The sequence below is a fragment of the Biomphalaria glabrata genome, chromosome 6 (genome assembly GCF_947242115.1).
Source record: "Biomphalaria glabrata chromosome 6, xgBioGlab47.1, whole genome shotgun sequence".
Lineage (NCBI taxonomy): Eukaryota > Metazoa > Mollusca > Gastropoda > Planorbidae > Biomphalaria > Biomphalaria glabrata.
This window is the reverse complement of record NC_074716.1, coordinates 40,412,941-40,485,029: the sequence shown is the minus strand read 5'-3', so window position 1 is coordinate 40,485,029 and position 72,089 is coordinate 40,412,941. Positions and strand designations below refer to the sequence as shown.

The following is a 72,089-nucleotide window of genomic DNA, read 5'->3' as shown; positions in this document are numbered from 1 at the left end:
AGTCATTTTTCTACCCAGACATGGTTGGATCCAAACCTTTTGATCATTTTAATATTGATACGAGATAATTATAGATCTTAAAACACTTTTAAAAAACATTCACTTTTTTATTTGATATTTACCAGATCTAGATTCTAGCTCTAACAACTGTATTAGAGATGGGACTTAATATACAAATGAGTTTTAATATCTATGGCTAGCTTATTCTAGATTACATAGATATTGAAATAAATTTAATTAAGAAACTGTGACTGGAAAAAAATAGACCTCTCTTCCTCCTCAAAAAGCTAGAATCATCGAAGAGTGGGAGAAATGTTTATACAATTACTCCTACAGAATTCCCATCCTGGGCATTGGCATTCTTAAGGCCACATTCAATCGTCTCTTCTGTGAACTTCGACATACTTACTAAGTAAGTTGGTCAGTATATATAGTTCGGGGATGACAAGTGACTTGCGCTGGAATTTGGATTTAAGTGAGGAGGATTCGCGCAACACGTCGACCTCACTCTCTCGCCCTAAAACCCGTCCTTTTCCGGAAGCAAGATTTGGTCAAGACGTCCAGGGACAAGTTTGGGTGCAGTGGATGACCAGAGACTTTCTGTGTGTCTTGCCCTGCTCTTGAGTACTCCACAGCACTGTGCTGGTACTTGCCATTCTGTCCGATTAGTCTAGTTTTGTGACGTTAAGCACAGGCGCACAGTCCAGACTTCACATGCTAGGTTTGACAGAACCTCAGTGTGCTGAGTGCCATGGACACGTCAGATACCCTCTACCTTGGTTTAGCCGACCGATAAAAACCTCCGTGGACAGAATATTTATGGCATCTACTCACTTGTCTCGAGTTACTGAAGGACATATCTTTGCTACCATTCGACTCACTTGTCTCGAGTTACTGAAGGACATATCTTTGCTACCATTCGACTCACTTGTCTCGAGTTACTGAAGGACATATCTTTGCTACCATTCGACTCACTTGTCTCGAGTTACTGAAGGACATATCTTTGCTACCATTCGACTCACTTGTCTCGAGTTACTGAAGGACATATCTGTGACACCATTCGATTTAAGATGAGAACAAAGAAGAAGAAGAATGCATAGACTATATTAGAAAGTTTAGAAAAATAATGCTCTTACTCTGGAGACGCACCAAAATCTTTATTTCTAAGCTGCACTAGCTCTAAATTTAGGCCTCGATTATATTGAAGCACTATTCACAACAGAAACTGTATTACCGAGAGACGCCATATTTAATGTAACAAATGTTCTAAAAAAAATGTAACCCTACTTTAAGATTATCTAGATCTAGAAGTCTTATAATCTGTATTTCTCGAGATTTAGGTTTGAATAAAGTTGTCTACCGAGGACAGGATCTAAACTTAAAGTCTAAAGCAAAAAAAAATATTTTTCGTAACATAGAAAATATTGACTAAAACTTTTTTTTTATGGAAAGTAAAAACAGCATTTATATCTAGATCTATTATAAGATATAGAATCTAATCCATTGTAAATTATACCAATTTAAAACCGTTAGTCATTTTTCTACCCAGACATGGTTGGATCCAAACCAAGTTTGGGTGCAGTGGATGACCAGAGACTTTCTGTGTGTCTTGCCCTGCTCTTGAGTACTCCACAGCACTGTGCTGGTACTTGCCATTCTGTCCGATTAGTCTAGTTTTGTGACATTAAGCACAGGCCGCCAAGTCCAGACTTCACATGCTAGGTTTGACAGAACCTCAGTGTACTGAGTGCCATGGACACGTAAGATACCTTCTACCTGGTTTAGCCGGCCAGTCAAAGCCGTTTCTGGGGTGTTGCGCATGCTAAAGCTTCTGGGAGCCACATGTGAGAGTTGGGTACTGAGTGGGGACCAAGAGTGAGCCAAGCTACCCTCAAAAAGAGGGTACGACTGCCTGTCCACTAGAGGTGCTAACCATCCTAGATACCCCATACACCCCAGTCAGTACAAAGGAAGACGAAGAAGCTAACATTCTACGTGCTCTGTACGTTGGCCAGTCAGATCACAGGTCTATACAAGCAAGACGGCCCTCAATTTACTGAAACGTTTTTACGTTTGCCACGATAAACACCTAACGCTTCATTAACTAATTATTATCATAAGGACGTCTGTGTTTTTAAGTGAACAAAGCAAAAGATGGATGAAGATTTACAAGGTAAATAGTCATTATTTTGTTCTTATAAATATAAACTTCATTTTATTACCCTTAGGATGTTTGATTTTCGTTAAAAGCAGCGAATACCACATCTTGTGCCATGGGAGAGTTGTTGTTTTTTTTAAATATATGCTTATATGTTTCTTACTTTCTTACAAAACTTATATCATCAGTGTCTTTGCACAATTTATATAATATAACACCCTGCTCGTTTTGCAATGTCAATGGCTGTGACGAACCGTATAAGCGAGATCAATAAATATGTCCACATCATTATTTCTCTGTTGATAAATTTTCCATCAACGATTAATTGTCACGCTTTGGCTTCCTTGACTCACAATCACATGTGTACATTTATACATTGTAGGCTACATTTTTATCTGATGATCGGTCTTCTTTCTAGGTATATCAACTCTGCGCTTAAAAAATGTATTATTCCCCCTCCCTCATTATTTGTACCATTAAGTTGATACAAGAAGTTCCCCCCCCCGAACATGACCCATTTATTTTGTGTAGCGTTTTTTCCATTGTTCATGGCTGACTGCCGTATGTAAACTATGACGTCGTGGTTGCTGGCTATTATAAACTGATCATGTTTATCTCCCCTTTTGAATTATTGTCACTCCATTGTTATGATTAGCACTATTTGTATATGAACTTACGTGATTCTCTGATTGACGGCGAACCCCTAGGGACTCACAATAAGCCCTTTATGTAACGAATATGTTAAGCAGTAGAACTAGAATAAGGATGTATATCTACATAAACTAAACTTCTGACTTAGCACTCTTAAGATCTATCTACTAGATCTAGATCTATAATAAAAATTTGGAATAATTTAGATGTAATTTAGATTAGATTTATGCCAACAATAAAACTAGATAATCTGTCAAAAGACTGAATGCAACATCAATTTTAATGGTACAAATAATGAGGGAGGGGGAATAATACATTTTTTAAGCGCAGAGTTGATATACCTAGAAAGAAGACCGATCATCAGATAAAAATGTAGCCTACAATGTATAAATGTACACATGTGATTGTGAGTCAAGGAAGCCAAAGCGTGACAATTAATCGTTGATGGAAAATTTATCAACAGAGAAATAATGATGTGGACATATTTATTGATCTCGCTTATACGGTTCGTCACAGCCATTGACATTGCAAAACGAGCAGGGTGTTATATTATATAAATTGTGCAAAGACACTGATGATATAAGTTTTGTAAGAAAGTAAGAAACATATAAGCATATATTTAAAAAAAACAACAACTCTCCCATGGCACAAGATGTGGTATTCGCTGCTTTTAACGAAAATCAAACATCCTAAGGGTAATAAAATGAAGTTTATATTTATAAGAACAAAATAATGACTATTTACCTTGTAAATCTTCATCCATCTTTTGCTTTGTTCACTTAAAAACACAGACGTCCTTATGATAATAATTAGTTAATGAAGCGTTAGGTGTTTATCGTGGCAAACGTAAAAACGTTTCAGTAAATTGAGGGCCGTCTTGCTTGTATAGACCTGTGATCTGACTGGCCAACGTACAGAGCACGTAGAATGTTAGCTTCTTCGTCTTCCTTTGTACTGACTGGGGTGTATGGGGTATCTAGGATGGTTAGCACCTCTAGTGGACAGGCAGTCGTACCCTCTTTTTGAGGGTAGCTTGGCTCACTCTTGGTCCCCACTCAGTACCCAACTCTCACATGTGGCTCCCAGAAGCTTTAGCATGCGCAACACCCCAGAAACGGCTTTGACTGGCCGGCTAAACCAGGTAGAAGGTATCTTACGTGTCCATGGCACTCAGTACACTGAGGTTCTGTCAAACCTAGCATGTGAAGTCTGGACTTGGCGGCCTGTGCTTAATGTCACAAAACTAGACTAATCGGACAGAATGGCAAGTACCAGCACAGTGCTGTGGAGTACTCAAGAGCAGGGCAAGACACACAGAAAGTCTCTGGTCATCCACTGCACCCAAACTTGGTTTGGATCCAACCATGTCTGGGTAGAAAAATGACTAATGGTTTTAAATTGGTATAATTTACAATGGATTAGATTCTATATCTTATAATAGATCTAGATATAAATGCTGTTTTTACTTTCCATAAAAAAAAAGTTTTAGTCAATATTTTCTATGTTACGAAAAATATTTTTTTTTGCTTTAGACTTTAAGTTTAGATCCTGTCCTCGGTAGACAACTTTATTCAAACCTAAATCTCGAGAAATACAGATTATAAGACTTCTAGATCTAGATAATCTTAAAGTAGGGTTACATTTTTTTTAGAACATTTGTTACATTAAATATGGCGTCTCTCGGTAATACAGTTTCTGTTGTGAATAGTGCTTCAATATAATCGAGGCCTAAATTTAGAGCTAGTGCAGCTTAGAAATAAAGATTTTGGTGCGTCTCCAGAGTAAGAGCATTATTTTTCTAAACTTTCTAATATAGTCTATGCATTCTTCTTCTTCTTTGTTCTCATCTTAAATCGAATGGTGTCACAGATATGTCCTTCAGTAACTCGAGACAAGTGAGTCGAATGGTAGCAAAGATATGTCCTTCAGTAACTCGAGACAAGTGAGTCGAATGGTAGCAAAGATATGTCCTTCAGTAACTCGAGACAAGTGAGTCGAATGGTAGCAAAGATATGTCCTTCAGTAACTCGAGACAAGTGAGTCGAATGGTAGCAAAGATATGTCCTTCAGTAACTCGAGACAAGTGAGTAGATGCCATAAATATTCTGTCCACGGAGGTTTTTATCGGTCGGCTAAACCAAGGTAGAGGGTATCTGACGTGTCCATGGCACTCAGCACACTGAGGTTCTGTCAAACCTAGCATGTGAAGTCTGGACTGTGCGCCTGTGCTTAACGTCACAAAACTAGACTAATCGGACAGAATGGCAAGTACCAGCACAGTGCTGTGGAGTACTCAAGAGCAGGGCAAGACACACAGAAAGTCTCTGGTCATCCACTGCACCCAAACTTGTCCCTGGACGTCTTGACCAAATCTTGCTTCCGGAAAAGGACGGGTTTTAGGGCGAGAGAGTGAGGTCGACGTGTTGCGCGAATCCTCCTCACTTAAATCCAAATTCCAGCGCAAGTCACTTGTCATCCCCGAACTATATATACTGACCAACTTACTTAGTAAGTATGTCGAAGTTCACAGAAGAGACGATTGAATGTGGCCTTAAGAATGCCAATGCCCAGGATGGGAATTCTGTAGGAGTAATTGTATAAACATTTCTCCCACTCTTCGATGATTCTAGCTTTTTGAGGAGGAAGAGAGGTCTATTTTTTTCCAGTCACAGTTTCTTAATTAAATTTATTTCAATATCTATGTAATCTAGAATAAGCTAGCCATAGATATTAAAACTCATTTGTATATTAAGTCCCATCTCTAATACAGTTGTTAGAGCTAGAATCTAGATCTGGTAAATATCAAATAAAAAAGTGAATGTTTTTTAAAAGTGTTTTAAGATCTATAATTATCTCGTATCAATATTAAAATGATCAAAAGGTTTGGATCCAACCATGTCTGGGTAGAAAAATGACTAATGGTTTTAAATTGGTATAATTTACAATGGATTAGATTCTATATCTTATAATAGATCTAGATATAAATGCTGTTTTTACTTTCCATAAAAAAAAAAGTTTTAGTCAATATTTTCTATGTTACGAAAAATATTTTTTTTGCTTTAGACTTTAAGTTTAGATCCTGTCCTCGGTAGACAACTTTATTCAAACATAAATCTCGAGAAATACAGATTATAAGACTTCTAGATCTAGATAATCTTAAAGTAGGGTTACATTTTTTTTTAGAACATTTGTTACATTAAATATGGCGTCTCTCGGTAATACAGTTTCTGTTGTGAATAGTGCTTCAATATAATCGAGGCCTAAATTTAGAGCTAGTGCAGCTTAGAAATACAGATTTTGGTGCGTCTCCAGAGTAAGAGCATTATTTTTCTAAACTTTCTAATATAGTCAATGCATTCTTCTTCTTCTTTGTTCTCATCTTAAATGTCAGAGGGTTCAGATCAGTAATCCTATCTTATCTTATCTTATATAATACAGACTTTACTTTAAAAAAAAAGATGCTTACGTCCTACACGTCATGCATTTAGTCATGCATATTAACCAATGATCTAAATTCTGCCAAGATAATTTTATCCTGGCTAACTTAGGCAACCCATTCCATGCTCTAATAACGCTAGGGAAGAAGGAGCATATCAGAGATAAAAGACGCAGTTGTTTCCAGATCAGACAGTTTTCAAGACACTGCTCCTACTATAGAAGGGTTTTAAAGCCAAAGTTTTGCTCGGTTAATGTTAATGTGTGTTGTATATAGGTTGCACCACTCGGTGTTGATGTGTGTTGTATGTAGGTTGCACCACTCGGTGTTTGGGAGTAACATCCCTTGTAACTGTTGTTGACAACCAAGATGGCGTTAGATTAAACAGCTGATTTCATGTCTTATAAGTTATATCCAGAGTCTTGTTATTATTCGTTCATGAATTATTAATCAACAGTTATCTTGATATGGTATGAAGCTTTGAGTCTATGCAAACTTATCTATAAAAAGTTAGATTATGTTAAACTCAATTAATGCAAAATGAACTTCATTAATTTTTCTATTGTCGTAATAATAATAATAATAATAATAATAATAATTTGTTTCACTTTCTGTGCAATTCACTTAACACATTTCTTACATACGACAATAGCTAATGAAATATACGTTCTTCCCGCACCGTTCGGCGTATAGGACAGCAAGCTGTCTTCATAGAAATAGATCATGGGCAACGTCTGCCGCCTCTTACCAGCCAGTGTTCACTGCTCATGGATGTGTGGCGTCGTTATACAAGGATGTCCCTGTTTTGTGCTTTCTTCGTATCGGCATACAGGTCATTTCAACTCTGAAGATGTGTGTTTCATTCTGACGTAGTAAGTGTCCTGCAAACCTCAAGTGACACTCGGTCACCACTTCAATAAATTGTAGAGCATAAGTTTGAATGTGATAAGCATTATTCCTTCCCCTCAATACTATAATATAGTATGTAGATCTATATTTAGTATACATCTCTTTATGCTCTTTCTTTTAAGTGGTCCCGTTGTAGCGCTTTGACCTATCTCCCGTTAGTTTAACTTTCTGTCTCAGCGTATCTTTCAAACATAAGAGTTGTGTGTGGCTGTCACAGTCCGTGAATTTGATTCCAGTTGTTCTTAATATGGACTTCATTTTGTTAAGAATTTTCGCGGAATGGTTGTTTCCCAGATATTGTCCACTTGTTTCTATTTGGCTTCTCAGCTGATTAATATTTCTTCAAGGCGCCTTTTCCATGCTGGCACATGCTGTTTTGGTCTCTGATTAATTGGGCCTAGCTCGAAGGTCTTTAGTGCAGAGAGCTCCGTAACAGCCACAGCAGCGCAGTATGTAGCGAGGTGTGTCTCAAACAAATTTCTTGGAGTTCAAAATGGATGACTAAAAGTTTTTTATTTCATTAATATAAGTGTTTGTCTCTTTCTTGACGTTTAGCTTAGGGATCGAGGCCTTGAGTTATGATTGAAGTTTTTATAACGGCTATAAGAGTAGAACATTTTGAATGTAGCTCCTTGCTTATTGCCGATGTTTGGTCATTCTCTTGTTGGTTGGTTGTTCTACTAACGTTTTCGTTGGTCAGATGTGTGGGTGTGTCAATTATATTTGAGATGAGCTCTTGTATCTGAAGCTCATGACCTACTTCTCGTCTTATCACGTCAATTTCTATAGGGGTCAAATAGCATTTATTAATTATTACAGACCTGTCTACAACATTCTGCTTAATAAGGCTTAGATTAGGATATAATTGTTGAATTCCTGGAAGAGTTTTTGCCTATAACCTGGGGGAGGTTTATCATCACAATTGTTTACACGGAGGAACCCAAAGCATAAAAACATCCTAAATACATGCAGGTCTACAACCATGTAGCAGTGCTTCAGCATTTTTAGAGTCTACAATACAAAGGCTTTCTTTATGTTGCAGAGAGAATGAAAACACGCCATAGCTTCCGGTGGCCATTATATTTTGCTGGTGAATTATCACCATGTGTTGACCTACAGTCCCGTACAAATAAAAAAAAAGGAAATGGACATAACACAGCTTCTCTCCCCCCCCCTAGTCCCCTAGTCTCACCCCCTAGTCCCCTAGTCTCACCCCCTAGTCCCCTAGTCTCATCCCCCTTAGTCCCCAAGTCTCATCCCCCTAATCTACGCCTTACTTGCTCACACTGAACATGATATCTAGCTCGTTGTCAATGAGTTTGCGTACGGTGCAGCCTCTTTTGATTTAACTATAAACCTTGGTAAAAAGCTTTGGGTTACTGCGGAAGGCCCAGGAGAGTTCTGAATGGAGGGATGTGTTGAAGCAGGCCATATCACTCCATTGGCTCTCTACTCGGGCGGAAATCGTTCTCCTCCTCTTCTAATACTCACATCCTTTCCAGTCCATTCTATAACAGTGCTCACCTCTGCACTAGCCTGGATGGCGGTGCGTACGGCAGAGTTATAACTATAATGTAAGACATATTCTTCGTAGTCCACATCTAGCATCAAAGCACATAGTCTTCAGTAGTCAAAAATTTACATCTAAGAACATAGTCTTCAATAGTCAACACTTGACATCTCCATCGTCCATTTTATGTCATAAAATTGTCATGTAGAGTTGTGCATCGCGCTTGGAACTCAATGGCCTGAATGAAGGGTGTGTTCCTCCTTTACACCCCTTTAACTGACTGTGGGTGAGACTAGGGGACTAGGGGGGTAAGACTAGGGGACTAGGGGGTGAGACTAGAGGACTAGGGTGGTGAGACTAGAGGTCTAGGGGGGTGAGACTAGAGGGCTAGGGGGGTTGAGAATAGGGGACTAGGGGGTGAGACTAGAGGTCTAGGGGGTGAGACTAGGGGACTAGGGGGTAAGACTAGAGGACTAGGGGTGTGAGACTAGAGGTCTAGGGGTGTGAGACTAGGGGACTAGGGGGGTGAAACTAGGGGACTAGGGGGTGAGACTAGAGGTCTAGGGGGGTGAGACTAGAGGACTAGGGGGGTGAGACTAGAGGTCTAGGGGTGTGAGACTAGGGGACTAGGGGGGTGAGACTAGGGGACTAGGAGGGTGAGACTAGGGGACTAGGGGGGTCAGACTAGGGACTATGGGGTGAGACTAGAAAACTGGGGGGGTGAGACTAGGGGGTGAGACTAGAGGACTAAGGGGTGAGACTAGGGGACTAGGGGGTGAGACTAGAGGACTAGGGATGAGACTAGAGGAATAGGGGGTGAGACTAGGAAGGTGAGACTAGGGGACTAGGGGGTGAGACTAGAAGACTTGAGGGGTGAGACTAGGGGACTAGGGTGGTGAGACTAGGGGAATGAGACTAGGGGGTGAGACTTTGGGGTGAGACTAGGGGGTGATACTTGGTGACTAGGGGGGGTGAGACTAGTGGACTACGGGGGAGAGACTAGGGGACTAGAGGGTGAGACTAGGGGAACGAGACTACGGGGTGAGACTTGGGGGATGAGACTAGGGGACAAGGGGGATGGGACTAGGGAACTAGGGGGGGGAGTGAGACTTGGTGACTAGGGGGGTGAGACTTGGGGACTAAGGGGGATGAGACTAGGGGACTAGGGGGTGAGACTAGGGGACTAGGGGGGGAGAGACTAGGGGACAAGGGGGAATGAGACTAGGGGACAGGGGGTGAGACTAGGGGATTAGGGGGTTGAGACTAGGGTACTAGGGGGGTGAGACTAGATGGGTGAGACTAGGGTGATGAGACTAGGGGGGTGAGACTAAGGGGGGTGACTAGGGGACTGGTGGTGAGACTAGGGGACTAGGGGGGTGAGACTAGGGGGGTGAGACTAGGGGGGTGAGACTTGGGGTAGGGGTGAGACTAGGGGACTAGGGGGAATCAGACTAGGGTACTAGGAGGGGTTGAGACTAGGGGGGTGAGACTAAGGGGGAATGACTAGGGGACTGGGGGTGAGAGTAGGGGACTGGGGGTGAGAGTAGTGGACTAGGGGGGTGAGACTAGGGGGGTGAGACTTGGGGTAGGGTTGAGACTAGAGGACTAGGGGGTGAGGTTAGGGGACTAGGGGGTGAGACTAGGGTACTAGAAGGGGTGAGACTAGGCTTATAGGGGGTGAGACTAGGGGACTAGGGGGGGGGAGATTAGGGGACTAGGGGTGAGATTAGGGGACTAGTTGGTTGAGACTAGGGGACTAGGGGTTGAGACTAGGAGGGACTAGGTGGGTGAGTCTAGAAGGGACTAATGAGGGGTGAGACTAGGAGGGGGTGAGACTAGGAGGGGGTGAGACTAGGGGACTATGGGGATGAGACTAGGGGACTAGGGGGTGAGACTAGGGGACTAGGGGTAAAACTCGAAGTCTAGTTTGGCGTTCACTTCCTTGGTTTGCTACCCTTTTGCCTAGCCGTCCCCTCTCACGACCGTTTCCACCCGGGTGCCACGAAGAGGAAGGGTAGAGTGCCCGGGTCCAAGCTGACCAAACTTGATCGATGGCGCCTGGACATTGACAAATGTTGTGAAAGCTCTTTTACATCTACGATGAGGCAGATCAGCTGCTTGAGGTTTCTACCTACTTGACCATTTACTGGTGATGATCATATTGTTGTAACCCTGCCTTGCAAGTGCTTGAGGTGCGCACTAGCGCACTAGTGAACGTAAACGGGAAGACTAGGAGAGAGAGAAGAACAGTGCATCAGGGATTGTGAAGAGTCTGAATGTTTGGAAACTAAGAAGCCAGCTTTTGTGCTGCCTGAAGGTTGTAGAAGAGACCTGGAGCGAAGCGGGGAATTCTGTCGTTGGACCACATTCGGGTTGCTGTCTAAAGGACTGGTAAATTAGTAGCAAGACTCTGAGGAAGCTAGTAGATAAACACCTGTCTTTATTTCCTGTTAAACTGTGTTGAGTTGCATGCCTTTACGTTGAGTGCCTAACCTAGAGAGTTACAACAATATCTACAACTCAAGGCGGATCGAACCAAGTCGAATTCTGTTTCTCCATTCACAGTCAATGTTGAATTGAAAAGCCGAAGAAAAGACAGATATTGTATAATAAACTTGTTTGGGGGGATGGGGGGGGGGTGAGAAGAGGGGGGGGGCAAGGGAAGAGTGATTTTAAATTATAGTGAAAAAAATAATTTTTGAGTGCATTTGTGTAGGGGGTGAGTTGGGCTTTAGAAGTCGAAATCTAAGTAAATATAGCGCCTTGGGGATGGGACTGTAGAGAATGAGAAAAAGGAGAGAGAAAAACAGAGAAAGAGAGATATAAGTGAGAAAAGAGATTAGAAAAAGAAAGGAGAGTAAGAGACTGTTATATTTTTACATTTCTAAATGAGGCAACTTTAAATTGGGACAACTTTAAACATGTGTAGATTCCAAGGAAAAAAATGTTTCCAAGAGAAATAAAAAAAAAGAGAAACTGGGAGGAAAAGAAGAAGGTGGGGGTGGGAAAGAAAGAGAGAGAGAGAGAGAGAGAGAGAGAGAGAGAAATAAAGAGACATATAGGGAAAGATAGTGAAAAAGCCAAAGCTGAGACAGGCGAGTAAGAGAAGCGTATTTCCTTACTGTTTCACAAAATAGAAATAGCTTATCCCAAATAGTCAAAGTGTTGTTTTTTTTTTATGAGTATATATTTATTGTTATAGGACCCTCTTTTTTCACCCTTTTAAACCACCCCCCAAGGAACCCTCACCCATCCCGCAACCGCTCAAGCCTCCCGCAGCTTACGGACCTGCCCATTCTCAGCTCTTTTTTTGTTGTTGCCTGATGTTTTGTTAGTATGCATGTTTCTGTATCTATCTAGATCTACCATTAGTGAGTGTCGGCCCTACGCTAATGTTTTATCAGTATAATGTTTTACTGCACTGTGTAGGCCCTATGCTGATTTCGTGTCTACCTAGTGTTTGAATTTGCAGGAGTTCTAGCCTAAGTGCTTAGCTATCTAGTGAGACTATCGGTGTTTTTTAAGACCTAATCTAAGTCTACATCTATACAGATTATTTATTGTTTAGCGAAAATCTATTTTCGCGATCTAATCTAGGTTTAAATCTGTTTTTAATCATTTAATGATTTTGTAGGCGCGCCTAATCTATATTTAAATCTATCTTATAGTTAAACCATGGTTTATTTATATTTACTATTCTATCTTGGGCCGGCCATTTTTATAATGTACTAATGTAATTTTTTTTAAAATGTAAACTAGCTACCAGGATTCCCCCCGAGACTTCTATATTCAAAGAAATAATAATTTATTTCTAATCGGACGTCAAAGTAATAATATTTACTATATGCGAGAAATACAAGTGAGTAAAAAATAGAAATAGCATTTTTATAAACAAAAACAAAAAAAGAAACAATATAGGTTTTTCAAAACGAATTCTTTCGATTAGGTGTGAATTGGATGAAACGAATGACAAGGAAGATAATCTGGATCGAAATAAGTTCAGAATAAATCAAAACAGGATAAGTTTACTTACATCTCATATCTACTCGAATGAGATACGAATTGGAATATTATTGGATATAATTGCGTTGGATATGCCTGTTCTGATTAATTCCATGAATAAGTTAATAAAGGTTTTCTTACTAAAACAAAATTAGCCCAAATAAAATTACAAAGAGAGCCTGTGTTATCACAAAATCTCAGAGACAGCAGGTGACTATTCCCTAAATACTGTAAATGAAGAGGACATACAATAGAGCTTGTCCATCTTCGCCAACGCCTGCAAAAAAAAAAAAAAAAAGACAGAAAAAATGCTCCAATCTCCTCCAAAGAAATCAGTCACAGAAAAGATATTTTTATAAATGATCCAAAACTAGCAAATATTTAAACGTTGGTCTATTTGGAGGTAGACTACTATTCTGCATTTGCCAGTGCTACTTTTGGCAAACAAAAAAACAACAAAAAAAACAAAAACAAGTATGCCTGCGAAGAGAACTCAGCATATCTACAAAACTGAAAGTCAACAACGCAGTAGTCCTCCCTTCGTTCTTTTATAATTCAGAGTCCTTGACCTTATATTCCCGATGCATTAAAAAGCTTAACCTCCACCTACGCTGTCAAGAGAAAAATCCATCAGGTGAACTGGTTTAATGACACCTCAAATATTGAAATACTACAGATGTCCGTTGTGAACAGCATCCACGCCACAGCAATTTCCAACGGGGTGGGGGGGGGACATGTAGTCTATAAGCCAGAAAATCGCCTCCCCAAACCTTTTCTTTATGGGAAGCTCTTTGCAGGAAAGCGCTCATAGTGTGGTGAACAGAAGCGTTACAAAGACTCCTTTAAGAACTACCTCCAGGAGTGTGATAATATTCACAACTGGCAAAAGCTCTTGATCGATCTTCTTGGCATACTCATAAGAGACAATATAAAAGACATACTTAAGATGGTAATAATGAGTGTGTAATTATGAAGAATTGTCAAGTGTTTATTTTTGAAAGACAGTATTATCTCTTTCCGAAATACAGGGTATATACTCTTTGCCTCTATTTAAACAATCTGAAGAAAAAAAAACACACAGTATAGAATGTATTGTTCTTGAGTATACTTTTTAACTCAGTTTGATGAAGAAAAAAAAAAGCCAGCTAGGAAGGAACAATGAAGTAAAAGTAACCTGTATAATAAAATAACATGATGGGGAAAGTAGTGCTATCCATTGAATGATGGGGAAAGTAGTGCTATCCATTGAATGATGGGGAAAGTAGTGCTATCCATTGAATGATGGGGAAAGTAGTGCTATCCATTGAATGATGGGGAAAGTAGTGCTATCCATTGAATGATGGGGAAAGTAGTGCTATCCATTGAATGATGGGGAAAGTAGTGCTATCCATTGAATGATGGGGAAAGTAGTGCTATCCATTGAATGATGGGGAAAGTAGTGCTATCCATTGAATGATGGGGAAAGTAGCCTGCTATCCATTGAATGATGGGGAAAGTAGTGCTATCCATTGAATGATGGGGAAAGTAGTGCTATCCATTGAATGATGGGGAAAGTAGTGCTATCCATTGAATGATGGGGAAAGTAGTGCTATCCATTGAATGATGGGGAAAGTAGCCTGCTATCCATTGAATGATGGGGAAAGTAGTGCTATCCATTGAATAATGGGGAAAGTAGTGCTATCCATTGAATGATGGGGAAAGTAGCCTGCTATCCATTGAATGATGGGGAAAGTAGCCTGCTATCCATTGAGTGATGGGGAAAGTAGCCTGCTATCCATTGAATGATGGGGAAAGTAGCCTGCTATCCATTGAGTGATGGGGAAAGTAGCCTGATATCCATTGAATGATGGGGAAAGTAGCCTGCTATCCATTGAATGATGGGGAAAGTAGCCTGCTATCCATTGAGTGATGGGGAAAGTAGCCTGCTATCCATTGAATGATGGGGAAAGTAGTGCTATCCATTGAATGATGGGGAAAGTAGTGCTATCCATTGAATGATGGGGAAAGTAGCCTGCTATCCATTGAATGATGGGGAAAGTAGTGATATCCATTGAATGATGGGGAAAGTAGCCTGCTATCCATTGAATGATGGGGAAAGTAGTGATATCCATTGAATGATGGGGAAAGTAGCCTGCTATCCATTGAATGATGGGGAAAGTAGCCTGCTATCCATTGAATGATGGGGAAAGTAGCCTGCTATCCATTGAATGATGGGGAAAGTAGTGCTATCCATTGAATGATGGGGAAAGTAGTGCTATCCATTGAGTGATGGGGAAAGTAGTGCTATCCATTGAATGATGAAGAAAGTAGCCTGCTATCCATTGAATGATGAAGAAAGTAGCCTGCTATCCATTGAATGATGAAGAAAGTAGCCTGCTATCCATTGAATGATGGGGAAAGTAGTGCTATCCATTGAATGATGGGGAAAGTAGTGATATCCATTGAATGATGGGGAAAGTAGCCTGCTATCCATTGAATGATGGGGAAAGTAGCCTGCTATCCATTGAATGATGGGGAAAGTAGCCTGCTATCCATTGAATGATGGGGAAAGTAGCCTGCTATCCATTGAGTGATGGGGAAAGTAGCCTGCTATCCATTGAATGATGGGGAAAGTAGCCTGCTATCCATTGAATGATGGGGAAAGTAGTGCTATCCATTGAATGATGGGGAAAGTAGTGCTATCCATTGAGTGATGGGGAAAGTAGTGCTATCCATTGAATGATGAAGAAAGTAGCCTGCTATCCATTGAATGATGAAGAAAGTAGCCTGCTATCCATTGAATGATGGGGAAAGTAGTGCTATCCATTGAATGATGGGGAAAGTAGTGCTATCCATTTAATAATTAGAACAGAAACAGAGAAGATTACTGATGTGTATTTGCTTTTGCATGGCGTGCGCACTGAAGCGTGACCAGGGGCTGATGCAAGTAGATGTTTTTATTTTGGTTGGAGGGTGCGTGAGTCTGAAAGTAGACAATGTTATTGAGTGAATGAGTGAGTGAAAGAATTTCGGATGAATGTGTGCGTGCGTGTGTGTTTATACGTGAAGGAATAAATAGAGCAATTTCTGTGAACACGTGTTTTAAATAATAGAATCAGTTCCTAACTGTAGGTGTAAATTGTGTATTGGGCTGGTCCCTGAGGCGTTTTGTGAGTAAATTGTGTGTTGGGCTGGTCCCTGAGGCTTTTTGTGAGTAAATTGTGTGTTGGGCTGGTCCCCGAGACGTTTAGTGAGTAAATGAATAATTACCCTTTGCAGACCATGCAATTAATAGGGCAGATGATGTAAAGGTCATTTGTTTCTTTGAACGACGGCTAATGATGGTGTCTTGTAGCCAGCACATTGACCAACTGCCTTTCGTTTCTCCCATATAATGTAAAAACAAAAGTAGTAAAGTTCCCTTTTAGACCTTGTGGTCTATAGGGTAGATGATGTAAAGGTCATCTATTTCCGAGGCCTACGGTTTACGAGGGTGTCATGTGGCCAGCACAACGACCAACAGCCTTTATTTTTCCCCAACTAACGTCAGGTACCCATTAGAGCTGAGTGGACTCAGAGGCGCCCAAAATTAAAAATCCCAGTCTTTACCAAGATTCGAGTCCGGGACCCCTGGTTCGGAAGCCAAGCGCTTTACCGCTAAGCCACCGCGCCTCCTCCCATATAATGCCAGGTGCCTATTTAAGTTTCGTGGACTCAAAGGCGTCCAAAAAAAAATCTCAACATTAAAACAATCCACCGAAAATCAAACCCGAGACAGCTCGGTTCGGAATCAAAGCCCTTTATCCCCCAGCCACCACGCCCCATATAAATGAGTAAAGCGCATGTTTTATTTCCTGGAGTGTGTGTAATAAGTGTACAAGTACACGCGTAAGTGATTGCGTTAAGTAACTGAGTGAGAGTGAATGAATGAAGGTGTGTGAGTGATCTAGTGCCTCATTGTGTGCGCATGCGTTAGAGCGTGAGTGAGTGACAAGGCATCTCGTAAGTTGGTGAGTGTTGTTGGGGCTTTATGAGCAAGTAAGTACGAGACTTATTTTGTGAATCTATGAATGCGTGCTTGCGTGGTTGATCATGAGAGAATAATTGATGGTGTAAGTGCGTAAGCTTGTAAGTGAGTATATGTAATTTCTTGTCATAAGTTCACGAATGATTGCGTAATGGTGTGGGCGGCCCAAAGATAAAACAAATTTCTTCTTAGTTATCCACACTGGAAGACGCCAAAGTCTTAACGTTCTGGAGCCCATCTTAAGAACCTTACGTCACAGAAGAAATATTGTTGCTTGAAATATTCGATAGTGTGATTCCAGTGCGAGATATACTTCTTGTAATATTGAACATTTAGTTAACTTGCAAGAATTACATAATTCAACAACAGTATGTTATTTTTGTAAAAATGTTTTATTTCTATTTCAATACAACTTTGTAAGTCCATTATCATTTCGTTGTCTAGGTAATTGAGCAAACGTTTACAAATTCGAAGGTTTCAATGGAGTCTTTGATCTAATCAAATCAGCAGCCACTTCCGCAATCATGACTGTTGCTGCATTTGTGTCTCCAGAAACAATCCAAGGCATGATAGAGGCATCCACTACTCGCAGATTGCAGATACCATGTACCCTAAAGATTAAATATAAAATATATATATATAAATATATTAAAAAAGCATATATGAAGTGTGATTGTAACAAGTAGTTTAGAAGCAGTTGGTATCTGTGTGAAGGTTAACTTGATAGCTTTTTAAATGTATGTTACGATGAAATAAGGTTATACGACGTGAATTCAAGTTGGAGAGCTCAAGCCCTAGACATATTAGGCTCTTCTCAATCGGTTTCTACAAGATCTAATTTCTGCTCTTAAGCTAGTTAACTTTTACTCTCGTAATTATTTTCCTCGTTTCGATAGTAGTATTCGTTTTGCTCATTTGTATTACACTATCCTGTTGTGATTAAACTTCAATAACTTTTTTGTTTGTTATTAGCAAATGTTATTTTTGGTAATGAATTATTAGAGAATGCATGCTCTTTTTTTTTCAGCACAGAAATTAATTGTATAAATCCAAAAATCAATTTAGTTAAATAGGGGTCAAATCAACTATGGTATCGTCAATTAGGAGAGAAAGAGTTAAGATCAAAGTATATACCTTAGATCAGCATCGACGACAGCGGTTGGGTCACCCCTGGGTCCCATTTTACATGTTCCCACGGGGTGATAGGCAGTTAGGGGCATGCTTTTAATGAGGCATCGCCAGTAATCATAAGATCTGAACTTGTGCCCATTACAAATACTGATCGGAACTTGCTCTGCTAGCTCTGCACCAATGTCTTGTAGTGTTTTAGTGTTAACAAACTTTTCACACTCCTGTATACCTGAGGAGCGACAATAGTATATAGACATAGTATAACAATATACCTGATGTACAAATATGTAAACTGACAAATCAGAACTACACTAGCTCCAGCAGGAATAACATGCCCAGTGTGCAGCCGAACATTCCAGGCTCACATAGGTCTTACTGTCTGACCAGCTACATGAGGAGGAAAAAAAACCAGTGATAAGCCCTCAGCCCCCTGGATGACAAAGGTGGTCATCATCGAACCACGGTGGACGAACCATATCTATATTATAAAGTAGAATGTGAGGTGTATGTATGTATGTATGTTACTTATAGACATCAAAACCGCTTGACCAATCTTGATAAAACTAGGCAGGAATGTTCTAACTTAGACCGTAGTGTATGTATTGTAGCCCTAAAACAAACTTATGACCCTAAAAAAAAAAATAAAGTCCGACTCTATTAAAGCTATAGTATTTATGGATCTAGGCCATGGTTAACAATGTTGACATGAGAAAAGATCGAAAGGATTTAGATCTAGGTCTAATTTTAAGAAACACTTTGCTCAGATAGTTTTCTACTTTGACACATGAAAATACAAAAGAAGATCCATTGATTTCATTATATAATAAAATTAACCTTCAATTTTGTGTTTCAAATGCATTTTTTACATAAATTAGTTCCTGATATCCGTGGTTACAGATTTCCTGGCGAACATTCTTTCATTAGACAATACCAATTGGTTACACATTAACACATCTCTCTACTGAGTCTATTCCTAGGTCTAGGTCTAAAACTCTTATTGAACTCTAAGATGATAAAACTTCTTTTCGCAAAGATAGTTTTGTGCTTTAACACATAAACATACTAATTATTGTCCATTCATTTGATATTTTAATCAATTTAACATTCAAATTTGTTTTTCTAAAGCATTTTTAATACATTCGTTCGCTGTTCGCTAAAGTTGGGTAGCCGTGTTGAGATAGGCCTATATTCATTCATGAAAAAAGGTCACGCATGCGCAACACAGAATGAACTCTATAAAAGCCAATTTTTAACTCTAGATAAGGGTAGATTTAGATCTATGTCTACCTCAAGATCTACTTTATACTTTAACACATGAACATACAAAATTAAGTCTATTCATCTCAAATTTTTATCAAATATATGTAGGCTTAAAAGCAAATGTTTTAATTTGAAAAATGGATTTAAGCCTATTAGCTATTTTGATTTCATAGCTTCATTCACACTATTTTTACATTGACACATTCGCTTTACTTATTACATTATTATTTCGTTTAACCCTTAAAACGCGTGTGGTAGTTTAGCCTCTAAACATCAGACTTGTGTTTGCACTCATTGTAAAACAGTTCAGCACTTTAAGGGTTAATTGTTTACAAAACACTCTCATGAACTATATCGATAGTAATGCGCAAATAAAGACCCGCGGGTCGCGGGTAACATATTTCTAGTATATATATATAATATGTACACAGACAAATCATAACTTTATACCTGATATACAAAATGTACACGACACATAACTAAATAAATAATGCACAAATATGTACAGAGGTATAACATATTTCCTTTCATACAAAACTAGTCAAGAACATAACACCGTACCTGTGATCAAAGTATCGATATCTTTCTGTTTCTCTAAATAGTTGGGCTCAATGCGAGGATAATCTATGGGATCATTGTATTGAAGAGTTACCCGCCCTCTACTCTCAGGGTGTAATAAAATAGGTAGACAGATAAATCCATAATTCGCATTTTGTTTTTGCGCCATCTCATTTTTCACCTATGGCATACAATAAAATAGAATTTTTTTTAGAATTTATTTCATTTATTACAACAAAACTAAACTAAAACATAGCATAGCATAAACTGACTTTTAAATAAGAAAGAGGAAAAGGATCCTAGCAGTGGAATTGAGATGCTTAAGATAGATTTTAGGTACCGCATCACATCACCGAAAAAGCAAATAGAGACAGGTTTAGTACAGCGATTGAAACCCGGCATCCTGCTGTCGAAAATGCTAACAATAATTCTATGGCCACATTCCAAGGTCCTCAAGGTTCGTAAAGACATTTGTTCAGGAAACAGATAAAGACAGACAGAAAAAGCGATGGGAAGACATTTGTTTGGGAAACAGAAGAGGCAGAGAAAGCAATGGGAAGACATTTGTTTGGGAAACAGAAGAGGCAGACAGAGAAAGCAATGGGAAGACATTTGTTCAGGAAACAGAAGAGGCAGACAGAGAAAGCAATGGGAAGACATTTGTTCAGGAAACAGAAGAGGCAGACAGAGAAAGCAAAAGGAAGACTTTTGTTCAGGAAACAGAAGAGGCAGGCAGAGAAAGCAATGGGAAGACATTTGTTTGGGAAACAGAAGAGGCAGAGAAAGCAATGGGAAGACATTTGTTCAGGAAACAGAAGAGGCAGACAGAGAAAGCAATTGGAAGACATTTGTTCAGGAAACAGAAGAGGCAAACAGAGAAAGCAATGGGAAGACATTTGTTCAGGAAACAGAAGAGGCAGACAGAAAAAGCAATTGGAAGACTTTTGTTCAGGAAACAGAAGAGGCAGACAGAGAAAGCAATGGGAAGACATTTGTTCAGGAAACAGAAGAGGCAGACAGAGAAAGCAATGGGAAGACTTTTGTTCAGGAAACAGAAGAGGCAGACAGAGAAAGCAATGGGAAGACATTTGTTTGGGAAACAGAAGAGGCAGACAGAGAAAGCAATGGGAAGACATTTGTTCAGGAAACAGAAGAGGCAGACAGTGAAAGCGTGGGGAAGACATTTGTTAAGGAAACAGAAGAGGCAGACAGAGAAAGCAATGGGAAGACATTTGTTCAGGAAACAGAAGAGGCAGTCAGAGAAAGCGATGGGAAGACATATGTTCAGGAAACAGAAGAGGCAGTCAGAGAAAGCAATGGGAAGACATTTGTTCAGGAAACAGAAGAGGCAGACAGTGAAAGCGATGGAAAGACATTTGTTCAGGAAACAGAAGAGGCAGACAGAGAAAGCAATGGGAAGACATTTGTTCAGGAAACAGAAGAGGCAGACAGAGAAAGCAATGGGAAGACATTTGTTCAGGAAACAGAAGAGGCAGACAGAGAAAGCAATGGGATGACATATGTTCATGAAACAGAAGAGGCAGACAGAAAAAGCAATGGGAAGACATTTGTTCAGGAAACAGAAGAGGCAGACAGAGAAAGCAATGGGAAGACATTTGTTCAGGAAACAGAAGTGGCAGACAGAGAAAGCAATGGGATGACATATGTTCATGAAACAGAAGAGGCAGACAGAGAATTCAATGGGAAGACATTTGTTCAGAAAAAAGAAGAGGCAGTCAGAGAAAGCAATGGGAAGACATTTGTTCAGGAAACAGAAGAGGCAGACAGTGAAAGCGATGGGAAGACATTTGTTCAGGAAACAGAAGAGGCAGACAGAGAAAGCAATGGGAAGACATTTGTTCAGGAAACAGAAGAGGCAGACAGAGAAAGCGATGGGAAGACATTTGTTCAGGAAACAGAAGAGGCAGAGAAAGCAATGGGAAGACATATGTTCAAGAAACAGATAAAGACAGACAGAAAAAGCGATGGGAAGACATTTGTTTGGGAAACAGATGAGGATGAGAAAGCAATGGGAAGACATTTGTTCAGGAAACAGAAGAGGCAGACAGAGAAAGCAATGGGAAGACATTTGTTCAGGAAACAGAACAGGCAGACAGAGAAAGCAATGGGAAGACATTTGTTCAGGAAACAGAAGAGGCAGACAGAGAAAGCGATGGGAAGACATTTGTTTGGGAAACAGATGAGGCCGAGAAAGCAATGGGAAGACATTTGTTCAGGAAACAGAAGAGGCAGACAGAGAAAGCAATGGGAAGACATTTGTTCAGGAAACATAAGAGGCAGACAGAGAAAGCAATGGGAAGACATTTGTTTAGGAAACAGAAGAGGCAGACAGAGAAAGCAATGGGAAGACATTTGTTTGGGAAACAGAAGAGGCAGACAGAGAAAGCAATGGGAAGACTTTTGTTCAGGAAACAGAAGAGGCAGACAGAGAAAGCAATGGGAAGACATTTGTTCAGTAAACAGAAGAGGCAGACAGAGAAAGCAATTAGAAGACATTTGTTTGGGAAACAGAAGAGGCAGACAGAGAAAACAATGGGAAGACTTTTGTTCAGGAAACAGAAGAGGCAAACAGAGAAAGCAATGGGAAGACTTTTGTTCAGGAAACAGAAGAGGCAGACAGAGAAAGCGATGGGAAGACATTTGTTCAGGAAACAGAAGAGGCAGAGAAAGCAATGGGAAGACATATGTTCAAGAAACAGATAAAGACAGACAGAAAAAGCGATGGGAAGACATTTGTTTGGGAAACAGATGAGGATAAGAAAGCAATGGGAAGACATTTGTTCAGGAAACAGAAGAGGCAGACAGAGAAAGCAATGGGAAGACATTTGTTCAGGAAACAGAACAGGCAGTCAGAGAAAGCAATGGGAAGACATTTGTTCAGGAAACAGAAGAGGCAGACAGAGAAAGCAATGGGAAGACATTTGTTCAGGAAACATAAGAGGCAGACAGAGAAAGCAATGGGAAGACATTTGTTTAGGAAACAGAAGAGGCAGACAGAGAAAGCAATGGGAAGACATTTGTTCAGGAAACAGAAAAGGCAGACAGAGAAAGCAATGGGAAGACATTTGTTTGGGAAACAGAAGAGGCAGACAGAGAAAGCAATGGGAAGACTTTTGTTCAGGAAACAGTAGAGGCAGACAGAGAAAAAAATGGGAAGACATTTGTTCAGTAAACATAAGAGGCAGACAGAGAAAGCAATGGGAAGACATTTGTTCAGGAAACAGAAGAGGCAGACAGAGAAAGCAATGGGAAGACATTTGTTTGGGAAACAGAAGAGGCAGACAGAGAAAGCAATGGGAAGACTTTTGTTCAGGAAACAGAAGAGGCAGACAGAGAAAGCAATGGGAAGACATTTGTTCAGTAAACAGAAGAGGCAGACAGAGAAAGCAATTAGAAGACATTTGTTTGGGAAACAGAAGAGGCAGACAGAGAAAACAATGGGAAGACTTTTGTTCAGGAAACAGAAGAGGCAAACAGAGAAAGCAATGGGAAGACTTTTGTTCAGGAAACAGAAGAGGCAGACAGAGAAAGCGATGGGAAGACATTTGTTCAGGAAACAGAAGAGGCAGAGAAAGCAATGGGAAGACATATGTTCAAGAAACAGATAAAGACAGACAGAAAAAGCGATGGGAAGACATTTGTTTGGGAAACAGATGAGGATAAGAAAGCAATGGGAAGACATTTGTTCAGGAAACATAAGAGGCAGACAGAGAAAGCAATGGGAAGACATTTGTTTAGGAAACAGAAGAGGCAGACAGAGAAAGCAATGGGAAGACATTTGTTCAGGAAACAGAAAAGGCAGACAGAGAAAGCAATGGGAAGACATTTGTTTGGGAAACAGAAGAGGCAGACAGAGAAAGCAATGGGAAGACTTTTGTTCAGGAAACAGTAGAGGCAGACAGAGAAAAAAATGGGAAGACATTTGTTCAGTAAACAGAAGAGGCAGACAGAGAAAGCAATGGGAAGACATTTGTTTGGGAAACAGAAGAGGCAGACAGAGAAAACAATGGGAAGACTTTTGTTCAGGAAACAGAAGAGGCAAACAGAGAAAGCAATGGGAAGACTTTTGTTCAGGAAACAGAAGAGGCAGACAGAGAAAGCAATGGGAAGACATTTGTTCAGGAAACAGAAGTGGCAGACAGAGAAAGCAATGGGAAGACATATGTTCATGAAACAGAAGAGGCAGACAGAGAATTCAATGGGAAGACATTTGTTCAGAAAAATGAAGAGGCAGTCAGAGAAAGCAATGGGAAGACATTTGTTTAGGAAACAGAAGAGGCAGACAGTAAAAGCGATGGGAAGACATTTGTTCAGGAAACAGAAGAGGCAGACAGAGAAAGCAATGGGAAGACATTTGTTCAGGAAACAGAAGAGGCAGACAGAGAAAGCGATGGGAAGACATTTGTTCAGGAAACAGAAGAGGCAGAGAAAGCAATGAAAAGACATATGTTCAAGAAACAGATAAAGACAGACAGAAAAAGCGATGGGAAGACATTTGTTTGGGAAACAGATGAGGCCGAGAAAGCAATGGGAAGACATTTGTTCAGGAAACAGAAGAGGCAGACAGAGAAAGCAATGGGAAGACATTTGTTCAGGAAACAGAACAGGCAGACAGAGAAAGCAATGGGAAGACATTTGTTCAGGAAACAGAAGAGGCAGACAGAGAAAGCGATGGGAAGACATTTGTTTGGGAAACAGATGAGGCCGAGAAAGCAATGGGAAGACATTTGTTCAGGAAACAGAAGAGGCAGACAGAGAAAGCAATGGGAAGACATTTGTTCAGGAAACATAAGAGGCAGACAGAGAAAGCAATGGGAAGACATTTGTTTAGGAAACAGAAGAGGCAGACAGAGAAAGCAATGGGAAGACATTTGTTCAGGAAACAGAAGAGGCAGACAGAGAAAGCAATGGGAAGACATTTGTTTGGGAAACAGAAGAGGCAGACAGAGAAAGCAATGGGAAGACTTTTGTTCAGGAAACAGAAGAGGCAGACGGAGAAAACAATGGGAAGACATTTGTTCAGGAAACAGAAGAGGCAGACAGAGAAAGCAATGGGAAGACATATGATTAGGAAACAGAAGAGGCAGACAGAGAAAGCAATGGGAAGACATTTCTTTGGGAAACAGAAGAGGCAGACAGAGAAAGCAATGGGAAGACATTTGTTCAGGAAACAGAAGAGGCAGACAGTGAAAGCGTGGGGAAGACATTTGTTCAGGAAACAGAAGAGGCAGACAGTGAAAGGGATGGGAAGACATTTGTTTAGGAAACAGAAGAGGCAGACAGAGAAAGCAATGGGAAGACATTTGTTTAGGAAACAGAAGAGGCAGACAGAGAAAGCAATGGGAAGACTTTTGTTCAGGAAACAGAAGAGGCAGACAGAGAAAGCAATGGGAAGACATTTGTTCAGGAAACAGAAGAGGAAGACAGAGAAAGCAATGGGAAGACATTTGTTCAGGAAACAGAAGAGGCAGACAGTGAAAGCAATGGGAAGACATTTGTTTGGGAAACAGAAGAGGCAGACAGAGAAAGCAATGGGAAGACATTTGTTCAGGAAACAGAAGAGGAAGACAGAGAAAGCAATGGGAAGACATTTGTTCAGGAAACATAAGAGGCAGACAGAGAAAGCAATGGGAAGACATATGATTAGGAAACAGAAGATTCAGAAAGAGAAAGCAATGGGAAGACATTTGTTCAGGAAACAGAAGAGGCAGACAGAGAAAGCAATGGGAAGACATTTGTTCAGGAAACAGAACAGGCAGACAGAGAAAGCAATGGGAAGACATTTGTTCAGGAAACAGAAGAGGCAGACAGAGAAAGCGATGGGAAGACATTTGTTTGGGAAACAGATGAGGCCGAGAAAGCAATGGGAAGACATTTGTTCAGGAAACAGAAGAGGCAGACAGAGAAAGCAATGGGAAGACATTTGTTCAGGAAACATAAGAGGCAGACAGAGAAAGCAATGGGAAGACATTTGTTTAGGAAACAGAAGAGGCAGACAGAGAAAGCAATGGGAAGACATTTGTTCAGGAAACAGAAGAGGCAGACAGAGAAAGCAATGGGAAGACATTTGTTTGGGAAACAGAAGAGGCAGACAGAGAAAGCAATGGGAAGACTTTTGTTCAGGAAACAGAAGAGGCAGACAGAGAAAGCAATGGGAAGACATTTGTTCAGTAAACAGAAGAGGCAGACAGAGAAAGCAATTAGAAGACATTTGTTTGGGAAACAGAAGAGGCAGACAGAGAAAACAATGGGAAGACTTTTGTTCAGGAAACAGAAGAGGCAAACAGAGAAAGCAATGGGAAGACTTTTGTTCAGGAAACAGAAGAGGCAGACAGAGAAAGCGATGGGAAGACATTTGTTCAGGAAACAGAAGAGGCAGAGAAAGCAATGGGAAGACATATGTTCAAGAAACAGATAAAGACAGACAGAAAAAGCGATGGGAAGACATTTGTTTGGGAAACAGATGAGGATGAGAAAGCAATGGGAAGACATTTGTTCAGGAAACAGAAGAGGCAGACAGAGAAAGCAATGGGAAGACATTTGTTCAGGAAACAGAACAGGCAGTCAGAGAAAGCAATGGGAAGACATTTGTTCAGGAAACAGAAGAGGCAGACAGAGAAAGCAATGGGAAGACATTTGTTCAGGAAACATAAGAGGCAGACAGAGAAAGCAATGGGAAGACATTTGTTTAGGAAACAGAAGAGGCAGACAGAGAAAGCAATGGGAAGACATTTGTTCAGGAAACAGAAGAGGCAGACAGAGAAAGCAATGGGAAGACATTTGTTTGGGAAACAGAAGAGGCAGACAGAGAAAGCAATGGGAAGACTTTTGTTCAGGAAACAGAAGAGGCAGACAGAGAAAAAAATGGGAAGACATTTGTTCAGTAAACAGAAGAGGCAGACAGAGAAAGCAATGGGAAGACATTTGTTTGGGAAACAGAAGAGGCAGACAGAGAAAACAATGGGAAGACTTTTGTTCAGGAAACAGAAGAGGCAAACAGAGAAAGCAATGGGAAGACTTTTGTTCAGGAAACAGAAGAGGCAGACAGAGAAAGCAATGGGAAGACATTTGTTCAGGAAACAGAAGAGGAAGACAGAGAAAGCAATGGGAAGACATTTGTTCAGGAAACAGAAGAGGCAGACAGTGAAAGCGATGGGAAGACAGTTGTTTGGGAAACAGAAGAGGCAGACAGAGAAAGCAATGGGAAGACATTTGTTCAGGAAACAGAAGAGGCAGACAGAGAAAGCAATGGGAAGAATTTGTTCAGGAAACATAAGAGGCAGACAGAGAAAGCAATGGGAAGACATATGATTAGGAAACAGAAGATTCAGAAAGAGAAAGCAATGGGAAGACATTTGTTCAGGAAACAGAAGAGGAAGACAAAGAAAGCAATGGGAAGACATTTGTTCAGGAAACAGAAGAGGCAGACAGAGAAAGCAATGGGAAGACATATGATTAGGAAACAGAAGAGGCAGACAGAGAAAGCAATGGGAAGACATTTGTTTGGGAAACAGAAGAGGCAGACAGTGAAAGCATGGGTAAGACATTTGTCCAGAAAGCAGAAGAGGCAGACAGTGAAAGCGATGGGAAGACATTTGTTTAGGAAACAGAAGAGGCAGACAGAGAAAGCAATAGGAAGACATTTGTTTAGGAAACAGAAGAGGCAGACAGTGAAAGCGTGGGGAAGACATTTGTTCAGGAAACAGAAGAGGCAGACAGTGAAAGGGATGGGAAGACATTTGTTTAGGAAACAGAAGAGGCAGACAGAGAAAGCAATGGGAAGACATTTGTTTAGGAAACAGAAGAGGCAGACAGTGAAAGCGTGGGGAAGACATTTGTTCAGGAAACAGATAAAGACAGACAGAGAAAGCAATGGGAAGACATATGATTAGGAAACAGAAGAGGCAGACAGAGAAAGCAATGGGAAGACATTTGTTTGGGAAACAGATAAAGACAGACAGAGAAAGCAATGGGAAGACATATGATTAGGAAACAGAAGAGGCAGACAGAGAAAGCAATGGGAAGACTTTTGTTCAGGAAACAGAAGAGGCAGACAGAGAAAGCAATGGGAAGACATTTGTTCAGGAAAAAGAAGAGGAAGACAGAGAAAGCAATGGGAAGACATTTGTTCAGGAAACAGAAGAGGCAGACAGAGAAAGCAATGGGAAGACATTTGTTTGGGAAACAGAAGAGGATTTGTGATTTGTGATTTCTGATTTGAGGCACATCGGCACAATTTAGGCCATGTCGTGCCTGCAGTTCCTTAAGGACTACTCTCTCTCTAAACAACAAGGGCCAGATTCTATACAGTCATATAATTAAAATCAAGGTCTATTCACAGTTAAAATAGTAAAGGTAGTAAAAATTTAAATATTTGGTAAAAATCTAATGTAAATAGTGCATGTTCACAAATTCAGAAATCAGATCTTCGTAGATAGCCCCATTTCCCGAATAAAGCCCAGTACCTTACCAGGGTCGACATTATTAAATAGTGTTTTTAGATTAGTGGCTCTAAAATATTTCGCCCTGACATCCTGGTATCTGGGGCAATCAACGAGGATATGTTCCACGGTGAGGCGAGAGTCACAGTACTCGCAAAGTGGGGGCTCCTCTCTCTTCAGTACAAAAGAGTGCGTGATGTAGGTGTGGCCAATCCTAAGTCTGGACATGGTCGTGCTACCACGCCTTGTCAGACCCTTAGATGTGGGCCGCCACCTGACATCCGCCACAATCTGCCTGAGTTTACTGTGAGTCTCAGCCTCCCATCGATTCTGCCACTCTCGATAGGTGGCAGAGGCAATACTTTGTCTCAGGTCCGAGTAGGGAATTTGGGTTCCTGACACCGCATGATTTAGGGCTCTCTTTGCTTCTCTGTCTGCGGCTTCGTTTCCCTCAATGCCAACATGGGAGGGGACCTAGATGAAGGTGACATCCCTACGGTCGGCTGTTATTTGGTCCAACAGCTTCAGGCTCTTATGTACCAATAAGATGTCAGTCTTCATCCGCCCCAAAGCTTGCAATGCAGATTTGGAGTCGGAGCAGATTATAAATTTACTCCTTTCTGATGCTTTTACAGCCATAAGTGCAAGCAATATTGCGTGCAATTCGGCCGTAAAGATGGAGCAGCCATCGGGGAGTCTACGGGAGATTGTTTTGTTCCGAAAGGAGCAGGCACACGCGACCTTTCCCTCCATTTTGGATCCGTCTGTGTAGATGGTGCCACAATCTCCGTAGCTCTCCTGCAGTTCCCTAAAGTGGACTTGTAGTATGCTTGGGTCTGTATTTTCTTTTTTCAAATTAAGGAGGGATAAATTTAATTTGGGTTTATTCATTAGCCAAGGAGGATTCTGAGGGGTTTCTATTTTAGAGATTTGGTCAATGGGTGGGGTTAAATTTTGGATGGGTTCTCTCATTCGAAGGCCCAACGGCTGTATGACGTTAGGCCTTCGATTGTATAATTCTACCTCTGTGGGGTTAAATATGGAGCCAAAAGCAGGGTTCGTGGGGTTGGATTTTAGCTTGACTATATACTGCATTGCAAGCTTTTTCATTCTTATATCCATGGGGAGTTCTCCAGCCTCCACATGGAGACTTGGGATAGGTGATGTACGAAACGCGCCGAGACAGAGACGCAGGGCAGCAATTTGTATTGGTTCCAGTATTTTTAGGTACGACTTCCTTGCTGCTCCATATATTATGGATCCGTAGTCTAGCTTGGATCGAATTAGACTCCGATAGAGCAGCAGCAAGGTATCTCTGTCAGCTCCCCAGTCCGTATGGCTGAGTACTCTTAGTATGTTTAACGACTTTTGGCATTTCTTCTTAAGTTCCTTAATGTGGGGGAGAAAATTAAATTTGGAATCTAAGGTGAGGCCTAAAAATTTTGTAGTTTTCACGACAGGGATCTTCTTTTTGTGTATAAATAGTTCAGGGTCTGGGTGTAGTCCCCTTAGATTACAAAAATGCATACTAACTGTTTTGGAGTCTGAGAATTTGAAACCATTATAGTTTGCCCAACCCTGAATTTTGTTTAAACATAACTGTAATTTTCTTTCTAAGGTGTTCATGTTTTTCCCATAAGTGAGAATGACAAAGTCATCAACATACAAAGAGCACTCTATGCCAGGGGGCAGCGCATTTATGATGCTATTTATTTTAATGTTGAACAGGGTGACTGACAGAATGCTGCCCTGGGGTACACCCATTTCCTGGTCATGAGTGTCAGAAGCGGAGTTGCCCACTCGAACCTGAAATTTTCGATCTTTCAGGAATTCCTCCACAAAACGGGGGAGGTGTCCCTTAAGCCCCATAAGCGCCAGGTCACGTAGAATGCCATGTTTCCAGGTTGTGTCATAGGCCTTTTCTATATCGAAGAATACAGCTACTAGATGTTCTCTTCTGAGTAATGCATTTCTAATATAAGCTTCCAGCCTTACCAGGTGGTCAGTTGTTGTCCGCCCCTGCCGGAATCCGCACTGGTAGTTAGAGATCACTTTATTCCTTTCCAGGTACCAGACCAGCCTACTGTTAATCATTCTTTCCATGGTTTTGCAGATGCAGCTTGTTAGTGCTATTGGTCGGTAGTTAGCTGGGTCAGAGCCGTCTCTTCCCGGTTTAGGTATCGGTATAACTGTGGCTTTCCTCCAGCTGTTTGGGAAAGCGCCTGTTTGCCACACACAGTTATAGACCCCTAGCAGGACTGCCAATAAGGGTTCGGGAAGGTGCTTGAGGAACTGGTAATGGATTTCGTCTTCTCCAGGCGCTGTGTCATGTGACTTGTCCAGCGATTCCCTCAGTTCCTCAAGCGAGAACGGTTTGTTGTAGTCTTCATTGTTCTCTGACCTGAAATCAATGGGGTGTCTTTCCTCCCTGGTTTTGACTTTTTGGAACTCTGGCGTGTAGTGTGCAGTGGATGATTTTTCTGCTATTGAGGATGCAAGGCAGTCAGCTATTTCTCTGGGGGACGTGACAGTTCGTCCTTGGTTTTTCAAATGCCCTATTGCATTTGATTCTTTCCCTTTGATTCGCCTTACTGCCTTCCAAACCGCTCTAGCAGAAGTTTTGGCATCCAGACTGCCGACAAAACTTCTCCAGGAATTCCTTTTGGCTGACCGTATGGTTTGTCTAGCCTTTGCTCTAGCTATTCTGAATAGCTTTAGGTTTTCCTGGAAAGGATTCTTTATAAATGCAGGCAGTCGTTTTTTCCTATCACCAATAGCACTTTTGCAAGCTGTATCAAACCATGGTTTGCTAGGCCGTTTTGGATTTGCAGAGGTTAGGGGTACAACTTTCCTGGCTATACTTAGTAGCTTGCTAGCAAAGGTATCAGCTGGGTTCTGTTTATGGAGGATATTTTCTGTGATATCCTCAGAGCATCTTTTTTGGAATTGTTCCCAATCGGCCTTATTCAGTTTCCACCGCTGAGGTCGTCCCAATGAAGGGAGATTGTTAGTAATGATGATTGGGAAGTGATCACTTCCCCGTAGATCATTGCTAACTGACCATTTAAAATCGTCCAGAAGTCCGGGGACGCATACGGTGAGGTCAATGCATGTGAATGATCCAGTTCCTGGGTGCAAGTAGGTCGGTGATGCATCATTAAGTATGCATAAATCATGTTGGAGGAAGATATCCTCCAGCATACGACCTCTTGTGTCGGTATTGTTGGATCCCCACATGGTGTTATGGGCATTGAAATCCCCAAGGATTAAATAAGGCCGGGGGAGTTGTTTCAATAGGTCCTCCATGTCTGTTCGGTTTAATGGAGCGCCTGGTGGTAGATACAGGCTGCAGCAAGTGATAACCTTGTGAAGGGTTATCCTAGCTGCTACGGCCTGTAGTGTGGTCTGTAGTTCTACCCTCTCATGGGGGATGCTATCCTTCACAAGGATACAGACTCCACCTGATGCTCTCTCTGCATCCTCAACATTCTTGGTGTAAGCACGGTAGCTTCGGAAGCTGATGCAATCTTTCAGAAATGTTTCCTGTAAGCAGACAGCTACAGGAGTCTCAGAGTCCATCAGTAGCTGCATTTCCTCGTAATTGGCCTTGAGGCCTCTACAATTCCACTGTACAATTCTGGAATCCATGGCTTATTCTAGATGACCTACTTGGAGCTATTTGGCCTTGGGAGGCCCCCGGAGGGGTTTCCCTTTATTCCAGTGACCTTGGTATTTTTATTCTTGGGTTTGGATGGAGAGGAGGACAACCCCCTTTTGGGGGAAGTCTTTCTCTCTGGAGAGGGGAGATCCCTCTGGTTAGAGCGGAGGTTATTTCCTCCTCTCTCACCTTGGGCATCCTCTCCGCTTTGATTTCTCCCCTTAGGGAGTTGGTCAACCTCTAGCTCGGTAGAGGTTGGGGTGTCTGGCTGGGTTCTCTGAGGAGAACCTGTGTCAGACATGATGTCTCCGGGTTCTCCCGGAGTATTGGTTTTGACATGCTGCTCAGTCTCCATGCTCTCATCAGCGAGCACAGAGAACCTGTTCTTTAGCATGACAACAGGGCTTTCTTGTTTCTTCAGAGGTGTGTTCTTTGGCGGTGTTTTCTTCTGAGTTGGAGGAGGAGGAGGGGGTGGTGGGGTCAATGTGTCCGTCTGTGTGGCTATGGATCTTCCTTTCTTAGCAACAGCCTGGGCGTAGGTCTTTGTCAAGCCGAATTGGCCATTGGGTAGGGCCAGTACAGCCGATTTCGCATGGCTAAAGGTACATCCGTTTCTTGCCTTGTACTCCTGCACGGCAACCTCCTGTTTCCACACAGGGCAGTCCTTGGAGTAGGCTGAGTGGCCAGCTTGACAGTTTGGGCATTTGAACTGGGCTGTGCAGCCCTTGTCCTCATGACCCTCTCCAGCACATCTGGCACACACAGTGTTCCTCTTGCAGACTGCCGCGCCGTGTCCATAACCCTGGCACTTGAAGCACCTCATGGGGTTAGGTATGTAGGGCCTCACTGGAACTCGTAGGTATCCTGCCTTCACATACTCTGGCGGTGTCCTAGTTCCGAATGTGAGGATAATAGTGGCGGTTTTGACCTCCTCACCCTCCCTGCGCCTGGTAATGCGCCGGGCATGGGTGACTCCTTCAATGCCCTCCACTATTTCCTTCTCGGAACATTCCAGTAGGTCCCTAGAGCTGATTACACCTCTGCTGGTGTTCAGACTCTTGTGTGGCATGACTTCCACTTGGAGATCACAGAGTCTTCTGCATCTTAAAAGCCCATCAGAGTGTGTCTTGCTGTCTACTTCTACAAGGAGTTCCATTGATTTGTGTAGCTTAGACACACTCCATTCGGATGTCCAGAATGAGCCCGCCAGGGCTACACAGGTGCTACCTATGCTGGTAGCTCGGCATGACCAGCCGGTTGACCCAGAGCGGGCCATCTGGGTCTCAGGTCTAGGGGAACTTGGAGCCAAAGTATTGTGTTGTTGTGGTTTATCCTCAGATAGCCACCACTCAAACACCAGGATCTCTTTATCCCCCCTTACCCGTCGCAGTCCACGGCAAACGGACTGGTCTAGGACGTAGTGAGAATTTAAAGTTAAGGAGACAGTGTGATGATCAATGAAGGCAGACTTAGGAAAAGAGGAGGCAGACACAATGATAGAAAAGAAGTAGGGCACTTTTGAGCTCCAAAAGTGCTAAGGAAAGAGGAGCGCAGTTTAACGTCATGTCTCGGGACGCAAACAGAAGAGGCAGACAGAGAAAGCAATGGGAAGACATATGATTAGGAAACAGAAGAGGCAGACAGTGAAAGCGAGGGGAAGATATTTGTTTGGGAAACAGAAGAGGCAGTCAGAGAAAGCAGTGGGAAGACATTTGTTTGGGAAACAGAAGAGGCAGACAGAGAAAGCAATGGGAAGACATTTGTTCAGGAAACAGAAGAGGCAGACAGAGAAAGCAATGGGAAGACATTTGTTCAGGAAACAGAAGAGGCAGACAGAGAAAGCAATGGGAAGACATTTGTTCAGGAAACAGAAGAGGAAGACAGAGAAAGAAATGGGAAGACATTTGTTTAGGAAACAGAAGAGGCAGACAGAGAAAGCAATGGGAAGACATTTGTTCAGGAAACAGAAGAGGCAGACAGAGAAAGCAATGGGAAGACATTTGTATGGGAAACAGAAGAGGCAGACAGAGAAAGCAATGGGAAGACATTTGTTCAGGAAACAGAAGAGGATGACAGAGAAAGCAATGGGAAGACATTTGTTCAGGAAACAGAAGAGGCAGACAGAGAAAGCAATGGGAAGACATTTGTTCAGGAAACAGAAGAGGAAGACATAGAAAGCAATGGGAAGACATTTGTTCAGAAAACAGACGAGGCAGACAGAGAAAGCAATGGGAAGACATTTGTTTGGGAAACAGAAGAGGCAGACAGAGAAAGCAATGGGAAGACATTTGTTTGGGAAACAGAAGAGGCAGACAGAGACAGCAATTGGAAGACTTTTGTTCAGGAAACAGAAGAGGCAGACAGAGAAAGCAATTGGAAGACTTTTGTTCAGGAAACAGAAGAGGAAGACATAGAAAGCAATGTGAAGACATTTGTTCAGGAAACAGAAGAGGCAGACAGAGAAAGCAATGGGAAGACTTTTGTTCAGGAAAAAGAAGAGGCAGACAGTGAAAGCGTGGGGAAGACATTTGTTCAGGAAACAGAAGAGGCAGACAGTGAAAGCGATGGGAAGACATTTATTCAGGAAACAGAAGATTCAGACTTAGAAAGCAAAGGGAAGACATTTGTTCAGGAAACAGAAGAGGCAGACAGTGAGGCTTTCGAACCGGGTGTCCCGGGTTCAAATCCCGGTGATGACTGGGAGTTTTAATTTAGGGATCTTTGGGCGCCTCTGAGTCCACCCAGCTCTAATGGGTACCTGACATTAGTTGGGGAAAAGTAAAGGCGGATGGTATTTGTACTGGCCACATGACTACCTCGTTAACCGTAGGCCACAGAAACAGATGGCCTTTACATTATCTGCCCTATAGACCACAAGGTCTGAAAATAGAACTTACTTTTACAAAGTACCCTCTAAATAGATTAGTAAGAATTTCCATACCGTTCAATCTATCTTCGGGAGTTGAATTACACCATAATATGAGAATTTTGTTTATTTTATAGGAAATTTTTATGTTTTCAGAAGTTTTCAATGAGCCCTTTAATATACCTTAAAATGGTTGCTGTGGCCTAAGGCGGCCCGGGATGTATGTACAAAAAAAAAAGATAACTATCTTTAGTGTACAATTCACACTGATAACTATACGTCTTTCTGTCACCAGTCTCTTGCATGTAAAAAAATGTTTGTAAAATGTTTGCCATATTTCGGATGTTCCTTAAGAGTTGAAAATAGTTTACTTCCTAGTCCAAGCCTAACGCAGGACGAAGGGGGATGGGAGCGGGCAGGGTTTAAACCCGGGACCATCGATAAGTCCGAACGATAGTCCAGCGCGGAAACACTACGACCAGGCATCCACCCACTTCAACTTTCAATCTCCTATTTGTAACCTCAATGTTGTGGAGTCTGTTTCTATGGTGACAGTGGGAAGAGGTTAGAAATTGGTTGTAAATGATGCAAGATAAGCGGCATTGTCGTCAGCGGTAGAGACGACTCAAGAACGCAAGAGTGAAAAAAAACGTGATTTATTTATATTGTTACTACACTAGTCGACCGGCGGCGTAGCATACGCCGCTATTTCGCAGGGCCGGCCTAGGCTACTGCAACCTATGCAATCGCAGTAGGCCCCGCACTTTCATAGGACCCGCACTTTCATAGGACCCGCGCTGATTCTAGGTGTATAAATTATTAAATTAAAACATTTTATAACTTAAAACAGATTTCCTGCGCCCTCCTGTCGATTTACAAGGAACTCCTGGAAACCTCCCGAAATTGCAAAATATACGAAAACGTCCTTAAAATATACGGAAACATATAGACGAAAATTGTCATTTTGGAGTTTCATTCAATATGGAAAACGCCAATCCTACTGCGATAAATAAAAATGGCATTATGCATAAGCCGTAATAGTGTAATCTGGTGAAAGAAGCTTCTCTTGCCTCAAACTAATGAATTACTTGAGGTCAACAATTCTCAAAGATAGATTGAAACATTTGGTGATTCTTGCTATTGAGCGTGATCTATGTATGAAACAGAATTATTATGATATACTGTATGACTTTGCTACACGCAATGCTCGTAAAATAATTTAGGAAGGTAGTAAAGAATAAATAAAATGCAAAGACGAATTTATTTTCTAATACAAACTCTTAAATTTCACTTATTATCCGCTTCCCTACCCAAACTTGGCCCAACGAAATCTGTTTCGCATAGGGCCCCACAATGTTTAAGACGGCCTTGCTATTTAGTGAGGGGTGAATATATATAGTAGATTACTTGTTCTCTTTCCGTGACTTCTTGGTCACAGTGGTTAAGTCCGGAGCTGCTATTTAGTGTTTGTAAAATGTTTGCTTGTAAAATGTTTTAAGTTTCGGATGTTCCTTCAGACTTGACAATAGTTTACTTCCTAGTCCAAACCTTCCTCAGGCCGAAGGGGGATGGGAGCGGGCAGAATAAGAACCCGGGACTATCGATAAATCCAAACGACAGTCTAGCACGCAAACCGCACGACCATGCAGCCATCCGTAGTGACGGCTAAATACTACTTGTTCTCCCCCCCCCCTCTTATTTTTTCCGTGGGGTAACTCTAGTCCGCAGAAATAAGAGTGATCTTTCCTTTACTACTTCTTATTCTTGTTCAAACTGTTGAGCCATGAAGAGAATTTTATATATATAGATAGATATTTAGCCACACCCAGGGCAAACATAACCATTGTCCGCAGGTGGTCGATTTAGATTTTCTTTTCTCCGTCTGCGTCTGTCCTCGGCAGCAGATTTTCTTTTGGTCTCAAATGTGTATCCCGCGGCATTTGTGAGTGACCTCCAGCTGTCTCGTTCTTATACTTGTGTTAAGTTTGTATATTGTAAATCTAATAATAAGTTATACTTACGTTAAGTTTATATATTTCACATATGTTGGCCAACAGCCCTATATACAAGTATGTTATTTCTATGGAGCTGAGGTATGGATTCTGTAGAGAGTGGTTCATTGGTGTGTGGGGGGGGGGGGGGGGGGCTATGCATGTGGCGCACAACTGTCCAAAGTAAATGTCCAAACTACCGAAGGTAAATGTCCTAACCGCACAAGGTGAATGTCCTAACCGCACAAGGTGAATGTCCTAACCGCACAAGGTGAATGTCCCAAACGCACAATGTGAATGTCCCAACCGTACAATGTGAATGTCCAACCGCACAAGGTTAATGTCCAACCGCACAAGGTGAATGTCCTAACCGCACAAGGTGAATGTCCTAACCGCACAAGGTGAATGTCCTAACCGCACAAGGTGAATGTCCTAACCGCACAAGGTGAATGTCCCAAACGCACAAGGTGAATGTCCCAACCGCACAATGTGAATGTCCAACCGCACAAGGTTAATGTCCAACCGCACAAGGTGAATGTCCTAACCACACAAGGTGAATGTCCTAACCGCACAAGGTGAATGTCCTAACCGCAAAAGGCGAATGTCCTAACCGCACAAGGTGAATGTCCTAACCGCAAAAGGCGAATGTCCTAACCGCACAAGGTGAATGTCCTAACCGCACAAGGTGAATGTCCTAACTGCACAAGGTGAATGTCCTAACCACACAAGGTAAATGTCCTAACCACACAAGGTAAATGTCCTAACCGCACAATGTCAATGTCCAACAGCACAAGGTGAATGTCCTAACCGCACAAGGTGAATGTCCTAACCGCACAAGGTGAATGTCCTAACCACACATGGTGAATGTCCTAAACCTCCAACTACTCCTATGTCACTGTAAAGATAAAGATTGAGGGACATTTCTACACAGGGTATTAGAGATACAGACAGTGTATTAGAGACACAGACATAGTAGGCTATATTAGAGACACAGACACAGTGAGTATAGAATTAAAGTTTGAAGTCTTACAGTAGTATCATATTCGAATATGGTCTCCAGTAAGCTCATGAATTGAATTTGGAGATCTGGCCAGGACGTCTGTTTAGAATCTTGTCTTGTAGTTTTAAACGCCACGGTCTCAAGAAATAAAGGGGATGTGAGAGGGCCTGGAAACAAACAGATGAGACATTAGATATGCTTCCTGTTATTACCGGACGGACGGACAGACAGTCCACACAAAACTATTAGCGTCTATGCCACTTTCGGGAGCCGCTAAGAAAAACCAACAACAACTAATTAGTGATAGTAAAGGAGACTTGAAACTTCTGTGCATAGTGAAATTGTTCAAATTAGAGCTCAATTCGTTTTTTTCTAGTTGGCAACAATAAAGTAAAATTTAGTGTCCTTGACATTGCTTAATTTATCTTGAAAACCTGCGATAAATGAATAATTTATGGACTACATTATATTTTGAACATGTGTTCAGTTACAGTGTCAATGTGCAGAAAAGTTTGTGTTTTGTTTTAGTTGACTAGAACCATGAGTGTTATATACGACTGTGTACATCAGATGTGTACAGAACGTTGAAATGGGCAACACATACGTACAGTATTAGAGGTACCTGAACGGTAGACCATTTCCAGTGAACATGGCGTTAATGTACCTCAAATGTCTTGATTTTTTTTAAGCGAAAGAAAGTTTCATAATTTTAGTTTTCCTAAAGATCAAGAAAGCAATAGAAGTATTCCAAATCACAGTGACTGTCACAAATACTAACAAGTTTACAAAGAGAGTTTGTGTTACACAAACTCAGAGGCGGCCCCCGTCGAAGTCGGATCCCTGTCGGATCTGCATATTCGCAAATAATATTCAAGAGGTGATTTAATTTTGATGGTCAAAAGTAATAATGTTTCAAAGATTCATTTGCCGTAAATTTAAATTTAAATTAAATTAAAAATTTTAGATTAGTTTTAGTATATTAAAACATTGCAATATTGATCAAAACGTTTGGAAATGAAAATCTACACTTTTTTTTTACACTTTAAGTTTAGAAATTGAAATTCTACATCTTAATCTAGTCTATTTTAGTCTAAACTAGATCTAGAAAGACTAAAATAATTTTAATTAGAATATAAATCCAGATCTAGATATAGCCTACTGTAATAAAAATCTAGATCTAGTTTAAAAAATCTAGATTAGATCTAAATCAAGATATTCCTTTTTAAAACGCGAGTTACATAACGAGGCTTAATAAACATTACTATACCGAGTTCTTTTTTCATTTCATTTGAAGAATTAATTCCATATAACGTCAGAGGAAAAAAAAACACTACGTCACACGGCCTAGCTAGAATAAAAATCGCCTTCATCATTACGAGCCATTTATCGAGTGTTCATAGACATTGGTGCACCGAGTGCGTTCTTTTAGCATTTCTTTTAAAGAATTCATTCCATATGACATCAAAGAAAAAAAAAATACTACGTCACACGGCCTAGCTAGAATAAAAATCGCCTTCATCATTACGAGCCATTTATCGAGTGTTCATAGACATTGGTGCACCGAGTGCGTTCTTTTAGCATTTCTTTTAAAGAATTCATTCCATATGACGTCAAAGAAAAAAAAAACTACGTCACACGGCCTAGCTAGAATAAAAATCGCCTTCATCATTACGAGCCATTTATCGAGTGTTCATAGACATTGGTGCACCGAGTGCGTTCTTTTAACATTACATTTAAAGAGTCCATTCATATGACGTCAAAGAAAAAAAATTCCATTACCTCACAATAGGCTAGTACCGGTACCCTAAAAAAATGTCTTTATTTACACGAGATATTTGACGAGGGTTCATATACATTGGTGCACTGAGTTCTAATAGAATTTATTTAAAGAGGATCAAAGCCGCATTGTTTTTTGCGTTTTGTCTGTCAGTCGGTCTGTCCGTCATCTTGATATAAAAAAAAAACAACTAAAAGTTATTAAAAATTGATTAACCTTTATATTACGTTTCAAAACATCGCAATAATTTTTAGGTATGAACACAATTGAAAAGATTATATAATAGATTGTTCCGGATGTTTGTATAAATAGTAAAATAAAAAGAGAATTTCAGATAAATATAATACCGTTAATTAAATTTTTTGGATGGTCTCGTATAAAAATTAGATGTACTACAGCCATGTGGAGAGATTTTCATACCTTACTTTGGTGTTTGGATTCTGTTTTCCTTAAAAATCGGAACATAATATTAACGATAATTAGATTTTTTAATGTTTTAGGTAGAACGTTAAATGTACTGTAAGAGAGTAGTGAGTTAAAATATTTTTCATAAAAATCCGAAAAAACATTATTTCGTAAATGAGAAGATTATTTGCTTGTTAATTAGAAGAGAGGAGTTCAAACAATTATTTGGCGTTAGTAGATTTTTAAATAAATTCGGAAATTTCTGGCGACGATTTGTAAGAAACAAAATCCGGAACATTTTTTATCGATTACAAAACTTCTATGTTATGTTTCAGCAAGAAAATTAAATGTCTAAAAAGTAATTTTCAGTAATCAATTCTAGTAAATTACTTTTTTTTAAAGCCCTGAACAACATATTGTCGATATTTTTAAAATTTGTTTAAAGATGAAAATACGGAACAATTTGATATTGATAACCAAATTATAGTGACGCATTGTCAAATAATATAAGTGTAATATTAGTAAATTATGCGATTTCAAACAACCATTAGGCATAATTCATGTTTTATAAAACAATATCCGGAACATTTTTACACTTAATGAAATATAAGTCAGTATAGAGATTTTGATTTAGCATTAATATGCTATTTACATAAAAAACGGAACAACATATTATTGATAATGTGTTTTTGCAACGTTTAAGAATGGAAATTGAATGTAATATAAATTAGAAGAGCAAACAAACATTTGTTGGGGTTGATTAGTTTTGCAAAAAAAAAAAAAAAAAAAAATCCGGAACAATCAATTTTTCGATAGTTAAAACTATTGAGATGTTCTCAGGAGGAACATTAAAGGGTAAATCAGATTTTCAATAGCTTTTAGAGTTCTAGTTTTTTTAATCTAATCGTAATGGACAGACCGACCAACAGACAAAACGCACAAAAATAATATTCTTTTATTCGGATAGGGGCACTAAACAAAAAATAAATAAAATCTTATTTTTTAAAAAAGTTTAAGGAATTGGTTTAGCACCTTTTCATGTTGCGACGTTACGCTACTGCACGAAAATCGCTGTATAAAAAGTCCATTAAAAAAAATGTGCGTGATATTTACATACAAAGTACATTATTAGCCTTTATAAACAAAGAGAAATGTTTTCTTTTAATTTTAGCAGCTAGTTGACCAGAAAAAACATCTTTAACTATTATTTATATTTGTTGTAAACATTTCCTGTACATTTTAAAAATACATTTGACTTTGTGATACTGAAAATACACAAAAATTGTACATCTTTGTTAGCATATTGTAACATTGCCTCCCTTACATTTACGTAATTGTTTTAGAATGTGTGTATTTTTATGAAAAAATCGCTTGCATAATTAATTTTATAAATTAAACGGTTTGCTTTTAGAAAACCAAAAGTAGCCATTGCACCTAAACCTTTCAAGCCGCATTTAATGATGAAATAATATTTTTCATATCTCTTATAGTTTTCGAGATCTGAGTGTGACAGACGGACAGACGGACATTTTGCACAAACCTAATAGCGGCTTTTTCCCCTTACGGGGGCCGCTAAAAATGAGTAACCCGATGGCGTAGCTAGAAATTTGCCATCATTTCGGAGCACCTCTTTGGGGGCCCCTGCATTTTTGCATAATATTTAATTTAAAAAACCCACTCATTTCCCCCCCCCCCCAAGTGTGGGCCCGGGGGATTTTAAAATTCTCCCTCCCCTACCTCGGCATTCATCTCATTTACTAGAGATGATCCATAGTCGCTTCTCGACTGAAGGAGACCATAGAGAGTGTTTAAAACAATCTGATCTGTACTGGAAAGATTCGATCATTCTAGTTCGTTAAGAGAGAGTTATCTTCACCTAATCTAGAATCCCGACCATACACTTGACTAGTGTCATCAGATTTATCTTCTGAACTATGTACACGTGTTCACCACCCAAAACCACTACAAAACCAATCCAGTTCTAGGTCGCTCAATCCAAATGACTCAAACCATTTAAGCTAGTTATGCTAAATTTTATGTAAAGTTGTAAGACCTTTTTTTGATCAACAGTTTTGACAGTTTCCAGACAGTCATTTGATCAGCTCGTGTGTGCATACCAAAAGCTAAAGCGGAAAAGCTCTACATTACCCATACGGAGAGTATAGTACAGAAGCTCATTCCACTTGTCGGATATCTGCTTCACCGAATGGCTCAGAGGCTGTTCGATTTTGACGCCTATGTCTGCCATCACGTGATCCTGTAGGTTCTCGCCTACTGGGAGGTCGGCTATCACAGGTATCTACAAGGATCATTTTAAACAATGAATTACACGAGTCTACAATGGTCATTAGAAAAAACCTAATTGAGTCTACAAAGGTTTTTATAAAAAAACAACTAGATGTGTCTACAAGGGTCATTATAAAAAAAAATCTAGATGTGTCTACAAGGGTTATTATAAAAAAAATCCTACATGTGTCTACAAGGGTTATTTAAAAAAATTCTAAAACTAGTGATAACTAAACATAATTTAAAAGAATACAATCTCACATGCAAGCTTTCCAAATGCGCTCTTGGTCCGATCCCTGAGTTCATGAGTATCTTTGGTGACCCAATAGCTCCAGCTGATAGAATGACCTCTTGCTTAGCTAGGATCCGAACTTTTCTGCTATTTCTCATAACTATGACACCTCTGGCTATGTGGTACTGCATAATCAACTGAATTGGAAGCAAAGAGACCAAAATTTGACAAAAGCGAAAGTAAACAAAATCTAAAAAGTAATTTTATCAAAAGGCTGTTTAAAACATATCTCTTTTCCTAAGCTAGCACTTTCATTTTTTCTTAAAAAGGGAAACACTACACTTGTGTATAATAATAATAATAATAATAGCTTTTATATAGCGCTACTTTCATGCTTATAGCATGCTCAGACCGCCATGGTCCAATCTCATTTGTGGACCAGTAGGAGGAGGTATCTGGGAGAAGGTTTTCCATGCTGCCGGTAGGCGCTCAGTAAACACAACTCTGCTCGAGTCGGGTGTCGAACCTCGAGCCCCCTTCATAGGCAGCCAAGACAAGCCAAGTTCAAGCGTACTTAGCCTCTCGACCACGCTTCCCACATATACTTTAGAAATAGTGGCCTGTTGCGGGACGTTGGCTGCATAGAATGATACAATAGTAACCCAGAGCCCAATTTTAGAAAACAAAGATTACATACAATATATATAGGGCACATGGGGCGATGTACGGGAATAAGACAGACATGACTTAAAAGCTAGAAATCCAAAACGTCTTAAAAGTACATTTGCATTTTTCAACAATACAACACTGATATAAGACTTTCTTCAATGGACTACGCTGGCGAGGCTGACTACCTTATAAATAACACTTTTCTGCTAGATGTTGCTATGGAGATTACAGAAGGAGCATGACTTAGTATCCGACATCTGCGCTGGATCACGCGAGGAGGATGACCTCATACCAAAGATGATAAGCTATAGTGAGATTACGGCAGAACGAGTAAAAAAAAGGGCGTTCCGGAAAGTGCCATAAAGATCAACTCAGGCGCCATTTTGCCCTTATCGGCGAGAAGTAACTCAGCTGGCAGCACATAGAATCAGAAAGAGAGAGCAGGAGAGCTCTCACAAAGTCTCGAGACACACATTTGAGAACCTTGAAGAGAGACTAAAAGAAAATAAAAATAGCCCGCCCGGCGGACGACGGCTTTATCTGCATTAGATGCGGCAAAATATGCAGGTCAGAGCAGGATTTGCGTTATCACGTGAAATAATGTACTTAAGCATAATCTCTAAATTGAAGACAATGTCCTACTATAGACTTTTTAATTTTAAAAAATTGTTTATTTTGTTGTAAAGAAGTATTTAGAGCATTTATTCAGAATGATAGTGAATACATAAGCCTTTAGGGGGTGATTTGATCACAAATAGGCTACATTGAGTGTCAGGGGCAGGTATGGCGAGAATGAATGTTAGTTTAATATTTTGGTATGATTGTTATATCCCCTTGTTATGAATGCCAAGTGTTGCACGTGCTGTGAACTGAATGATTAAGTCTTCGTTGAATGTGCGAGAGAGTGTGTTAAGTTAGTGAGGTCTTGTTAGTGAGGTCTTGTTAGTGAGGTCTTGTTCCTGGTCCACACCCCACATTATCTCTCCCACACCCCACATTATCTCTCCCACACACATTCTCGGATCAAGTTGAAATTTTAAACATTTATTGTACGTGACAAAAAAAGAATCCATTTTAAAAATTAAAAAAATTAGTTAATTAACTATTGGTAATTATTTTGTTGATACCCATTAAGGGAAATAACTTCTACAGCATTGAATATTATAGTTTTAATTGCAGAGTTCTTCCACTTAAGCTTTTCTTTTAAATAGGATTTTGTTTTATTATATTGCTTGTTTACTGCACTTTTCGTTTTGACGATGTGAGGCAATAGACACACTAGTGGCTCTTAATGACGAGGTGCTAAAACGAAATTAAAAAGCCATACCCTGGTCACGTGAGAGTTGACCGAAACGTAGAGGTTTTTTCGTCCAAGAGCAGTGTGGATGTAGGCGTGGCTTGTTGACCAACGTTCGTTGTATCTGGTGTTGACTTGAGAATGGGAGATTCCTGCCACAAAGAAAGTCATTCAACTCAGACGAAGTTTGAAAGTGTTGGTTTGCTAAACATAAACAAAAATGTCTTTTTTTTAGAGCTGATCCTAATAAAGAAACATAACTGATTGGTATTGATTTTGAATGCATGTTACTGTGTGTCCGATATAACCGTGAGTACAATTATGACAATTTTTATAAGCTGAATAGATTCTAATGTCATAAAGAGTAATATATATTATCGAAGTAATATAATAGTATAATAATAATAATAATAATAAGCGTCTATTATAAATACTCTCCGCAAGAGGTTCTCGAGTCTACTGAACATCTGCTGTACTGGGATAGGCCTACCCCATTGTTATATCAACCGAGGGGATAATAACAACTGACCTCACAGACACCTTCAAGGCCCTTAACATTCCTAGGAACATCTTCGCTGCCTGTCAGAGGGCGGTACTGCTGCAGACCTGCCACATCACCAGAAAATTCCTCAGTGGAAACTGTTAAAGGGACTACGATGAATTTTGTTTCTCTTTAGCGAAACTCGACCCTGGCAGCGCCAGAGAATGACTACTCGTTCATTTCTAACATAATAATAATAATAATTTTATTTATAAAGCGCTGTTAACAAACAAAATGTAGGCTCAAGGCGCTGTAACAACATTACAAACACAGACACGACAGCTAAAATGACAGTTAATCTAAAAATGTTTTAAACTGATAGGATTAATGTTCTTCTTCAAGGTGGTGTAGCATGTTGTCTGTCTGAGATCTGAGGTCTGAGTTCCAAACCTTTTGTCCGTGAACTGAAAAAGCCCGCAGACCGTAGCTTTTGATGGAGAAACGTGGCACTACTAAAAGTTATATATATATTATACTATTATATTACTTTGGACGTTATAAAATAAACCATGGTCGTGAAAAAAAAACTTCCTCCAATTGGAGATGTTATAAAATAAACCATGGTCGTGAAAAGAAAACTTCCTCCAATTGGAGATGTTATAAAATAAACCATGGTCGTGAAAAGAAAACTTCCTCCAATTGGAGATGTTATAAAATAAACCATGGTCGTGAAAAGAAAACTTCCTCCAATTGGAGATGTTATAAAATAAACCATGGTCGTGAAAAGAAAACTTCCTCCAATTGGAGATGTTATAAAATAAACCATGGTCGTGAAAAGAAAACTTCCTCCAATTGGAGATGTTATAAAATAAACCATGGTCGTGAAAAGAAAACTTCCTCCAATTGGAGATGTTATAAAATAAACCATGGTCGTGAAAAGAAAACTTCCTCCAATTGGAGATGTTATAAAATAAACCATGGTCGTGAAAAGAAAACTTCCTCCAATTGGAGATGTTATAAAATAAACCATGGTCGTGAAAAGAAAACTTCCTCCAATTGGAGATGTTATAAAATAAACCATGGTCGTGAAAAGAAAACTTCCTCCAATTGGAGATGTTATAAAATAAACCATGGTCGTGAAAAGAAAACTTCGATGTTAATTCAATTGAAAGGTGGTGACTTACACCTATGTTCTCAAAATATTGTTCATGTTCTAGCAATCCAAGAAATGGGAGTAGGAGTTGTCTGGTAAAATCTCTTTAACATTTCCCCCTTTAATAATACTTTTATTAGGCTGCAAACTCCTTATGGGTACTGGGTGGTCGGACATTGATCTAGAAAACGGCTAATTAACAATATCACCGTTGGTTTGACCTCATTAAATATAATTTTTGGTTTTATAATTTGTGTTATATAAAAAGAGCATGCATTCCCCCCCCCCATAATTCTATACCAAAAGAAACGTTTTCTAATTACAAACACAAATATTATTAAGTTTTATCATCACAGGGTAGACTGTACAAATGTGATCAATGAACCATTCTGTCAGAACGTGGGAAATAATTACGGAGTTAAAAAGAGTTATATCGATGTTAAATAAGACAATTACCTTCCATTGACTTTCCATTATAATCTTCATTGAACATGTAGCCAATAGATTTCCCTGCTTCGATTAGTTTGTGGACCAAAGGTTGGCTGTTGACATGATTGACTGCTAACTCTCCCCCTTGGCCGTGATACACTGTAAATAGAAAGCCTGGATGTTGATCTAGTTATTAAACCCTTGTATTGGACTTCTATTACAGATAATAATGTGTTAAAATAGTGTCGATTCTAAAAATTAACGATAATTGCAGATATTTTTTTTTTCACATGACTAGGCCAACCCATTTGTGACCTGCATATTTTGTCACAACTAATGTAGACAAAGCCGTTGACCGACGTCGGACGGCGGGGGAGGGGGGGTATGTACATTTTCTTTGTTTTTTTTCGTTTTCTGCCTCTGTCGTAGGCAAGTGATTTTTTTTTTTGAGCCTCGCGTCATTCGTAAAAGCTCTCATGCCTCAGAGGACAATGGCTGTTACTTTTCTCTATGCCAGTGAGGACAATGGCTGTTACTTTTCTCTCTGCCTGAGGACAATGGCTGCTACTTTTCTCTATGCCAGTGAGGACAATGGCTGTTACTTTTCTCTATGCCAGTGAGGACAATGGCTGTTACTTTTCTCTATGCCAGTGAGGACAATGGCTGCTACTTTTCTCTATGCCAGTGAGGACAATGGCTGCTACTTCCCTCTATGCCAGTGAGGACAATGGCTGCTACTTCGCTCTATGCCAGTGAGGACAATGGCTGCTACTTCCCTCTATGCCAGTGAGGACAATGGCTGCTACTTCTCTCTATGCCAATGAGGACAAAATGGTACCTGAGTTAATCTTTATAGTGCTTCAGTAGTCCTTGAGAGGGCCCCCAATTAAGTGTTCGAATTTTCATTTAAATTAAGTATTAAATATTACGCCATTATCTCATGCAAGATGTCGAATGTCAAAATGCAGTGACCCCTAAAAATGTCAAAGCCCTCCCCCCCCCCGGGCCCCATATCTTTCTTATACTTTGAATTGAAGAGAAAGTACTCTCGTCATACTACTGGTCTAGGTATCCCTCAGGGTTTAGCTGTACATATAAGAAAACAATTTGGTCATCCTACACTTTGTATGTCTCAGAGCATCCCTCTCTCTCATTGGCCTCTTTTCTTTGTCTAGAACCTACACACTTCCGGTCCTTGGCGCTTACGTTCCAACTGATATACACAAGTAAACAACATAGATTATACACAAGTAAACAACATAGATTATACACAAGTAAACAACATAGATTATACACAAGTAAACAACATAGATTATACACAAGTAAACAACATAGATTATACACAAGTAAACAACATAGATTATACACAAGTAAACAACATAGATTATACACAAGTAAACAACATAGATTATACACAAGTAAACAACATAGATTATACACAAGTAAACAACATAGATTATACACAAGTAAACAACATAGATTATACACAAGTAAACAACATAGATTATACACACATCTTTAAAGCTCAGCAAAAAGATCACATTTGGTATGACGTCATCCCCCAGGCAGAATTGCTTGTCCGACCCAGCGCAGCTGTCGATTGGTTACTAATGCTTCTATACTGTCCAAACCGGACTCCAGAGAGCAGATGATTGTATATCACTAGATTGCGAAGGCTTTGCAATACATGTGTGGATTATCAGAGATATTATAGATATAGAGAACAAGTTCTTGCAATGTAAATATTCAAAGTGTGTTATTTGATTAGGTTATGGTGGCTAAAGAGTAAGGCCTTTAACTTCCAAACAGGTGTCAATAGATCGAGTTTGACTGAAAACTAGGATTTTGATTTTTAAGATATATAGGACGTCCTGAGGCCAACCAACTTGAACGACTACATGACATTATCTGCAGGAAAATAACGGCGGTTGGGCGTTAGTGCTGGCCACTAGACACCCTCGTTAACCATTAGCCACGGACAAGATGACCTTTACACTATCTCCCCTATAGATTGTAAGGTCTGAAAGTGATACATTACTTTTTGATTGTTTCGTTACTTAATCACGAAAATTTAAGCATTTGATGAAAATGAAAGGAACTTGAAACTAGATTATCAGTAAAATAGTTATTCAATATTTAGGTGATTTTGAAAGTAAATTTTTGGAGAATAATTCTTTAAGGTAATTTTCATGGTTTTCAAAGAAATTACATTTTTTAATTTCATTTTCATAGCAATTTTTGAAGTGATAGAATTAAAATAATTATTTGAGCGATATAAAAACCTGAATCTTTGAGATTGGAGATCTGAATGTCTTCCGACTTTTTAAAGTACTGCAGGACATGTCTGTAATCCCATTGGGCATTTCCCAGGTATTTGGCCCACCTGTCGTAGTCGTGCCTGGAACCTCGGACATACTGCATTGTACCAATGCTTCCAGAACCGCCTAGAACTCTTCCTTGTGTCCAGAGAGACCGCTGCAAAATAAAAGGGTCTTGCCATTAGTTGAACTGGATCATTCATTAGAAGATAAAACAAATTTGGAACCTCATTACACTGGATTAACCGAAAAAAATTATCAAAAGTTCCTAATGTGAGACACGATTCCTTTACAGCAGGGGTGGGCAAACTTTTTGTATCTAGGGCCGCATTAAAACAATTTTGGAATTGGGGGGCTCATATATATATATATATATACATATATATATATGTACTTACAACTTGAAAAATACACTAGATTACTGTTTAATGTCTTTTAATTCATATTTATACTGTATTATACATTCACTTTTTTTTTTTTCACACTCCCAATTGAGAAATTACAACAAGAGTTAGAAATTTCTAAAATAAATTTTACATTTAAAAAAAAAAATTGCTATTGTCTTTGTACGTCACAACATTTCACCACAAATGCTACAATCGTACTTAATGTGAAATATTGAACTGTTTACACTCGTGCGTAATGTTCCAGAACTGTGAAACTAGCTAACTAATTGTTATCTTTGTGATTGATGTCAAATTACTGGCGGGAACTTCTATTTCATGACGTAATGTACATGGATCTGATGGTATGGAAAACTGAAAAATTTGCTTTTATAAATGCCACACTTGCCACTCTAAATAAGTCTTGTACTATTAAACATTTCACTATAATAGTTTCACCTTCAGCAAAGGCAAATGACAAAGCCTGTTTGTACTTGCTTGCCTATAGAAACTGGAACGCCTTGTTTGAAAAGATTTAACATGCACTTACATTTCATTTGCAGTTTACCCATGCAAAACACAAAATCTAGTCTTCCACTCTTCATTAGAAATATTAGTAACAAATTCACAGTCAATGTCCTTCAAGGAACATAAAAATTTCTTTCTGAGATTTAATGTTCTTCTCAGTTCCTTGCTCATGCTGGGCCAGCGTATACATCGGAATATTTGTTGCTAAATCTTAAAGTATTTTTCGAAACTGCATGTAGCTAAGACCTCTAGCTTTTATAACTTTATTGATAGTGCTACGCATGTCAAGAAAATATTTTATGCAGCTTTGTGCAAAATGTCCTGTTTAGAGTTTATGGTAGGGATATTCTTAAAAACAAAACAAAACAAAAAAAACACACACTATTTTTCTCAGTTAAACATTAAACTCCATCAGTTGTTACACTTGCCATACCCAACATTCAACATTGAATAAAAAACATACCAGACATTGTGTCTTTGACAGTGTGTATTGAAGTAAAGCCAATAATAATAATCTTTTGTATAGCTGAACAAGGGAAACCCATATACTTAGCATGGTCAGTGCGGTAGGATTAAATCTGGAGAAAGGATATCTGGTAGAAAGGATCTCTGGAAGCAGGGATCTGTGGCAGCAGGGATCTCTGGCAGAAGGTTTGATTTGATTTGATTTGTTGATTTGAGGCACATCGGCACAATTTAGGCCATGTCGTGCCTGCAGTCCCTCAAGGACCACTCTCTCTCTAAACAACAAGGGCCAGATTCTATACAGTCATATAATTAAAATCAAGGTCTATTCACAGTTAAAATAGTAAAGGTAGTAAAAATTTAAATATTTGGTAAAAATCTAATGTAAATAGTGCATGTTCACAAATTCAGAAATCAGATCTTCGTAGATAGCCCCACTTCCCGAATAAAGCCTAGTACCTTCCCAGGGTCGACATTATTAAGTAGTGTTTTTAGATTAGTGGCTCTAAAATATTTCGCCCTGACATCCTGGTATCTGGGGCAATCAACGAGGATATGTTCCACGGTGAGGCGAGAGTCACAGTACTCGCAAAGTGGGGGCTCCTCTCTCTTCAGTACAAAAGAGTGCGTGATGTAGGTGTGGCTGGCAGAAGGGATCTCTGGCAAAAGGGATCTCTGGCAGAAGGGATCTCTGGCAGAAGGGATCTCTGGCAGAAGGGATCTCTGGCAGAAGGGATCTCTGGCAGAAGGGATCTCTGGCAGAAGGGATCTCTGGCAGAAGGGATCTCTGGCAAAAGGGATCTCTGGCAGAAGGGATCTCTGGCAGAAGAAATCTCTGGCAGAAGGGATCTCTGCCAGAGGGAATCTATGGCAGAAGTAATGTCTGGAGAAGTGATGTTCGGGAGAAGTGATATCTGGCAGAAGTAATGTCTGGAGAATTGATGTTCGGGAGAAGTGATATCTGGCAGAAGTGATATCAGCTAAAGAATATCTGGAAGGTTTCCTTGCGGCCTTTAAGAGCTCAGCAAATATAACTCAGCTTCAATCAGTATTCTAACTCAAGTTTATTTGTTTGTTTTACATGTTTCGGATGCCCTTTCAGAGTTGAAGATATTTTACTTCCTAGAACAAACCTCCCGCAGGACGACGGGGGATGGGAGCGGGTAGGGTTAAACCCTGGACCATCGATAAATTCGAACGACAGTCTTGCTTGCAAACCGCAATACCCCTTGAAAGGTAATACTTTTCAATTATTTTCAATTATTTATTAGTAGTTTTCAAACGTGATTATTTAAGAGTCTGTTGAAAAAACACATTGCGCAAGGCACGAATCAAGTCTTCCTATTGGGAATGAGAAATCACGGTACGAGCGCGTCTCTGACAGTTGGATGACACGTGATTTTGAGCTGACTACAAGAACGTCGATTCGGAAGAATGGGTGTGGGGGGGGGGAGTTAGGATATAAGACGATCTCGTTTGAAATTAGGCTAAATGAAAGGATCGGCAAATGTTTACTATAAAAACAAAACATAAAAGATACACATCTAAAAAATAGAAGTCCATATTTCTTCCACGTATAAATTGAAAATATTTGTTAAAAATAAATTTTGCTATTATTTAAAAAACAACATTTTGACCAATTGATCCTCCTAGCCAATCTTTTCAAATACATCTCTACCTTGACCAATTGATCCTCTTAGCCCATCTTTTCAAATACATCTCTACCTTGACCAATTGATCCTCCTAGCCCATCTTTTCAAATACATCTCTACCTTGACCAATTGATCCTCCTAGCCCATCTTTTCAAATACATCTCTACCTTGACCCTTTAATCGTTCTGGCCCCTATTTTACAATTCCTCTTGACCACTAAAAACTAATAATGTAATGAATATGTTTAAAATGAGTTAAATGTTTTAAAAGAATTTAGATTCTCCCTGCTCTCCTCAACTCTCGCCCACATTGATATTTTTAAAATGGAAAATAATTTCTATTAAAACGCAGAAGCAGCTTCCAAACATCTTACACACTCACCTTGTTCTGAAGACCTGACATTGTGGTGCTAGATCTTTCTGTCCAATACTCCCAATCCAAACTTGTCTTCCAGAGCAAGCCAGCTAGGGCTGGAGTGATGATAAATGCTCTATCAAGGTCCTCGGGGCCACTCTCCAACAACAGCACTGTTACATTGGGGTTTTCAGACAAGCGGCCAGCCAGCACGCATCCTGCTGTGCCACCACCGACTAGTATAGGAAAGACCAACACAATTATTTCAATTTCACTTTTAAAAAATCACCGATAACTAAGTGATTCTTCCTCTGCTGATAGGGGTGTAACAAAGTGGGTTTAATTTTTAGTATTCTGAGATTGTTACTATGTTTGCCCTCCAAGTGGGCATATTCTGATTTGTTTTCACCCAGTTGTTGATGTCGCAAAGACATTCTTTCAGCGATAGAAAGACATCAAAGAATGGACAAGCCTGTCAGTAAATACAATTCTATTCAAGGCAAAGGCCAGAGAGGAATAAAGAAAGGCGGTTGACAGATCTTGTGTTGTGCAACAGACTGGAATAGATGAAAGTGTTACTGTCGATCTTGCAAAGCTTCGTGTGAAAGGCCTGCTGCTCTCCTGACCTCTATCTCGTGGAAAGCCCTGAGGCATTTGATGTCAACAAGTCAATAAAGGAATCTACTGCTGAGAACTGCGGATGTCCAGGCACTCTGGTCTTGGCGGGCTTTCTTCACCAGTAAGTCGTTTAGAAAATTTTTAAAATTATTGAAGAATTCATTCTCTTTCTACAAAATACAAATTAAAATTTAAAAAGCCACAAATCAATTCAGTTTAATGGGGTCAAATCAACGATAACATCGTCAATTAGAAGAGAAAGAGTTAATCCTATTACAATCTTTATCAAAACTGTTCCCAAGAATGTCTGGCCCCAAACAAAGTACTCGGACATGTTTTTCGGTAAAAGCGTGACCAACAATTCTTTAATCATTATTTTTCAACTTAGCCTACAATTATTTCTGAGTACCATTAAGGCCGGCCATAGGCATATGGAAACTAGGCAGCCGCCAAGTGCTTCCGATTGTTAGAGGCCTCGCACAGGACTAAATTTTTGTTTAGAGAAGAACTAGCTAATCTTGTGTCCAATGTTAATTCTGGAGTACACTCCCCTGACTAGGTTTTAAATAAATTGCTTAATTTTTTTTTTCGATGTTTATTTTTTTATAGTTCTATTATAATTGGTGCCAACAAATTTACTGCCCCTAGGGCCTTCAATTATTTTAGGCCGGCCCTGGTACCAGCACTGACTGCTGTAATATTTTCTATTGAGTGTTGACAGAATTAAAGTGATGAGGTTATATTTAACCTTAGTGTACTTGTGTATATTAAGATAGTCAAATTAATATCACAATTGGTCAGGTTAGTTTGATTTAAAGAAATCATCTCAGTACATACCAATAATATAATCATAGATGTCTCTCAGTCTTTGTATCTGTATAGATCGCCTCGTCGATCTCAACACATCATCAAAAAAATATTTCACCAAAATCGAGGCAATGACAACAGAAGCGAACCTTATCGGTGTAAGCATCTTTGTTTTCCCTGCTCTGTTGTAGCCAGTAGATGGTCGTGTGTCATGGACCACTGTCTACACATCGCGTACTGAAAGACACGAATTCGTAAGCAAGAGTTCACGTGGATTTCACTTTTCAAAGTCCAGAGATGGATGGACAGAGCAAGCGTTATAAAATATCTGAATATTTCGCCTACGTTTCTCTTACCTGGCTTACAGGCCAATACAGCAGGTGTAATAAGAAGGTTATGATGTGACCAGGGCCGCATTGAAACTTGATAGGGCTCTAAGCTATTTGGGAAATGGGACCCCTTGTAAAAAGCTATTTTTTTTTTTGCCCTTTCTTCAAAATGGTTTAACATATCCCTGGAACTATTGGGGCCCCAAAGGAAGTGGGGGGGGGATGGCTCGAAACTATAGCTTATGTTGCCTGTAGGTATATCCAGCACAGAGGAGCAACCCCGCTCATAATTTTAGCACCTAAATATTTCTACTGCAGGTTCATCTATTAGCAATTGCGCATTCTTCATGAATTTTATGTGTCTATGCATGTCTGCCTGTGTCGCGCTGTGTCTGTGTGTGGGTGTGTATATAGCTCATTGTGTTTTGTGTCACAATGTATTTGTGTGTCTGTGAATGTATTTCGTCTTTTAATAATGTGTGTGTGTTTGTTAGTATTTATAATCGTGTATGTGTAGTCATCATCTGCCTTTGTGTATCTAAATATTATATTCATAACAAACGAATATTCACATTTGACTAGAAAAACACCTTTAGTAAAATCACTAAATTTAGAAAGCCTTCAGGACAGAAGACTCAGAAGTAAAGTATGCATTAAACACTGAACCATAATCTTGAAATACAAAAAAAAAAATATTCAGAAAGACTCAAAGTTGTAGGCACATTCCTCGTTCCATATTCTAGGACAAATTTGTACAAGTGCTCCTTCTTCCCTAGTGCTATTATAGAATCTCCTGAAATTGCATATTATGCGAAAAAGTTTTGTGAATCTCGGGAAATTATGAGTATTCAGGAGATTCGAATAATTTCAGGAGATTTTCAGGACATTTTGGTATGTTTTGCAATTTTAGGAGATTTTACAGGAGCACCAGGAAAATCACGAGGATACGGAAACCCTGTTATAAGTTAAAATGATTTAATTTAATAATTTACACTAGGAATCCTATCAGAGTCAACAGACTCACTACTGCTCAGTAGGTAGAGTTCATAAGTGTTCATTGAGCTATGGCTTTAGCATAAGAAAGACAGGGTTTAGTATGATCTCTCTCCAGGTTCCTATGGTCAATAGAATTGCCACTAAGTTATTTTTGATCGTATTTTTACAAAGCTTATATCAACTTACTCTGTCTGTTTGTTTGTCTGGTTAAAAGTGCTTGTTATTTCTCCCACACCCAATCTCGGATTAAGCTGAAATTTTGAAAATAACTAAATACCAATAGTTTTTTTTTTAATTAAATTGATTCTTGTTTTGTCAGGTTTAAGAAATAATTGTGCAAAATTTTAACTTGATCCGACATTGGGTGTGGGAGAAATAACGTGTATACACTTTTTACCAGACAGTTAAAGTAAGTTAATATAAGCTTTGTAAAGAAGATCAATGTACGCATTACACTATTGTTAAATTTAAAGCTCAATTTCTTTTATTTTGTTGGCGACACTAAGGCTCAATTAAAAGTCCTTGACATTTGTTAGTTTATCCTGAAAATCTTCATATATATCTTTCTACAATGGTTTTAACACAACAAGATATAATAAATCTAAAAAAAGCTTTATATTTTTTTTTTTTATTTAATTTATTTTCTAAATGGTGAAAGATGAGAAATGATATAAATATTACATGGTAGAGAAGTCTTATTAAACAAGACAAAATCTAACTGTATTGTCCTTATGTTAGTTGCTGATGTTGCGTTGGTTCAAATTTGTCAGCGTTGTTAAATGTTCATCGGTCCCAGGTGTGGTCTTCCACGAATAATATCAGCTGCCTTCTCAGCAATCATGATTGTGGGTGCGTATGTGTCTCCGGAGATAATCCAGGGCATGATTGAGGCGTCCACCACACGCAGGTTTGATATGCCTTTTACCCTATATCAACAGAGACAGTAAGCAGAAAATAAATGTTTTATAAAAGTGTACATGAATAATGATTATTAGCGATTACTATTCAAGAACTAGGGCCTTATTATGTAGTTAAGTGGCATAAAGGGTATGGCGATCTAAATGAGAATCTTGAGTTTAAATCACAATGTAGACTAGTACTTTTTAAACAAGAAACCGTAAACCATATCCTCTTTGAATGCCCCTTCCTAATCCATCCTAGGCAGACCCTACTACCACTACTGCATAACATTATCAACATCCTGTAAAGCAGTGCGGAAAAACTGAAGACAACATCCATTTATCATACCATGGCGCAATCTGAGCTCACAGCTCAGCAGCAAAAAGCTGACTAGAAGAAGAAGAAGAAACAAGATTTAACGGATTTATGTTTGTCCGGCACCTAAAGACTGCCCAGAAGTCTATCCCAGATTGACCTCCGCAAGTCCACAAATGAGATTTGACAAGAGCGCAATATAATTTATCTTATATTACTCTAATAAGACAATAATGTAGTAATATCACATTATCACAGATAATTTCTCCAACACATACTTTCTCCTACACATACTTTCTCCAACACATACTTTCTCCAACACATATTTTCTACTACATATACTTTCTCCTACACATACTTTCTCCTACACATACTTTCTCCAACACATACTTTCTCAAACACATATTTTCTCCTACACATACTTTCTCCAACACATACTTTCTCCAACACATATTTTCTACTACATATACTTTCTCCTACACATACTTTCTCCTACACATACTTTCTCCAACATATACTTTCTCCAGCACATATTTTCTCCTACACATACTTTCTCCAAAACATATTTTCTCCAACACATATTTTCTCCAACACATATTTTCTCCAACACATATTTTCTCCAAAACATATTTTCTCCAACACATATTTTCTCCTACACATATTTTCTCCTACACATACTTTCTCCAAAACATATTTTCTGCAACACATATTTTCTCCAACACATATTTTCTCCAACACATATTTTCTCCTACACATACTTTCTCCTACACATACTTTCTCCTACACATACTTATTAGAACTTATCTCCGTTCTCCCTATTCGTTTCCACAAGGCTTTAGTTCAAGAAAATTTGTTTCCCCTTGTTTGTGTCAAGCCTACTTTGCTGTTTTGATTTTCCATTTGGAGCAGGAGAGCTTTTGTTTACCGTACGTCTATTAATATCTTTTATATTGAAACCTAAAGTGTTTTTAATAGTTTACCTTAAATGTCCATCCACAACTGCAGTGGGATCATTCTCAGACCCCATCTTACAAGTTCCGCTATAGTGAAAGGAAGAAATCGGTCTGTGTCTCACTAAACACTGCCAATATTCATGGGATTTGAACCTGAATGCTTCACACGCGCTGGCTGCTGTTTTCTCAGTGAGCTCCGCCCCGATGCTCTGTAATGTCTCTGTGCTAACAAATTTCTCACACTCCTGTACACCTGTTTAAAGTTGAACAATAATATAGATGTCCTTTTAACGCTTTGAGATTTTTCGAATTTGGAATAGGGAAAGCAAATGTTCCACCCGCCCCCTTATATTTCCCAAATTAAATAGAAAAGGTATGTAAAATGTTTTAGATGTTTCGGATGTTCCTTCAGGATTGAAGGTTGAAAGACAAGGAAATAAATATGTCGATTTGTTTTTGAATGTATGTCCACGTGTGTATGTGTGATATTTTCTTTGAACAAAAGTTAATATTTTAAATACAAAACTTCGTTTTCGAGTCAAAATCTTTTTTCGTTTATACATCTCAACGTTGCAGACGGACAGTCAACACACACACAAAATACGCCTTTTTCCTAAACTGGGCCTCTAAAAGTAGTAAACGCGATGTCATTCCAATATTATTTCCAGCGTAAATTCACAACTACCTCTACAAAAGCTATGTGCGAGTTTAAATAAACAACGATATATTGATTGAAAAACCGAGGCGGCTTAACGAGAGTTTAATACTTCTAACACCAGATTACCTCTTATCATCAGCTCTACATCCTCCTGTTTGTCTAGGTACTTCATCTCAATCAGTGGCGGGTCATAGGGATCGGAGGATCTTAAACTTATTTTCCCCCGGGTCTCAGGTCTGAGCAGGGTCGGGAGACACAAGAAACCGAAACTTGCGTCCTCTCTACCAATCATATGCTCTTTCACCTGCAAGAAACACAGCGAATATCCGTTCAGAAAACGTAACAATATTTGAGCAATACTCTACTTTATTATTTCTTTCTGTATTAAAACAACAACTTATAGCACAACGATTTGATTGTCTCTCAGTACCGCTTGTAGAGATATGATTAGCAAGCAATTTTTATTTCAAACAAAATTTAAGAATGTTACTATTCAAGAGTTATGCCCCATTTTCTATGTAAGTAATTTCCTTCACCTCTTTCGACATTATTAAAAGGTTGGCGTTATACTAAACATCATTCTTAAAATTTGCAGCACGTACCTGGTGTTTGACCTTGATTTTATTAAATAACGTAGTTTCCCTTTCAGACCTTGCGATCTATAGGGTAGATGATGTAAAGGTCATCTCTGTGGCCCACGGTTAACGAGGGTGTCAAATGGCCAGCACAACGACCAACCAACTTTATTTTTCCCTAACTAATATAAGGTATTCATTATAACTAGGTGGACTCAGAGGCGCCCAAAGATCTCTAAATTTTAACATCCCAGTCTTCAACAGGATTTGAACTCCGATTTCGAAGCCAAGCACTCCTCCGATCTTATTAACGATACTGATTGTTTCTTTGCCGTTACGCCCCTACCTGCTTCCCAAAATACGGCGCCCCTTATGCACAGCCCTTTAACCAACACCGCAAAATAACACAATATAATAATACCTTGTCCCAGTCTGTCTTAACAGGCAATACTTTGTTCTTGACGCCAATTAATTATTTAATTATTGTAATTATTTAAAACCCAGAACCAAAGCATATATCTCCCCAACTTACGTCATCTGTATAGCCGTACGGTTGATCATCAGACGAGGGGAGATAACTTGAGAAATGGATCTGTAAATCTGGCCAATCTAGCTCCCTTGTTTCCTTGGTGGTACTTTTGAATGCTACAGTTTCCGCCTGGAAGGCTGAACTCAATGGACCTGGGTGTTCAAAACAGAGAATTAAGCTTCCTAAATTTTTGAAACACAGCATCTAGTGCTCACCTGGCACGTCTTTTTTTGTTGAATTTAAAGCCAGGTTTTTAACAATTTAAAATTCAAAAGTTATTGGCACTTTAGCGACTTTCTATTTGTACCTGAACCAAGAATCTTGTACTGAAGGTAAGCCCAAACACTTTCCAATCTCCTGAGCGATGACTTCATTGAAAATTGAACTTTTGCACCAATATCAAACTGGACATGGTCCTGGAGGTTTTCCCCGACCGGTAGATCATTGTGGACAGGTATCTAGATTGAATAAAGTGTGATTTTGTGAGAATTATTTTTTAGTTATTTATTACATATACCACAATATTTTCACATTTGTTATTGTTTTATACAAATGAGGGAAAAAAAGTTTTAATGTTAAAATAAGAGTCAGAAGGAATTATAACCATAACATTGTTTCGTTATTCTTTCCTTGTGGCTTCTTTTCTCAAACCGGAACAATGCAAGATCTAAACATTTATACATTCACTTTAGAACTCTACAACAGATAATACTACCTACCCCAAGACTGGTCAGATGTTTCCTTGGACCAACGCCAGATAACATGAGTAGCTGAGGAGATCCAATGGCCCCAGCCGATAAAATGACATCTTTACTGGCGAAGATAATTTCTTTTTGACCATTTCTGACCACAGCGACACCTTTAGCCTGTTTGTTCTCTATGATCACCTGTGGAAAGGATAGGTGAATCAGAATAGCAAATAAAAGTTTGGCACTTGACTTGGTATAAAAAAAATACTAACCTCGAGATAAACCGGAAGGGATTATATACGCTTTAAAAATTGGCAATTTAGTTTATAATCTTATAGTAGAAGAATAATACTTTGAAGTCGAAATGTTCTATTTTTATTTTTATTTCGTTCAACATGGGCCTCTCTAATTACAAAGCTTACATCAACTTACTCTGTCTGTCTGTCTGTTACACATTTAGAGCACGTTATTTCTCCCACATCCCATTATCGAATCAAATTGAAACATGCAAAATTATTCATTATTCCTAATGACACATGAAGCAATTAAACAAAATAACAAATGAGTTAAGCAAATATTGGTAATTAATTAATTGTGTTTCATATCAAAAAAGGAAATAATTCTTACAGTATTATGTGATATGATTGTTAATGTTGAGTTTTTCTCCTTAATGTCAAATATTATTAAAATGTTGGTGATTTTATATAAACATATATATATTGCAGGTTTTTTTAATTGTAACCTTCTTACAGTTTTCTCTTCCACAGTAACTCTTGATGTGTTTTTAGAGGCTCTTACAGCTTTCTAACATCTTTTGATTTTACCACAAATCACATATCACAAATCGTCTGTGTTTAATTATTTTAATCTCAACTTATATCACAACAAAACAACACCTTGATCACGTGAGCATTCACTGCCACGTGCATGTTTGCCCTGTCCCATGCTGTGTGGATGAAAGCTTTGCTGGTGGACCATCTGCGTGAGTGTCGGGAGGTCACCTGAGAGACTGAGATACCTACGTAAGGAACAATAGATATTTAGATTTTATAGTTGGTTTCACATTTAAAGCATGAAACATAATCATTTTTTTTACAGACATGTCATTATTTTTTGGGTTAGTTAATTAAAGTTAGCAATTTAATTCAAAGTAGCACTGAAGAGGTGGACTAACAACTGGAACATTCATTGACTTCTATCAATATGCAGTCATCATAAGGTTATATATATATATATATATATATATATATATATATATATATATATACAAAGAGCAATTAGAAAAAAAATGTTTTCTGTAATACAAGTTCAAACCATTATATTTATTTTGTATATAGAAAACTTCGTTACCAGCTTAAGCAATAAAGCGTGCAACTGGATTCATGATTTGAACGACCTGTGACCTGACAACCAGCAATTGGTCTAAACAGCCCACAGGTTGTGACGTCGCAGGTCAGTATCCAGGCCTTCTATAACAATTGGTCTCGATCTGAACGTCTAACGAATAGCCTGCCGCCACTGGGGAGATTAAACGATTTCGTAATCTGTACAGGATATAACTCCTTCGTGGTCGAAGTTGATCACGTTTCTTACTTCCTGTCAATTAAAAGATGGCCATGGAGTCTAACCCTCGCTTTAAATAGCTGGCCACATACATGGCATGAGTTGGTTGAATCTTCTTCAGCTTTGCCTGCTTCTTTTTGCAGCTTTTTGTTTTAAAGATCTACTTTCTTTTATGACGGCTAATCTTATTTATTTATATATTTATATCCGACACTCGCATCATGTGGAGCGATCAAGAGTTAGTGTTTCTCAGCCGTGCATGTCAATCTCAAACTCTTTGAAGGTAGAAGCAGGTTAGCTTTTTGATGTTGGGAGAATAAAAAGTCCAGGACTCAAGCATATCAAAGTGAAGAGAGAACTACAACAGACTTTCATTATTTTGTATATATATTCCGAGTTCTGCCCTTTGCATTGCCAACTCTTCATCGCTCCTCACGATGTTTGCATTGCTTGTTCTTGAAGTCTGCCAGAAAGCAGCCCTGGCACGTACCACTAGGTTGACATCTGCTGATTTGGTACTTTTCCAAATAGACTAATTGTTGTTACGTTTGCTACTTTCTTGACATATTTATTTAAACTGCTTTTATATGAAGTACATCTTTCATGCTTACAGTATGCTCAGTCTCTGTGGTTGACCGGTGGCGGGGGAGGTAACATGGACAAGTTTCCAACCCTACCTTAAGGCGCTAAGCTAACACAACTATGCTCAAATCTGGATTCGAACTTGATCCACTAAGTAGCCAAGTCGGTTTTGGCCTCTCAGCCACACATCTTACATGATTACGTAATGTTTGCCTTGTACTGCATTAAGTCATCAAGTCGCTAATGTTTGCCTTGTACTGCATAAAGTCATCAAGTCGCTAATGTTTGCCTTGTACTGCATTAAGTCATCAAGTCGCTAATGTTTGCCTTGTACTGCATTAATTCAATCAAGTCGCTAATGTTTGCCTTGTACTGCATTAAGTCATCAAGTCGGTAATGTTTGCCTTGTACTGCATTAAGTCATCAAGTCGCTAATGTTTGCCTTGTACTGCATTAAGTCATCAAGTCGCTAATGTTTGCCTTGTACTGCATTAAGTCATCAAGTCGCTAATGTTTGCCTTGTACTGCATTAAGTCATCAAGTCGCTAATGTTTGCCTTGTACTGCATTAAGTCATCAAGTCGCTAATGTTTGCCTTGTACTGCATTAAGTCATCAAGTCGCTAATGTTTGCCTTGTACTGCATTAAGTCATCAAGTCGCTAATGTTTGCCTTGTACTGCATTAAGTCATCAAGTCGCTAATGTTTGCCTTGTACTGCATTAAGTCATCAAGTCGCTAATGTTTGCCTTGTACTGCATTAAGTCATCAAGTCGCTAATGTTTGCCTTGTACTGCATTAAGTCATCAAGTCGCTAATGTTTGCCTTGTACTGCATTAAGTCATCAAGTCGCTAATGTTTGCCTTGTACTGCATTAAGTCATCAAGTCGCTAATGTTTGCCTTGTACTGCATTAATTCAATCAAGTCGCTAATGTTTGCCTTGTACTGCATTAAGTCATCAAGTCGCTAATGTTTGCCTTGTCCTGCATTAAGTCATCAAGTCGCTAATGTTTGCCTTGTACTGCATTAAGTCATCAAGTCGCTAATGTTTGCCTTGTACTGCATTAAGTCATCAAGTCGCTAATGTTTGCCTTGTACTGCATTAATTCAATCAAGTCGCTAATGTTTGCCTTGTACTGCATTAAGTCATCAAGTCGCTAATGTTTGCCTTGTCCTGCATTAAGTCATCAAGTCGCTAATGTTTGCCTTGTACTGCATTAAGTCATCAAGTCGCTAATGTTCTCGACGTTTTAAACGCTTATTCTAGCTCTCTGTTCGACTCAGCCCGGAAGTATTGTTTTGTTACCTTCTTGTGTTTTTCCATTGTAATCTAAATTGTGTGGATAGCCAAGTCTTTCGCCGGCTTCTATCAGCTTCATGGCAACTGTTTCCGCGTTGGTTTGGTGTACAGGTAACTCTCCTCCAGTGGCATGGTATTCTGAAACGAGAATAGATCTGAAGTTTTGACTCTCGTTTGGTTAGGAAATTTGAGGATAAAAATAAAACAGTCTTTGAATTCTGTGTCTGTGTGTGATAGAGAGAGAGAGAGAGAGAGAGCGTGAGAAAAGAATTACAAGAGAGAGAGAGAGAGCGAGAGAGAGAAGAGATTAGAAAAGAGATAAGAAAAGAGAACGACAGAGAAAAGAGATTAATAAGCACTGAGTGAGAGAGACAGAAAAGAGATTATCTAAGAAATGGAGTGGGAGGGGGAGAGAACAAATATTTACGTACAAGAAAAAAGATTATTAAAGAGAGAGAAGAGGTTACGAAAGAGAGAGAAGAGGTTATGAAAGAGAGAAAGAGAGAGAAGAAGAAATTACGAAAAAGAAAGAGAAAGAAAAGAGATGTCGAAAGAAAGAGTGTGAGAAAAAGAGAGAGAGAGAGAGAGAGAGAGTAAGAACAAGAGAAAGAGAGCACAAGAGAGAGAGACCTGATTAGTCAGTAAAATAGAATAAAATAGGTGAGCTACCAGATGCCTTCAACTGTTTGATCTGCATATCTTCAGACTTCTTGAAGTAAGGCAGCACATGTCTGTAGTCCCACTGGTCAGTTTTCAGGTATTTGGCCCACCTATCATAGTCATGCCTGGAGCCTCGTACATATTGCATGCCATTAATACTGCCAGAACCACCAAGCACTCGTCCACTCGCCCAATAGGACCGCTGAAATTAGACCAATGGAACATTGCATTAGACCAAATACCATTGCATTAGACCAAATACCATTGCATTAGACCAAATAACATTGCATTAGACCAAATACCATTGCATTAGACCAAATAACATTGCATTAGACCAAATACCATTGCATTAGACCAAATAACATTGCATTAGACCAAATAACATTGCATTAGACCAAATAACATTGCATTAGACCAATGGAACATTGCATTAGACCAATGGAACATTGCATTAGACCAATGGAACATTGCATTAGACCAATGGAACAGCTGCTTGGGCACGTTCTCTATGTCGTACATTGGGAATTAAGAAAATAAGTCAAGTTCCCCATTCAGATCTTGCAAGCTATAGGGCTGATTATGTTAAGGTCATCTGTTTCTTTGGCTAACGGTTAACGAGCAGAGTGCCATGTGGCCAACCGCCTTTACTTTCCCCAACTAAAGTCAGAAATTCAGGTGCAACCTGAAAATACCTAATTTAAAATACCAGTCTTAAAAGGAATTCGAACCCAGGATCCTAAGTTTCGGAAGGCCAGCGCTCCGCTTAACTACTCAACCACCGCGCGCCCCACAATGTTATTAAGAACAAAATAATCGCTTTATAGGTTGTTTAAAAAAGGTATTCTCAATACTCAAAAGGTCAGATTAGGCCTGGATTTCAAAATGATGTAAAAATTGGCATCAGATGCCCAAATTTAACTTAGAGTTGTGGAAATCGATGTAAGCGGATTCCTGAGACGGTTTCCAGTCCATAAACTGATTTCCTTGATTCTGAATCACAAGCAGGCATGCATTACAAGGAGCAGCACTGCGCTAGGCAGAGCAACACTGTTGACTCAAGGCGCTTTAATAATAATAATAACAATATTTAAATCTATAGAGCGCTGTTAACAAACAAAATGTATGCTCCAGGCGCTGTGATAACATTATAAACATAAACACTTGACCTAAAATGACAAAGTAAATCTAATCCTATTAAACTAAAATAGAGAAATATTATTTAGTAGGTCTGACATGAAGATGGAGTATGGTGGATGAGTGGTAAAATGCTTGGCTTCCAAACAGAGAAGGTCTCGGGTTCAAATGTCGATGAAGGCAGGCATTTTAAACTTAGGGATATTTAGAACGCCTCTAAGTACATTCAGTCTTAATGACAGTGGCGTAGCTAGGGTGGTGCGAGGGAGGTCCAAATTTGAAAATCCACCCGGGCTCCGACTCGAGGAAGGCTCCCAAAAAATTGTCCGAATTTCGTTTTTACATTATATATTAAATATTACGCCGTTATCTCATGTCATGATGTCGAATCTCAAAATGCAGGGACCCCTAAAAAGGTGAAGCCCCACTGGCTACGACACTGCTTAGTGAGTACCTGACGTTAATTTGAGAAAGTAAAGTCTGTTGGCCGTTGTTCTGGTCACATAGCTCCCTAGTTAACAGTCCGGCATAGAAACATATAATCTTTACATCATTTGCCCTATATATCGCAATGTCTGAAAGGTGGACTTTTAAAATAAGTATCTAATATTTTCTAATTTATTTTCATTTGTCATATACATATATAAAATCTAATATATAAAATGCACAGGTCTAATATCTGTTCAAACAATAAACAAAACACCACAGCTTCTCACCCCATCAACTAGCCCTTTGAGATACGTTTCTTGAGGCTCAGTATGATAGCCCCAGTCCTTGTCGCTTTTGAGAAGTCTGTCCGCCATGCCGGGTGTGGAAATGATTTCATCTCCTCTGTCGTCCGGACCAGCTTCCAGCAGCAGTACCTTGACCTCGCGATCCTCCGACAGACGGCCAGCTAGCACACACCCTGCTGTCCCACCGCCAACTGTTGGTAAAACATACCATAGTCTGTTGATCAAACATAGCGGGCGCTAATCATGACAGGAATAAATCAAACTAGGTCTACAGTTACCGTTACTAGTGAAGTTTAGGATTGATTTAAAATAATTGGTGATAAGGATCTATGGGGGAAAACTATAAATAGTTCGCTATTTTGGGGCACCTGGTGTACAGAATTTAGGAAGTGATGTGTGTGTGATCTATTTCTTTATTTCATATTTATTTGCAGTTATTTTGCACTGTAGAAATTTCTTTGTGTATTTTCTTGAAGTGGGCGCATGGTGGAAGAGTGGTAAAGCTCTTGGAGTTTGAATCCTAGTGATAACTGGTATTTTGAACCTTATGTTTTTTAGGGCGTCTCTTAGTCCACCCAACTCAAACGGTTACTTCAGAGGTTCTTAAACTTTCTTGACCGGGGAGACCCTTTCATTAAATCAAAACTGGTCCACTGGTAAATAGAATAAAGACAATTTTAAAATGTATTGTATAGTTTCACTTTTATACAGTATAAAAATAAAAAAAAAACAAGCCTAACAAACATATGTAATGACTAGATAGTAAGACGCGTAGAGGTTATGTTTAATTGGGTATTTCCTTAGTGACGCGACAGTACATTAAAAAGTTAGAACAAAAACAGGTTAGCGACGAATAGCGGACGAGAGACGAAGAGACGGCTTGTAGTGAATCTTGACGACGTGGACTTTGCCCTTATTTCTGTAATAAAGTGTTATGTATTTTAAAAGGCTGGATTATTTTCTTATATATTGTTCATTTTGTTGGTGAGTGGTAATTTAAGAACTCGAAAAGAAAAGGTAAACATTTAAAAACACAGGCTTAATTTTTACTTGATGGTGAAACAAAAAAATAAACTTGAGGCTGTCCATCTACAATATTAAGTATTTCCTATTTCTCGTATAGCGTGAATATGATTTCGTCCTTCGTGAGAATAACAAACAAACTTGTGTCTATTTATTGATATAAGTTTTATTCAAGTTTATTTACAAAGAAGTTTGACATATTTACTTCAAGTTCTATATTAAGAATATAATAGAACTACACCAGTTTAGTTGTACTAGATGTTTGAAGCTAGAAATCAAAGACGGCTATGTGGATGTTAGAAATATGCCCGAGAATGCAAAAGCTCTGTTCAACAAGTTTCTTTTGAAGAGCTTTGAAGATTCCTGTTCATGAATAAAGTTGACTAAAAAAGGTTTTCTTTCAGCTATTTTTAAACGAGTTTATTATTTATGTACCAGAAAATATGAAGGACTGAATTCGACTGAGTGATTGTATGCAACAGTAGTAAATAACAGAGTGAAAGAAGGACATTTTCACACTTTAGACAAATGCCTCCTACTATGATGATACGACTCCAAAATAGGGTATATATGCTCTTTTACCTGAAGTCTGGTAACCTTACATTAGCGGCAAATTTCTTTAATTTGTGGTGGTGTTTTCACTGCTGGCTGTTTTGAAATTTAACGCTATAACAGATGTGATGTTTTGAAATGCTCGTGACCATCTTCTAGTCCACATGTGAATATTAAAAGTTGTAATGACATCAACCAATAGCAGAAATCAATGTGATTTCAATATGGTCACAATATGGACTGATATCAAAAACTGATTCAGAATATTATGTCAATTAGACTATAAGAAGAGAGACAGTGAGAGAAAGCAAAACTGAGAGAGAGAGAGAGAGAGAGAGAGAGAGAGAGAGAGAAAGAAATGAAAGAAACATGACTTCATCTACCTCTTTTTATCAGATTCTCCAACCCAGCTGAACCCTCTTATCAACCATATCCTCTCAACTCAACACTTTATCAGCCAAATCAGCCCAGCTCAACTATCCTATCAAACAAAACAGCCCAGCTCAACTCTCTGGTTAACCCTAAACTGTTAAACTTCAAAAATTTAAAAAATGAAGAAGAAACCTATTAATGCTACAAAACGAGATTGGAGAATACCAAGAATGAACTCATATTTATAATGTGTATATTCGAATGTCTCTTATTAGCCAACTCGACGTGTAGTCCCACACAATTCGATGTGTAGTCCCACACAATGTGTGATCAACAAACTGAACTCACGCTATCTATCCCCATAGCCCTCACCCCTCCCCCACCTCGCTAATGCCGCTCGCTCACACCTTCCGTGCATAGTTTAAGATAAATATTTTAAAAAATATGAGCAGGTGAAAATTGATCAAAGACTGGACAGATTTTAAAACATTTTTACTTCACAACACAGCAAATAACACCAGACTGAAAGATACAGTTCTGAATGAAGAGCATTGCGAAACGTGTACACACGATGATTAATCTCGATAAAATGCCACGCCCTGATAAGAAGTGATGCACTCTCTAATTCCATTTTTATGCAAATACATCAAAGTTATTGTAACTACATACACACGTAAATATAATATATCTTATTATTTACAATGCCCCACGCTAATCAGGTGACTGCTACAACAGCTACCATAGGATGGTATAAGATAATATAAGTAATTTTCCTACCTATGATGTAATCGTAGGATGAGTTCAACTTCAGGCTGGCAGGCAGAACCTTAGAAGGCAACTCTGATTCCATAATTAAAAGCTTGATCATAATCGCGGTAAATATTATCAGTGCAGTCCAGAATATAACATACATTTTTAACAAGGAGGAAATGTAACAAATTGTAACGGCACTCGCGAGCGAGAAGCAACGTAAAGCCTACAGCCGACTCTAGGGCCCTAATGGAAATACCAACACACACTCACGGTCGTTCTGTTTACATCGATAGTGACTAACCGTTTTTTTTAGCCAGTTGTTCCCCTTTTAGTGAAGGTAAATAAAAAAGAGTAACCTATCTTTATAGGTGTAAGGGAGACTATTTAAGGAAAGTAAATTGAGAGTTATACATATACTTGGAGACTTCGTTTACTATGACCTATTTTCACCACTAGAGCCGAAGTTTTGATTTGAAAAGCGAAAAAAAAGAAAAAGAAAAAAAACACTGCTACCTTTTTGTTTTTAAAGGCAGTTTGTGTATAGGGAGGGGAAGGTTGTGATGAAAACCGGAAGCAGAAGTGTAGAGAACGGCAAGTATTTCATGTCAGCTGGGGTCCTACACATGTGACGTTTAGCTCAATGTTGTGTGATCTTGTGAGAAGATGCATGGGGCTATTCAGTTCAGTGGGTGAAAGAGAATCTAGATCTCTTGAAACAGAAATGTTTAAATATTGTCTCTACCATCTCCACTAACAACACTACCGTAAGGCGTCTCTAAATCTTGACCAACATTTTCGTAGTTGCTTGTTATTTTATGGGACCGTGATGAGTTATATGAAAACTGCCATTTATAACTAGTTGGCTACTCAGAAGCAAGGCCGGCCCTAACAACTGCGGGGCCCTATGTAAAACGAATTGCGCGGGGCCCAGTCTGGGTAGCGATAGGCATAATGTAAAAATTAAGATTGACAATTTTGTGTATTTGTCAGAAGATTTTTATGAGTTTTCAGGAGAGTTTAATAATTTCAGGAGTTTTCCAGGAGGCCATGGAAAGCTTGTTATTATTTATAAGTTATAATGGTTTAATTAAAAAATGTACACCTAGAATTGGCCTATGAAAGTGCGGGGCCCACTGCAGGTTGCAGTGGTATAAGGTTAGACAGAATAGAATTCCAACTTCTTCTGCCTTACGGCTAAAACCAATCACTGAAAAGACTTCCGGAGTTAACCGTTAAAACAATCAGGAGCCGGTGACCTTTAAGCAGCTTTAAGGCACACAGTGCTATATCCTGACAGAGCATGTGACGCTGAGGATCCTTAACTGTATCAGCTCCTCTCTATTTAGGACACACATTGCTGCGTAGAGAGGAGTGAACCTTTGCGAGCGACAACGTGACGTCAGACCTGAGACATGGCAAGGAGCTGTTACTCTAAACTATCTAAACTATATAGTCATAATCTAGAATTCCTATATCTTACTTTGCGTTTAGTCTTAAACTTCCTAGAGAAATAGGATCAGGAGTCAAATCTAAGGCTAACAATAATATTGTTAATAACATATTGCTGTTCACTACAGATCCGCCTTTTAATTTGATTCTAATCTAGATCTAGATTCTAAATGTCGTCTAGATATGTTAGGTACATCTAAATCTAGAACTAGTGTAGGTTAAAAGATTTAGATCTAGCTGTAGAAGATGGAATCATGAATACAGATGATTAATAACAGGAAAGTAGCCTATTCTAAATGAATAATATTGTTGCCTCTAAGTCAAGATCTAAACTTAATTATAGCCAGCTTGCAGTATTTCATTCAATTAGTTAAGTGATAAATAGAAAGTATATTTTTAAATGAGCCATTTATCTTTTTTCCATTTTGACCAGGTATTGTTAAGCTATACAGGTAACAGGCAATAAATGCACATACTGGCAACAGATCCACATACTGACAACAGATCCACATACTGACAACAGATCCACAGACAGGCAAAAGATCCACATACAGGCAACAGATTCACATACAGGCAAAAGATCCACATACAGGCAACAGATTCACATAAAAGCATGAGATTTACGTATTTGCAACAGATCCATATATAGGCAACAGATGTACGTAATGGCAACAGATCCACATATAGGCAACAGATGTACGTAATGGCAACAGATCCACATACAGGCAACAGATCCACATACAGGCAACATATTCACATATAGGCAAGAGATCTACGTACTTGCAACGGATCCACATATAGACAACAGATGTATGTATTGGCAACAGATACACATACAGACAACAGATCCACATACACGCACAAGATCCACATACAGGCAACAGATCTACATATATGCAACAGATGTACGTACTGCCAACAGATGTATGTACAGGCAACAGACCCACATACAGGCAACACCTTGTAGCCATCTAGTGTGCTTTGAGAGAGTTTTGATATTATTTAGCTCTAGGTAGTTCTTGCAGAAAGTATAAGAAATATCTAGTAACTAGTTACATGTACTCAGTAAACAGCTCTTAAACACATTATTGATGTCATGATAATCTTATACTTGAAGACCAATCTTCGTAGTCTTCTTGAAAAGGCTTAACCACGTCACCGCGTTAACGTGTATGACTGGCAGGAGTAAAATTAACAATGTAATCACTAGTTAAAAGTTGCAATAGTTGCATGGTGCCTGAGTAGCAAATCGCCTTGCCTCCGAACCGAGGGGTGTCGAGTTCAAATCCTGGTGAAGACTTGAATTTCGAATTTCGACAATTTTTCAGTGCACTCCTTAGTCGACCTAACTATAATGGGTAACTGATATAAGTTGATAAGAAGTAAAGACGGTTGGTTTCCTTACTAAATACTTCGGTCCTAGCGAAACAACGATGGCGCTCTTGTGGCGATAATCTCGGCAGCGGTAGTCGAAGATAGTTATTAAGCAAAGGAGACAAACGGGTGAAAATGTTTGTAGAAAGAGACGTACAAGTTAAATAGAAACAAGTTCATTGCACAGACGGGAATGTAAATGAAATCCTTTCAGCCTTTCAATATTAACCCATTATCCTGGGGTGGGCGGGGTGCATTTTGGTTTTGGATATTTGCGCGGCTAATAGGTGTAGAGAAAGAATATGAAAGGGTCTCTTCTGGGTTGATTGGCCTTTGGTCTCGTTCAGTAGCCAAAGTGTTTTAGGTTTAGCTCTCCTGGGAAAAAATGGTGATACAAATTTGCATCTGTTTGAAATCCCTTCAGTCATAAGATTGCTTTTGTTCACGTGATTTAAGGGAGCATCTATTGTCCTAGAGCAGTGGTTCCTAAACTTTTTCCTTAATGGAACACTTCGCACATTCTGAATTTTGGCGAATCACGAGGTGGCTTATTAGCTAATTATTCCACTAGTGTTTCACGGAATACATTTTGGTAAACACTTGCCTAGAGTTTCAAGAAGTTGTCCAACACCAACAAGTTAATGGGAGGAGTCAATTTAAAATGGTGATTGTGTCATTCCACAATTACTGCCAACTCTTATGTCATAGAAATTCTTCCCGAAGTTTTTTTTTAACAAACGAAGTCTGATGTAAGATTGCATTCAAATGTTTTTTTAGTCTCCTTGTGACCGCATGAATCACAGAGTAGTTACATCCTGTTTCCACGATCAAGTGTTATTGCCTAGACAGAAACTTGAATTTTGTTTGTCAAATTATCAGGTCTGGAGAATTTGATCGATGTAACAAATGATAATTACAAACGTTTCGAACTGTATTCGTTGAGGAGGGAGAATATCTACACTAGATCTAAATCTCGATTGTAATCCAATATTTACGGAGAGCACTTCTGACGAAAAACAACACAAGAAATATAGTGATATAAAGTAGATCATTAAAAATCTCTTCTGAACCTCACATGAAAGACAACTTTAGTTTTGATACTTAAGTGGAGATTTTCTTAAAATTTTTGCCAAGTGGAGCATCTCTCCCTCTCTCTCTCTCTCTCTCCCTCTCTCTCTCTCTCTCTCTCTCTCTCCCTC

At 39.3% G+C, this 72,089-nt stretch overlaps 2 protein-coding genes across 3 annotated transcripts; both read right to left on the bottom strand.

Annotated features, from left to right (window-relative positions):
* Window positions 1-17,045: 17,045 nt before the first annotated feature.
* LOC129926709 (alcohol dehydrogenase [acceptor]-like) lies at window positions 17,046-53,691 on the bottom strand. Its single transcript, XM_056032378.1, has 11 exons — window positions 53,483-53,691; window positions 52,055-52,263; window positions 48,610-48,802; window positions 46,355-46,486; window positions 44,295-44,416; window positions 42,328-42,495; window positions 41,929-42,079; window positions 37,629-37,765; window positions 19,625-19,802; window positions 17,807-18,032; window positions 17,046-17,283 (listed from the first exon to the last, which is right to left on the bottom strand). The coding sequence occupies exons 1-11, from the start codon at window positions 53,616-53,618 to the stop codon at window positions 17,133-17,135; spliced, it is 1,803 nt and encodes a 600-aa protein (XP_055888353.1). The 5' UTR covers window positions 53,619-53,691; the 3' UTR covers window positions 17,046-17,132.
* A 1,743-nt stretch (window positions 53,692-55,434) lies between these two features.
* On the bottom strand, window positions 55,435-68,359 carry LOC106056442 (glucose dehydrogenase [FAD, quinone]-like). 2 transcript variants are annotated; one of them, XM_013213186.2, is made up of 11 exons: window positions 68,092-68,359; window positions 65,350-65,558; window positions 63,509-63,701; window positions 62,846-62,977; window positions 60,293-60,414; window positions 59,427-59,594; window positions 59,015-59,165; window positions 58,711-58,859; window positions 57,730-57,907; window positions 56,973-57,198; window positions 55,435-55,703 (listed from the first exon to the last, which is right to left on the bottom strand). In XM_013213186.2, exons 1-11 carry the CDS (start codon window positions 68,225-68,227, stop codon window positions 55,553-55,555), a joined length of 1,815 nt encoding a protein of 604 aa, XP_013068640.2. In that variant the 5' UTR covers window positions 68,228-68,359; the 3' UTR covers window positions 55,435-55,552. The 2 variants fall into 2 exon arrangements, with proteins under 2 accessions (XP_013068640.2, XP_055888352.1); XM_056032377.1 differs by having other exon boundaries at window positions 65,350-65,581; window positions 68,092-68,358.
* Window positions 68,360-72,089: the final 3,730 nt, after the last annotated feature.

What these genes read in the sequence shown, in the direction of transcription:
- LOC129926709 (XM_056032378.1), bottom strand. Translation starts at nt 53,618, where the DNA reads ATGCTTACACCGATAAGGTTCGCTTCTGTTGTCATTGCCTCGATTTTG. An exon ending in TGTCAGGTCTTCAGAACAAG is followed by an intron (nt 48,803 to 52,054) that starts GTGAGTGTGTAA and finishes TTTATTTTGCAG; the next exon opens with CGGTCTCTCTGGACACAAGG. An exon ending in TATTCGAATATGATACTACT is followed by an intron (nt 19,803 to 37,628) that starts GTAAGACTTCAA and finishes TGTATGCCATAG; the next exon opens with GTGAAAAATGAGATGGCGCA.
- LOC106056442 (XM_013213186.2), bottom strand. Translation starts at nt 68,227, where the DNA reads ATGTATGTTATATTCTGGACTGCACTGATAATATTTACCGCGATTATG. An exon ending in ATCCTACGATTACATCATAG is followed by an intron (nt 65,559 to 68,091) that starts GTAGGAAAATTA and finishes TTTTACCAACAG; the next exon opens with TTGGCGGTGGGACAGCAGGG. An exon ending in CGTACGGCTATACAGATGAC is followed by an intron (nt 57,908 to 58,710) that starts GTAAGTTGGGGA and finishes TGTTTCTTGCAG; the next exon opens with GTGAAAGAGCATATGATTGG.